Source organism: Electrophorus electricus, chromosome 14 (genome assembly GCF_013358815.1).
Source record: "Electrophorus electricus isolate fEleEle1 chromosome 14, fEleEle1.pri, whole genome shotgun sequence".
NCBI lineage: Eukaryota > Metazoa > Chordata > Actinopteri > Gymnotiformes > Gymnotidae > Electrophorus > Electrophorus electricus.
Window position 1 is genome coordinate 6,061,930 of NC_049548.1, and position 50,965 is coordinate 6,112,894.

At 38.6% G+C, this 50,965-nt stretch overlaps 5 protein-coding genes across 7 annotated transcripts; 3 read left to right on the forward strand and 2 right to left on the reverse strand.

The window, feature by feature from the left end:
• Positions 1-1,433: 1,433 nt before the first annotated feature.
• Positions 1,434-8,997, forward strand: mfsd13a (major facilitator superfamily domain containing 13A). Its single transcript, XM_027010461.2, has 9 exons — positions 1,434-1,598; positions 3,364-3,618; positions 3,825-3,904; positions 4,108-4,557; positions 5,334-5,454; positions 5,560-5,656; positions 5,982-6,153; positions 6,544-6,737; positions 7,727-8,997. Exons 2-9 carry the CDS (start codon positions 3,454-3,456, stop codon positions 7,972-7,974), a joined length of 1,527 nt encoding a protein of 508 aa, XP_026866262.1. The 5' UTR covers positions 1,434-1,598; positions 3,364-3,453; the 3' UTR covers positions 7,975-8,997.
• Positions 8,998-11,675: 2,678 nt separating this feature from the next.
• Positions 11,676-22,232, forward strand: trim8b (tripartite motif containing 8b). Its single transcript, XM_027010458.2, has 6 exons — positions 11,676-13,991; positions 16,901-16,996; positions 17,353-17,586; positions 19,803-19,834; positions 19,955-20,070; positions 20,255-22,232. Exons 1-6 carry the CDS (start codon positions 13,419-13,421, stop codon positions 20,896-20,898), a joined length of 1,695 nt encoding a protein of 564 aa, XP_026866259.2. The 5' UTR covers positions 11,676-13,418; the 3' UTR covers positions 20,899-22,232.
• Positions 22,233-29,287: 7,055 nt separating this feature from the next.
• On the reverse strand, positions 29,288-31,571 carry arl3b (ADP ribosylation factor like GTPase 3b). Of its 2 annotated transcripts, XM_027010442.2 has the most exons (6): positions 31,202-31,571; positions 30,727-30,870; positions 30,478-30,594; positions 30,350-30,400; positions 30,066-30,251; positions 29,288-29,811 (listed from the first exon to the last, which is right to left on the reverse strand). In XM_027010442.2, exons 1-6 carry the CDS (start codon positions 31,202-31,204, stop codon positions 29,764-29,766), a joined length of 549 nt encoding a protein of 182 aa, XP_026866243.1. In that variant the 5' UTR covers positions 31,205-31,571; the 3' UTR covers positions 29,288-29,763. The 2 variants fall into 2 exon arrangements, with proteins under 2 accessions (XP_026866243.1, XP_026866244.1); XM_027010443.2 differs by lacking the exon at positions 30,350-30,400.
• A 63-nt stretch (positions 31,572-31,634) lies between these two features.
• sfxn2 (sideroflexin 2) lies at positions 31,635-36,600 on the forward strand. 2 transcript variants are annotated; one of them, XM_027010390.2, is made up of 12 exons: positions 31,635-31,703; positions 32,869-33,037; positions 33,370-33,540; positions 33,752-33,850; positions 34,044-34,119; positions 34,286-34,371; positions 34,467-34,527; positions 34,727-34,793; positions 34,998-35,047; positions 35,160-35,209; positions 35,369-35,416; positions 35,561-36,600. In XM_027010390.2, the coding sequence occupies exons 2-12, from the start codon at positions 32,880-32,882 to the stop codon at positions 35,658-35,660; spliced, it is 966 nt and encodes a 321-aa protein (XP_026866191.2). In that variant the 5' UTR covers positions 31,635-31,703; positions 32,869-32,879; the 3' UTR covers positions 35,661-36,600. The 2 variants fall into 2 exon arrangements, with proteins under 2 accessions (XP_026866191.2, XP_026866192.2); XM_027010391.2 differs by lacking the exon at positions 32,869-33,037 and having other exon boundaries at positions 31,649-31,703.
• Positions 36,601-38,819: 2,219 nt separating this feature from the next.
• Positions 38,820-50,750, reverse strand: timp2a (TIMP metallopeptidase inhibitor 2a). The gene is made up of 5 exons (XM_027010444.2): positions 50,347-50,750; positions 42,135-42,235; positions 41,911-42,019; positions 40,906-41,030; positions 38,820-39,731 (listed from the first exon to the last, which is right to left on the reverse strand). Exons 1-5 carry the CDS (start codon positions 50,471-50,473, stop codon positions 39,534-39,536), a joined length of 660 nt encoding a protein of 219 aa, XP_026866245.1. The 5' UTR covers positions 50,474-50,750; the 3' UTR covers positions 38,820-39,533.
• Between the last annotated feature and the right edge of the window lie 215 nt (positions 50,751-50,965).

Sequence of the window (50,965 nt, forward strand, 5' to 3'; positions counted from 1 at the left end):
AAAGTAAATTAAAGTGACGCACGAGAATCTTACAGGGGCCGTTATCGCCTATCCAAGTATTAACCGGGCCTGAGCCTGTTTAGCTTCCCAGATCAGACATCAGGCGTTCTTATTATAAACTATATTCAGTCATTTCCAGGATGCCCTTGAAGCTGGCAGCATTATAAAATGTTATTTCATGATAAATATCGTGATCTTACTTTTTGCCATATCGTCCAGCTGCTGCGTTCTTGCGTGGCGCTGGGCAGGATCCGTATAACTACACCAAACTCACATACGGTATCTGAATCCGTTTCGAAGTTGTATCGAAGGCGTGAAATAAGTGCGACTGAGATTCACCGTCGATTTAAAAAAAAAAACGGATCTGGACTCGAAACCGTACCGGAGTGGGGCCAAATGCTGAAATGCATTGAGTTTCTGCCATGTGATTGGCTGATTAGATAGTTGCGTTAAAGAGAAGTTGAACGGGTGTACCTAATAAAGTGACCAATGAGCGTATTTGTTAAATAAAGCATATGTGAAATTCCTGTTTCCGTGTTGTAACTCACACTTGAATTAGCCTACACGTTCAAGATAGTTTCTGGTTTTAACTTATCACGTTTTATGATATATAGGAAATAGGAATTACAATTCAGAATGTTTGACACCGTTATGCACCGTTTAAACATATACAAAACAATTCATATAAGCTATCATACCACCATTTAATGATGAAATAATTTCCTTCATTCTTAGTGAAGAAACACATTTTAATTGTAATTTAAATGAAAATATTAGTAATAATTTCACACATTTTCATTAAGTAAATAGAATTTAAAATTAAATAACTAACTTAATGGAGATTAGAGATCTGGTTCGGAACTGATCCAAATCTGAAATAAGCATTGCGGATCTGTTCCACGTTTGGGCCGAACACTGGTAAAGAAAACTTCTGAGATGATGCCGGTTCAGTGCTGGTCCAGATCGGGATACCGTGTCGGTACTGGTCTGTTGTGTGAAGATCCGGCCCATAAACGCAAAGGAGTAGCGGTAATTCTTAATGGCACTGTGTGCTTTCACTTTCTGTACTGCTGGTAATGACTGCAAGTTTCAATGCTTTTTCTTATTTTCAACGATGTCCAGATGAGTTCATCCGTCATACTTGGCGTAAATGTATTTAATGGTTCAGGGGGAAAATATAGTGAATACTGAAATGAAATCAGTAGCAAATGTAGATAAAACATCGTACTCTTTAAGATTAATACGGCACCCAGAGCACATCAGTAACAAGTTGTTTTATTTCACTTTGTAGCTAGTACAACATAGAAAAACAAAAAGCTAGCTTCATCTAAGCGTAGTGATAGAAAATTAGCAGGAAAGGACACAAACTAAACTGCTAAATGATGAGGAGAAGGGGGAAGAAGGCAGAGCGAGGGCTTTTGACGTCACGAGCTTCCTCGCGCATACATGACAGTTTGGATGTGCTCGTTCGGCGAGGAGCTTTCCGCAGAAAGACAAGGCGAATTTGGTTTAGGGGCTCCTTTTTGTTTGTTTATCGTAAACATATATTTGTATGGTTAGCATTTTGATTACTGTAGTGCAGTCATTAAGTTCACACGGTGAGTATTTCATGATTATTACGTCCTGATAAGTAGCTAGACACAGAAACGGCGGGTGTAAATGTTTGCCAGCTGGGCATTTTGTGACGGGAGCACAGGACGTGAAAGCGGATGTTAAACTGGGTATCTTAGTTTGCTATGGTAAACTCGGAGGGTAAACTGGGTAGGTTAGTTTGCTATGGTAAACTCGGAGGGTAAACTGGGTAGGTTAGTTTGCTATGGTAAACTCGGAGGCTAAACTGGGTAGGTTAGTTTGCTATGATAAACTCGCAGGCTCAACTGGGTAGCTTAGTTTGCGATGGTAAACTCGGAGGCTAAACTGGGTAGCTTAGTTTGCTAGGGTAAACTAACGTTAGCTAACCTATAGGTTTGGTTGATACAATTAGGTTAAATATATACTTGATGCTAACTAGGTTAGCTCGGTTAGATAGCTTGCTTATCTAGTTAGTTAGCTAGGATATCTTAGTAGTGTAAACTCGTTTCTTACAGTTCAAACAATCCGACGTTAAGATAGATAAGATAACATTTTAAAAACCTCCATTTAGCCTAGCAAGTCAGTGGATCAGCTAGAAATGATAAAACGTGTTTTTCTGCATAGCCAGCTAGTGATAGCATTACAAGCTTGATCAGCAATGGTTGAAAACTAACGCTAGCCGAGATGGTTAGCTAGCTTGATGGTTACTCACTAGCTAATGACCTGGTTAATTTGTTTTTATATCTGTCTAGTCAGTATTAAATTGGCTAGCTAGCTAACTATTCTGATTTCTTGAACCTGTTACAATACTGAATAATATCAGAACAAGGACTAACTTTAAACCATTTGCTATATTTAACTTGCAACAGGTATGTTTGTTTATGATGGTAGAATGTGAAGACAACTGATATTTTTACTTACTCAGATAAATGTATAAAGGTTCTCTTCCATAGCTGTACATGATCTTTTTTTGGGATCAGAGTTCTGTATCATGGCCATTAGAAAGCAACCACCTGTTCTGCCAGGTACTGTTCTATTGAGATTGGTGCGATGTGATCCAGGGAAGGCTAGTCAGAATTTTTGCTTTGCAGTATGAATCAGAATGGATTTGGATAGGATTAGTAATTATCTGAAATATTTCTGGTTCAATCTTTATTTAAAATACGATTTTATACATGACTGTATAACTGATAAAATCACCCAGTGCTGTGTTCCTTAAACAAGTCAAGGTTAGAACTTGTACTAACTTGCTTAGTGTGGATGTCGGATGTCCTGACCTGAGACAGATGTTCTGACCTGAGACAGATGTTCATGGATTTTTCACAGGAATACTTATGTTATCTTTGTGCCAAGAGTATGTTGAATGCTTGTCTAGGGTATTCTTGTCAGGTTAAATGCAACAACCGAAATACAAATGTATCTCTTAACATGGTCTCTGGCACAGAGAAGTTTGTTACATCTTGCATTCTTAAGCACACAACTGCTCATTGTTTAAAAGCAGATATGTAACATTAGGCAACTTCATTCCAGTGGGCAAAATTTAATTTGTGGAATTTGTTTGTGGGTTAGAAATATAAAGATTAGGAGCGCTACAGCTATCCAATATTCAAATAGTTAAATAGTTTAGAAAATAATGGCTATAATTGAATGTCATCAATTCACAATTATTAAAAAAAGTATAATCAGGAAAATTAAACAAGTCCATTAGTAAAACTGCATTAAAAATACCATTGTTGGCTACTGTTATTGTTAGATAGACATTGAATATACTGTATCACTATTCCTTTTTAGGACAATGACCATAACCTGCTTGAATTGTGGTGTGAGTGAAGCTTTGTTGGTGAAGGAGAAGCAAGGGGAAAGAGAGAGAATGTGAAAAGGATGGGACAGAGGGTGTGGATCTGTTGCCTGGGTGTCTCCACAGCTGTGCTGTATGGCTCCCTTTCCCTTTTTGTCTCCATCCTCCATAATGTCTTCCTGCTTTATTATGTGGACACTTTTGTGTCTGTCTACAAGATCGACAAACTTTCTTTCTGGGTTGGTGAGGTAAGTTGGTTTGCACCATGACTATATCAGAGCGTGTATAACTGTCAATAATGATAAAGTGCGTTGTATTTACATTTAGTTGAGTCATTAGATGGTGCTATCAGTAACAGCTAAAGTACTAATTTCCTTATGTTGTTCAGTGACTAGGATTTTCAGAGCAGTTTTCTGTTGGTTTGACATTAAATCTTTCTGTCTTGCTCACTCAGACAGTGTTTCTGATATGGAATAGCCTAAATGACCCTCTTTTTGGCTGGCTCAGTGACCGCTCCTTCCTTAGTTCTAACCAGTAAGTACCTTCCTCACTTGTTCTTTCTCTGCACTGACACTGAATATTTAAATGTATTCCAAATTTGTAGTATTTGTGAAGAAACATTCTCCTTTTATTTTCTATTAAAACACAGGGGAAATTATTTATAAAGTGTCTTCTTTCATTGAGTTTGACACACTATGAACAGCAAATTATATCTTCTCCCCATGTGTCTGACTCAGGTCCGGTGGTCAGATCTCCTCGCCAGAGGTAGTGCTGAAGCGGCTGCATTCACTCTCCAGGAATGGGCCGCTGTTTGCTCTTTCCTTTCTGGTTTTCTGGGTGGCCTGGGCCCACCCTGGTCTGCAGTTTCTCTTCTGCCTGTGCCTTTATGATGGTTTTCTCACACTGGTGGACCTCAACCACAATGCCCTGCTGGCTGACCTGGCCGTGTCAGCAAATGACCGTACACGCCTGAACTTCCACAGCTCCCTGTTCAGTGCACTGGGCTCACTCTCTGTCTTCCTCTCCTACTCCTTCTGGGACAAGGAAGATTTTATGTCCTTCAGGCTCTTCTGTGTAACACTGGCTGCCATGTCAATGTTGGGCTTTGCTGTGGTATCTCGTCTTCTGCGTCACAGGTTCCAGAATGAAGTACGATCACAAAAGGATGAAGGGGAATTGCTCAAAGAGTATGTTCACTTTTGCAGCCTTCCACAAGTCTGTCACACACACGACACACAGTTGACAACAATTTATGCTGAGTGTAAAAAAAAACTTTTTGTATAACAATTTTACTAACTTTGGAAAAATACAGGTTGTGAAACTGGTTACAGATCAGAAAATGTTGAGTGTTTTCTATAGGTCTGAGCGCTTCAAGGGACTGTAATTCAGATCTCTGGATGCAATATTGATTTTTTTTTTTCTCTCTCTCTCTCTCTCTCTCTCTCTCTCTCTCTCTCTCTCTCTCTCTCTCTCTCTCTCTCTTTTCCCCCCTAACCTGAAAGCGATTCGTATCACAAGGAATGTGAAAGCTGTGGAATCCATTATAAACAGGCCTCTCCTCACTCATCATTTTGAAAATGTGTATCCACTGTAGCCATTTGTTTTACTGAAGTGCTATAGCAAGAGTAACCGATATTTGTTATTTTCTTCAGTTCTGTTATGGCTGTAGGTTTATAGATTGCTATTGTTTGGGGTAATGATAGAGGTGGCTGTGTGTATCTGAGATGTAAGCAATTTAGAGTGAGTCAGACAGGCACTTAGTCTCACAATCGGAGTGATGAGGAAAGGCTTCTCAAGTTACAGGCAAGCTGTCCCATTCTTCTGTGAGCTACTTTCTGATGAGAGAGACTGAAATTTCAGACGCATCCTTCTGTTCTGTTTTGCTCTGTCTTTGCTTCCCTTTCTGTCTATCATTTTTCTTATTCTACCTCTGTTCGTGTGTCTATTGATATGTTTGTCCCAGATTGACTGTTGGTCATGTGGCCCTGGCTGCTGCTGCGAAGCCCATCTCTCTTGGGGAGTATTTGAAGCAGCTCTCGCGCCACAGCAACTTTATGTGGTTTGTTTCAATGAATCTTATACAGGTGAATATTGTCAATGTACTCCTAATGTTGTGTATTCATAGATGATTAGCTTTGATGCAACCATTAATTGCTTGACAATTTTATACTGCCATCTCCTCTCTGCAGGTGTTTCACTGCCACTTTAACAGCAATTTCTTCCCTCTATTTCTGGAGCACCTCTTATCAGACCAGATCTCTGCCTCCACTGGCTCTTTTTTGCTGGGTAAGAGCATGTGCCTGTTAAGAAATGTTTTCCCCATTAAGGAGGTATTTTATGCATATGAACTTTAGTTGCTACACCAACTTCTCAGTAAGGACCATGTCATATTAAACATTTTATGGCTTTAAAGTTTGTCAGTTGTGTATTCTCTAATGGTGCTTGTTAGAAAACAGTAATAGGCATGATCTGTTCAGTAAATCTAAGATATAGAAACTTATATCTCCTGTGATGAAAGCTGTTTATGTTAACATGTCTGGCTTCTCAGAAGCACATCTGAGACATTAATTATTGTCTTAATGGAATGTTTTTTCTGTTCCAACACCTTCAGGGATATCTTACATAGCTCCACATCTCAACAACCTTTACTTTCTGACGTTGTGCCGAAGAATAGGTGTCTACCAAGTTATTCGTTGGCTTTTTCTGTTGAAGCTTGGCCTTAGTATGGCAATGTTATTAGCAGGAGCAGACCACATCTACCTGCTCTGCCTATTTATTGCCAGGTGGGAACTCAATATTGCGCTCACATTATAATGCATGTCCAAATACTACTAGACTAGGTGTCGTTTGCCTTTTACCTAATATTCAAATTGACAATTATTTACAAAAATGAAAGTGTTGATTGTTAATCTGTGCCTGAGTTGGATAAGTGGACTTTTGTTTAAGGTGTTCCTTATGTAGCTTCTATGTTAATATGTTAAGAATTTACTAATGAAGGGAAAAGGTGCTCTGAAAAAAACCAAACTTTATAGTATTCTCAAAACAATAGTACATAACAATGTTCTAGGTTGTTTCATTTCTGTGTGTGTGTGTGTGTGTGTGTGTGTGTGTGTGTAATTTAGGTTCTGAGTTCTTTATTAAATCCGGTCCTAAGTGTAAACCTTTCTGTACAGTAATCGAGTGTTTACAGAGGGGACCTGTAAGCTGTTGAACTTGGTAATCACAGACCTGGTTGATGAGGACTTTGTGTTGAACCGGCGACAACATGCAGCCTCTGCACTGCTGTTTGGTATGGTTGCTCTGGTAACAAAGCCCGGCCAGACCTTTGCACCCCTAATTGGCACCTGGCTGCTGTGTGTATACACCGGTAAGTGTGAGAGTTTGATAATTTGTCTAGATTTGGTGTTGCAGTAAACAGTGGTCACAGAAAATCATGCTTTGTAATTACGTACATGAGGATGTGCACATGTTCTATTTTATATATAGCATGGATATAATGTGCCAGTCTAGCTTTCACTTTCAGTACAGGAAAGCTGACTGCACTAGCTTTTGGCTGAGTAATAACGTTTAGCAAAAGAATAGTTTGTTTAAGTTTATAGGAATTTTTATTGCTAGTGTGATCAGTGATGCTGATATCATGTGTGGTATTAATATATGTGTTGAATACCACTCTTAAAAAAAAAAAAAAAAATAGCCATAAGGAGTTCAGGCTAATCAGGAGAGTGGAAGTTCTCTCTCTATTTTTTGATAGTGATGTTTATCAAAGTGGAACAACCTTCCAAAGAACATTTTGGCAACATGTCTTGTGCCTAATCCACAGGTGCCTGTCTTAAAATTAATTTAACCAAGCATCACACCACACCACAGGGTCTAGTGTCAATGGGGTTATCCAAATGCAAATGTTACTCTTTTTTTTTTTAATGGCATTTGGTTAATTTTACTTTTACTCAAACATGTATCCCATGTATATTGCATGTATTGGTGCTACATTGATCTGGAGACATGTTTATTGTTTTGATAGTCAGACAGTATTGGCATGCAGTTTCCATTTTCCTGCTTTAAGCAATAGTACATTGTGCATACTAATATTTAATCATGGTATTATTTCATATCTCATGCATATATCAGCTTTGTTATGCTTAAATAAACCCACCTATGTCTATTCCTTACATTTTTTAAAAAGCTTTTTCATATATAGTCTGGTGAATTGTAATTGAAACACTTTTTGTGTATGGTTCACTGTTGGTATTTCTTAAAACTAGATTTTTATATTTAATTATAGCAAGTTAACCACTATTTAGATAAAGGTGACAGAAGATCATCTTCACTGTTCTCACACATTTTCATTCCATTCAGGCTACGACATCTTTGAGAGGGATCCACTCAAGGACTCTGTGGCAGCTGTAGTTGTGCCAGGTGCAGAGAGCTCTGTTCCACTGCGGCAGGGCTGCTTTTATCTTCTAGTGTTTGTGCCAATCACCTGTGCCCTGCTGCAACTTCTGGCATGGTCTCACTTCACCCTCCATGGTCGCAGATTACAGGGCATCAAGGCCCTGAGAGAGGGTGCCCAACATGGTCATTGCAGTGATGTGAAGGCCATCTGATACATTTCTCACTGCCTCAGACTCACTTAAGATGGAATCTGGTGTCACATTTCATTATAAAACGACTAAGTGACAATGAGATTTTAATGAAATCTGCCTTATTTTCTTACAAAATGAAGTTATCTGCATGTCTGTATTTATTACCTCTGTGAACTAGGGACCAAATATGAACAGTTAAAACAACCATGGGAGCATATGGAAGAGTACCATCTCTTTCCCCTTAAGCTGCACAGAAAAAACAAGAATTGGGTAGTACAGCCCCTACATTGAACAGAACATTGAGTGTCCATGCCAGTGACTTTTACTGTAAGATCATGGGCTGTTTGGCTCTTCATTGTGTATTTTTACAATGTGACAGGACACTTACCGTAAAGGGCATAAATTAGGCTGTGCTTGGTTGCAATCCAGATCCAGTTGATATAAACTGCATGGGTCTTTGTGGAGTTTCCTTTACCATGAAGGAGTCACTGTATGTTGTGCTCATAGTTTAATCAGGTTTCAGTTTAATCATTCCTGGTGACTTTAGTGGTACTGTAAGTTTAGAAAACTTGCTCTCCATATGTTGCATAAAAAGTTATATATATTTTTATACTAAATATTTCACATGAACTAATGTTGGAGCACGGTAACAATGAAAACTCAGATGATTTATCAAAGAATTATATTCTGTTAGTTATTCAAATAGATAAAATCTCTGAAGATGGAAGTACTTTTGTGTAAAGGAAAATTCATACACTTTAAGGCATTAACTCATTTATACATCTTGTATTTGTGATTTCTACATGGGGGGGGGGGGGGGTACTTTACAATCTTGAATATTTCGTTGTTTTCCAGTAACTGATGTTTACCTTTTTGTTGCAAGTTATAGGCCTGCAGTTATTATTTATGTTTCAGTTAAAGGGTTATGTGACTCAGGAACTGACATTTATAAATTTTACGTTTCATTTAGTAATATGCCATGAATTCATACTTTGTTCAAAATGTGTTTTGTAACAAATAAAGATACAGATGTTGCTTCATTGAGTAATTGTTTCTTTGTTGTGGCTAAGGGTTGTTTTTGTTTTTTTGTCAGTGACCATCAGCCCCCCCCCCCCCCCCCCCTTTTAAAACTCACAAATTCAGTAACATTGAGAAAGAAAGACTGCTAATGAGGTTCCAGTACTTAACAGCAAGTTAGTAATCTAGGCAATGGTTTTTCTACTCACAGATGCACTATCTTGAAATATTACATAATATAAAATGCTGTTTAAACATAAAATGAAATCCTGAAATTTTGACATTTTAAATGTAAAATGAAATGTAATTTGTTGTGGGGTAGTTGAGCAATTTAGCTGTTGTAGTTTTGGTGGAAGGCTTTTAGTCAAATGGTGTAATTGTTGCTGAGGGTTAATTAGCTGTGGGAGCAGTTGATGAGGGCAATTTGGCTAATGGGGTAGTTGTTGAGGGCCTGTGGGTGATAAATGTGGTTGAAGGCTAACTGACTGGGCTAATTGAGACTGAGGAATTATTTAGCTCTTAGAGCAGTTATGGTTGAGCAGTTATTTATCTGTGGGGATAATTGGGTAGAGGTGTAATTTGCTGTGGGGCAGTTGGCGCTCAAGATATTTAGCTGTTGGGCACTTGGCTGTTGGGATTAATTTGGGTTGGGATAATTAGCTATAAAGTAATTGGGGCTGAGGGGATATTTAGCTGTTGTTGTGGTTGAGGGATTATTTAGCTGTTGGGTAGTTGAAGATGAGGGGTTAATTGTATTTATCTGTTGGGTAGTTGTTGAGGGATTATTTATCTGAGGGAGTAGTTGCTGAGGGATTATTTATCTGAGGGGATAGTTGCTGAGGGGCACTTGGCTGTGGGGATTCATTTGGGTTGGGGTAATTGAGTATGGAGTACTTGAGGCTGAGGGGATATTTAGCCGTGGGGTAGTTGAGGCTGAGGGGTTATTTAAATTTAGCTTTTAGGGTAGTTGTGGTCGAGGGGTTATTTAGGTGTTGGGGGTAATTGACTCTGAGGGCATTCAGATGTGGGGATAATTTGGTTTGAGGGGTAATTGGCTGTGAGGTATCTGAGGCTGAAGTGTTAATTAACTGATGGATTATGGTGTCAGTTATTTAGTTGTGGAGGTAGTTGTGCTTGAGGGCTATTTGGATGTTGGAGGTAATTATGGTTGAGGGGTAATTGGCTGTGGGATAGTTGAGGCTGAGGGGTTGTTTAGATGTGCTTGTAGTTCTGATTGAAGGAATAAGGGAGAGAAGAAGGTCAGTGCGTGGGTCCTGTGAAAATGGTCTACTATGACATCACAGATTTTTTATTCCACCATTCATTCCCTAGTCGACCTAGTCGTCACGCAAAAACCGGAAGTGGATCTTTCCCAAAAGCACACACACATTCTCGTATGGGAACTACGTTTGTGCCGAATGTCGTGCTTCTACAATAAAAACTGCGACCTGTGAAAAGTGTGAAAATTTGCGAATAGAATAATAATAAGAAGAACAGAGTCTTGGCTTTGTCAAGCCAACATAATAAATTCCTTCACTGAATGAAACAGCCAACATCCCATTCTGACAAAGACTTCTTTGGCCTCAGTTCACTCTTTTATACATACTCATGCATTCATCATACTAGCATGATTAAGCCACTAACTCCAGTCCACCACTGCTGGGTTCCACCTCATTCAAAAGCGCTTTGTCAGTTGAAGTTCCGTGAACACGGGTGTGGCAAAGTTGGTCCAGAAAGGTGTTCCCATTCAGTTTTCTGGAGCTGCAACATACCTTAAACCCGTGGTGCCTAAAACCAATCGTCAAAGGCTGGAGTCCATCACAGTTAGCAAATGCTGAAATGTGTACTTGATAAGATTCAGCTTTAGTTAAGCAGGGAAAACACTAAAATGGGGTTAAGCACTACTGTAGTTGGTTCATACCTGTAATTCTCATCACCTTTTTATTTTATTATTTTAATTCTTTATTTTCTTCGTACGAATATTTTAGGGGAGAAAGGCAGAAAGACCGATGATGCATTGGTGATGATATACACCAGTTACAACATGTTCGCTGTAATCTATTTCCTCCCAAACAGTCTTCATGTGGCTAAAATACCCATAATTCATTTCTAATCCTCAAACACTGTTGGGTTTAGAGAGGTTTTGATGTCTCAAATTTTATAAGAAATATATATTTTCAGTTTTCATCCAATCTTGTCTTCAATTCCCAATCTTCTGTTCTGATACATCACATAATGGCACCACGAATCCATGAGATATGCTGCTTTCTTTACTTAGTGTATCAAAGTGCTTAAAGCAAAACGAACTCAAGGTACGTTTACTTATTTGTTTAGAATAGTTCCATACAGAGATTCATCAACACACACACACACACACACTTTTGTCATCCAAACGCAAGTAATTGTAGAATAAACTAGGTGAACTAAATGTAATAATATGTTGGAGTTTATCAGTCAACAACGAGAGAGTGTTGTCAAAACTATTATAGGCCGAAGTGAGGGTTTTCATTTAGATCCCTGGACACAAAACCTTGGATTTTGCCGATGAGTAATAATGGCCATTCGGACCATCCATCGTAGCTGCTTTCTCGTGGTTGCTCTTTTAAATAAAATCCCGGCTCTTCCTTTTTAGGCACCTCCTTTTTATGTCTCGATGCCGTGACGAGTCACGTGATTTGTGGAGTGGTTATTGTGGGGAGGAGGGACCGTGAGCTCGGTGTACAGAAACTCAGCTCTGTGTCTGCATTCCTTCCCTCATCAAAGCCTGCCTAAAAGGAAAGGAGGGGGGATCATAAATTATAGCTAACATGGTAAAATAGGAGCGGTTTCGAATTGCAATCCATGGACGGATAATCTCAGGAATTAACGACAGATTTGAGGACACGCGTTATTGCATTTCTCTCTTCGATGCCTTGTAGGCAGTGAAAACAAGAGGCTTAATTTAGCCAGAGACGTTTCTTTTTCTTTTATCTTTTTTTTTTTGAAAGAGGAACGCAAGATGGCAGATGACAGGACCAAATAAGAAGGACAGAACGGTATCGTTCCCTTAAAAATGTAAAGGATTGCACAGAAATTTCAGATGCATTTCTGAACTATACACCTAACTAGCTATCTGGTTGCCTCGACTTCACATTTTTTCCCTCTCGCTGGCTACAAATAACGTTAAAAGGAAATGCGCTTTGCTTCCTCATAGTACGACACGGGCTATTAAAGTAGGTTAAAGCTTTTGAGACCATTAGCTAGCCTGCTGCATCTGTTAAGCGGTCCCGTTCGAGCTGTGATGGTGTGCACAGACCAGATTGCTTGTGTACACCTTTTTTGTGTTCCGATTTGAAAGGAGAAGTGAAAAGACTGGCCCGTTTAGTTATCTTTAATTTGAAACACATGACGTGTCAATACGTTCAAGTCAGTGCATGGTTTCTGTGCATTTCTTCGTTGTAGTAATAGGGATTTTTAGATAGATAGACAGATATCCGTGTAGGCTGGTGTGCGCGTATCTACATATGTTAACCGAGCTTGCTAACGCCACCTAGCTAAGTTAGTTAGCTACGATAGCTAGGAATTTATCATAAAATAGCTAGCAACCTTACTGACTGTTCATCTTACCTAATCTGTTATTTTCACTAAATGAAAGTAAGATGGCTATCATAGCCAATAGGCTATAGATTTTTATTGTCTTGCTAGTCCAATTAGATGATATAGCTATCTTAGCTCGCTACGTCACGTCGTTTTAACGGACAGTGCAACCCGTCATTAGTGTATATATACTATATCCTACGGTTTTCCTCATTAATAGCTATAACTATATACTACAGACTTCTCAACCGTTTACTTTCAAGTTGAATGCAAATTGAATGTACGCAATAAAATTCTTACAACCGTGCCATTAGCGATTCACAAGCCTAACTTGAGCCACCCTCAAAAGGCCCATCAACGTGTCTTAACACAGCAGACGAGAGACTGATGAGATATCATTCAGATGTGTGAACAGACTAACGTACTGGTTGACGTTTTTAAAAAGGTCTGGTAGGAGTCACTGTAGCACAGACAGCATTGATTATGCCTTGTTGACATTTAGAAGCACAATGTAGCTAGGTAGTTGTGTTTATTCGGCAATAATAAACTCCCTAGGTTTCTACACTTGGCACTCAAGAATGAATAAGTAGTTGGGTGATATAATATGGCATCAAATGTACTGCATAATCGCTGCAGTACAATAGCTGTGCTTTAGCCTATTTTTACGTCTCCGGAGCAAACTTCATTGTGATTTTGAGCCTATGAAAGTAGGCCTTGTGACTTCCCGTTGTACAGTTTTTGTGCAGTAGAACAGGTTCTGTCTGCATGGGTTTAAAGGAATTGCAAGTTCACGTTTGTACCTCTCAGAACTTATCCGACTATATTTTTTATATGCGCACTTAAAAATTTAGGTAAAGTTGAAAAGAGCTGAAATGGCAGACAACTGGAAAAACTGTCTTGAAGAAGAGCTCATATGTCCAATTTGTTTGCATGTGTTTTCGGAGCCGGTTCAGCTGCCATGCAAACACAACTTTTGCCGCGTTTGTATAAACGAAGCTTGGGCCAAGGATGTGTCAATGGTTCGATGCCCGGAGTGCAACAATGCCTACAGCCAGAAACCAACTCTGGAGAAAAACCACAAACTGTCAAATATAGTAGAGAAGTTTAATGCGTTGAACGTAGAGAAGACTCCTACAGTATTGCAGTGCATCCTCTGTCGCCGGGGACCACCACTTCCCGCACAAAAGATATGCCTCAGGTGTAATGCACCTTGCTGTCATTCCCACGTTCAGACTCATCTTCAGCAACCCTCTTCCAACGCTGGGCACTTATTAGTAGATGCCGCCGATGCGCGAGCCTGGAGCTGCCCGCAGCATGACGAGTACAGACTGTATCACTGCGAGACGGAGCATGTGGCGGTGTGCCAATACTGCTGCTTCTCCAGATGTGCTGTCAACCATGGACATGCGGTCTGCGATGTGGAGGTTCGGCGCAATGATATCAGGGTGAGTGACCACACCTTTATAGCACTATGGAACTGATTCTTAAAAAAATCGTATGCACCAAACTATGCTTTCTAATTAAACAATACACCACGTCAATCAACCTTGCATGGCTTAAAATATTTTTAAAGCACGCCCTTATTATTGATATTTATTTGTTTTAATTGTGTTATTACTATATCATATCTTGCTATTTTATTGCTTTACTTATAAACTCATCTTTCTGTTGAAAATTGTTTTATGAATCCTATAATTTCCCTCTCTCTCTTTACTTCACTTCCATTTGAATGGTAAACAGTTGGGTAGCCCTGGGAACAATACTAAAGCCCTCCTCTGGGCTTATCTCCCCAGCGCAGGTGCATCCTTGTGTGGCATTTGGGAAGGGAGCAGGGGTTGGGACCAAAGAATTTAATGAGGAGTCTTATTTTCTGTGGCACAGATGAAGGAAAAGGCCTAATTTGGATTGCATATGCTGCTAACAATCCCTGTATTCCTTTAGGCCTTATTGCAGGATAATGGAGACTCTTTATGTTTGACTATAATGCTGTAGGTCTATATATAGACATCAAAGCACTGGCCAGTTAATAAACAGTCCTGGGTGTTTGAGGCTAGTGTAGTTTTCAAATATGTGTATTTCAAAAGCTTGTTCATGCTAAGATTTGTCAGAGAGTAGCTACTGAAAGATTGTCTTGGAGTCTACAAATTTACCATATGTGTTAAGCATATAGCAAATATAACACTTCTTGAGACTGTAAAGGTAAAGAATTAGTTATCTACAGAAGATGCAGCTTAGCTGAAATTTGAGTCTGTCACATGGGTGTCTGTATATGGTTGAAACAGCAGAGTCCCAGGGGTACTTGAAGGTGTGGCTGAGTTTTCTGTTCACCCAGACCTGAGCACTGTACCCCCTCTCCCCCACAAGAGAGGAACAGCCCCACAGGATCACTGCTGAATTAGGTTCCATCCTCTGGGCTTTATTAAAGTAATTATTGTGGGAGGGGGAGGGCATACTTTCAGCATTGAAAGGCTTTTCATATTCCTCTAAAGCATACCTAGTTCATGCTATTACCTTTCCGAAGTAGGATTTAGCTAATACTTAAGAGGAATGCACATTCTTTAAAAAATTGTCTAAACAGATTGTTTTAAAATCTCATTAAAAACAATTCTATGTCCTGATTCTTTTCCCACAAGCAAGTAACATGTATTTTGTGCAATTCCACAGTATATATTGGTGATATACTGTGGTAATAATAAGATACAGTTCATGTTAATCTAGCACTGGTTCCTTAATAATCAGGCCATAGAGTACACTGTCATTATGGATTCATTTGTTTTGCTAAAACAGTGTCTCAGACAGAAATAGCCCAGCTATGCAAGTCTCCCTTAGTGATTGATGTAGTTCATTTTTGCTGAGGGCAGAGTTAGCTGTTATCAGTGGCAGTCACATTGCGTGATTGAGGAGCATCACTCCGGGGCCCACCACTCTGGGTTGATGGTGTTTGTTTCATGGTTGTTGTGCTCCCAAGACCCTTCAGAAAGGTGGGAAGCCATATTTCTTTGCTACTGCTCTGCTGTGTAAGATCCAACAGTGAGATCTTTAGATTGTTTGTTTAAAAAGTGGGGAATCGGTACAGTGCCAGTTTTTTGTATAAAAGGCCTTATTTTGAAAAGTGACATATAGCCAAGTGTATTTTATGATTAATTGATTATTCAGTTTATTAGGAAGGTTTAACTTTTCCTTCAATTTGTGTGTCTTATTTTGTTTGTTGGTACATCCATGTTCAGCATTAAAGGTAATTACATTTTGACAAGATGCAGAGAAAGTGACTTTCCATTGGGATAGTAAACCGATGAGTGTAAGTGGTCAGTGCAACTTAATTTGTTTGTGATAGTGCTATTTGGGTATCTGTCTAAACATTTACATGACTATTTTGCCCCCAAGTGTGTACAGAGATGCCAGTTTGGGAGCTTTGGGGGTCACAAAGCATAAAGTGTTAAAGATTCATTGTGTCATGTCTCTGAATAAGTCACTGAGCTCCCTCCAAAGCTTTAAAGCATGGATAGGACTGTGTGGTTGAAGTTTGTACTGGAAGCATTTTTATCTGCTAGCCAGCTTGCATTCATTACAGAGCTTTGCTCCAGTATACTCACAGTGAGGGTAACGGCAATTTGTCTCTGACACAAAGGCCGACAAAGACAAAATGGGGAAAGATAGTGTGAAATGAAAGTTTTTCTTCTCTTTCTGTCCTTTTTGCTTTGTATAGTTTTGATATTTCTGTCTTTTTATTCTTTCTTCTTGCACAATCTTCTCCTGAATACATAGAAATTAAAAAGCAGCTTTGTTGCCATGACAGCACCTCCACATTCTCCTTTGTGACTGCCTCTTGTATCAAGCGTCAGTTTAATTAAAACTAATTTGCTTTTTTTCTCCATAGTTACCACTGTGCTTCTATCAGGCATTGCAAGCCATTTGTTGATTGGTTTCTCTATTGTTTATGCCTGAATAAGAAAGGGACAGGAAAATAATTGAAATTCCTCTTCACTCTGTCTTATGCTGAGGGAGTTTGGATAGCTGTTCATTCTGTTTCATAATAATAAAAGATTTTTTCACATTAGAAGTCTTAACTGTGCAAAACAAACATAAATATAAGCTTTAATATTTAAGAAAAATGATTTGCAGATAATTTCTTTGTATAATAAGGCTTTTTTAAAACATGATTTCCCTTTTTTCTTTTTTCTAAAGAAAATTAGTTATTTTAAGAAGCTAACATGGTTCACACAGAAATAAAACCTGTCTGAACTTCCATATTTTTAGTGCATCCTTGCATCTTCAGATCTCAGGAGACATTTATTTTAGGATGGTTATTTCCTATGGTGGCATAATGACATCCACCTAAATTCTTCTTCTACAGCAAACGTTAATGAAGCAGCAGGACCGGATTGAGGACCGGGTCCAGGACATAGAAGAGCAGATTTACAAGCTTGAGTCAGACAAATGTCTTGTTGAGGTGTGTTTCCATACCTTGTCCTTATCTTTTGTACAACTGTTAAACTTACCATGGGTATGACGTCTGCCACAACACTTTTGTTTGCCACATAATCTGTTTTTATAACCTATGTTCTTAATCCAGATAATCCTGTTTTCTTATAATTCATGTTTCTTCTCAACAACTTGCTTTATTTCATAAAGGTTTATGGTGAAGATTGTGGTGTTTGTTTTTTTTTAAAGTAAGGAATGTCTAGTCTTCCATTCCAAACTTACATTCAGGGTTACAACCAACTTCTTGCATCGTCACAGGCAGATATTCTTTTCGTCTTGATACAAAATTCATCTTGCTTTACTGTACCTGTCTCTACTCCTCAGGACAATGTGCAGCGGCTCAAAGAAGAAGTTCAGTTGCACTACCAGAAGATGCAACAGCTCCTGGAAGAAGACCTGGGGAAGACGCTGGATGTGCTGGATCAGGCCCACTCCAAGTTCTGCCAAGAGAACTCCACACAGTCCCTACAGCTCAACCAGAAGCGGCAGGAGGCCAAGAAACTTCTCAGTTCTATACAGATGGTCTTTGATAAGGCAGAAGATATTAAATTCATGAGGGTGACTCATTTTATTCTTTGTTTTTTCTTTGTCTTTATTTTTAATATATTACACAATGAAATTAGTGAAGTTTTAAAGTGACATTTTTAATATTAATGTTTTCAAAGTGTGGTGTATTCATAGTCTAGTCTACATGCAGGCTTAATCCTCACTAATTGGGTTTCTTTTCTTTATACATATTGGTAAAGCACAATGTCTGTCTTTTCTAACTTTTAGCAGAAATGCTTGACTCGGATGAGCAAAGTCTATTGCGCATTTAGTTTATATTAAGTCTAAATGAGTATAAAAGGGGCTGCTGCCTTCTGAGGCATTTTATTGGCAACCCTGCAGTTAACAAAAGTTACGTGACTCACTACTGTCCTGAAAAGGAAGCACTGCCAGGTGCCGTGATTTAGCTACACTCTTCGTCTGGCTACAGTCGTGGCCAAAAGTTCAGACTGACACACATTTTGGTTTTCAAAATTTACTGCCTCCATTTTATTTTATTTTTTTTTATTTTTTTAGATCCTTTTGTCAGATGTTTATATGGTATAGTGAAGTACAATTATAAGCATGTCATAAGTTTAACTTTTTATTGACAAATACATCCAGTTTAAGCAAAGACTTTAAATATTGTTAAAATGTTGACCCTTTAAAAAAGACTTCTGCAGTTTGCTTTGGCATGCTGGATATCAGCTTCTGGGCAAAATCTTGACTGATGTCAAGCAATTCTTTCCCAATTAGTGCTTGGAGTTGATCACAGTTTCTGTGTTTTTGTTTGTTCACCCTCTTTTGGAGGACTGACCACAGGTTCTCAATGGGATTGAGATCTTGGGAGTTTCTTGGCCATTGACCCAAAACTTCAATGTTTTGTTCACTGAGCCACTTGGTTATCACTTTTGCCTTGTGACATGGCGCTCCATCATGCTGAAAAAAGCACTGTTCAACAAATTTCTCCTGGATCATTGGGAGAAGTTGCACTTGGTGGATGTTTTGATATCATTCCTTATTCATGGCGGTGTTCTCAGGCAAAATTGAGCAAGCCCACTCCCTTGGATGAGAAGCAACCCCACACATGAATGGTCTCGGGATGCTTCATTGTTGGCATGACACAGGACTCATGGTAGCGCTCACCTTTTCTTCTCCATTTGTCCAGATGTCCCAAACAGTCTGAAGGGGGCTTCAGAGAAAATAACTTTACCCCAGTCCTCTGAAGTCCAATCCCTATAATTCCTGGAGAATGTAAGTCTGTCCTTCAGTTTTTCCTTGGAGAGCAGTGGCTTCTTTGCTGCCCTTCTTGGCACAAAGCTATCCTCCAAAATTCTTCGCCTCACTGTGCGTACAGATGTCCTCATACCTGCCTTCTGCCATTCCTGAGCAAGCTCTGCACTGGTGGTGACGTGGTCCCATAGCTGCATCTTCTTTAGGAGACAGTCCTAGTACTTGCTTATTTCTTGGACACCCTGAAGCCGCCTTTACTGCAAATGAACATTCTCTCCTTGAAGTTCTTGATGACTTGATAAATGGTTGATTTTAGGTGCTATCTTACAAGCAGCAGTGTCCTTGCCTGTGAAGCCCTCTTGATGCAATGCAATGATGACTGCATGTTTCTCCTTGGAGGTAACCATGGTTCAGAGAAGAAGCACCACCACCCTTTTTTAAAGCACTCAGTCTGCGCTGCCTTGTCCTTGTTAACACTTTATCCTGAGCTAGCGAGAAGATCACTGAAATGATGTTAGCAGGACATTTTGTGGCAGGGCTGAAATGCAGTGGCTGGAATGCAGTAATTTTTGTGATTATTCATTTTCATGGCAAGAAATGACTTTGCAATTAGTTGCAATTCATCGGAACACTTTTCACAATCTAGAGTTAATGCAAATTGCCACCATAAAAAACTGAAGCAGCAAACTTTGTGAAAACCAAAATTGCTAGTCTCAACTTTTGGCCATAACTGTACTGTTAAGTAATAGCTAACACTCCCTTCAGCAGTACCCGTTCATCTGTGAATTTTACACAATGATACTACTTTATAGTTGGACTACTTTTATATATTGGACTTTATAGCACCATTACACTATTCCTTATCACTACCTTAGTTGTCAAATTGTACTGAAAAATGAATGCTCTAGAGAATAAATTCATGAATGAACAATGAATATGAAGTGTTTAAGTTTCTCATATAGAGATGGTTACAGTTTACACACTAAAATTTGTGCTTTTCTTCTTGCCTCCTCTAGAATACAAAGTCTGTGAAAATATTAATGGATAGGTGAGTCTGCAGAGCCTTTTAAAACTTTGTGTCATCATTCTTGACACACTATATCCATGATGTGATCAGTCAAATATATGGAAACATTAGGTAGTCTGACAGTCACATGTGACCCTACAGGTCTCAGTCATGTGTTGGCAGTACTCTTCCACCTTACAAAGTGGGCAGTCTCAATTCTAAGCTGTTTCTCTCAGAGATCTCAAAGAGAGAGAAAAACCTTTGCAAAATGCTTGAAGGTAGGTATGAATGAATAATACATGCATTTGTTAATTATTCAAAAACCACTTGTTCAACACATGGTTTTTGTTTTTGTTTGTTAGTTTTTTTTTTATTCAATCTTGTACATTGTAATTGATCACCTTTAACACTACCACTTTTTTTTTTTTTTTTTTTTTCCCTCCCCCCCTCTGCCCATGTCAGCACCTTTTAGTGCTCCTGCAAACTTCTTCCAGACTATTCCAGCATATGTGTGCGCTGAGAAGCGCAGACACACTGCGGCATTCGCAGACAGCGCTGGCAGCAGCAGGACTGGCTCCAGCTTTATGGAGTCCTCGTCCTCCTCAGTCACTGGATCGAAACAGCCTTGCCCGGGTCTCGCTCCAGGATCTGCCCCTGGTGAGGGTCAGTCCTCACAGCCAGCTCTAGGGCCTTGCACCTCAGCCCAGCATGTGGGAAGCACCAGCACTGCAACTGGCTCTCAGCCCACACGCCATTCCAGCTCCGTGTTTCCACATTCTCATTACCCCAACAGCAGCACCTCACAGCTGCCCCAGTATGGAGGGAGGAAGATTCTGATGTGCACGGTAGATAACTGCTACTGCTCAGGGGTGCCGTCTGTGTCTAACCACAGGGGGCACGCGCCCTACCCTCGATCTGGCTCCTTCCCTTGGCCAGTGAGCTCACAGGAGTACTCTCACCCTCCTCTTCCCTCCACACCGGCCATGTCTCAGTCCCTACAGAGCCTGTCCATGCGTGATTGGATAGACGCCTCACAACCACACAGACACCCTGACTTCTATGGCCTCTATGGGCAGTCTTCCACCAAGCATTATGTCACCAGTTAACCCTTGCTCCGGTGACTGCTGTCAGTCACAGGATAGATTATGCTTATCAGTTACGGAATGTCATGACGTGAGTGAGTGAGAATTTTTGTACATAAATCGAATCAGTCATTTAATGTTACTTAGGTAGACTGTGTAATTCTTTTAAAGACTGAAACAAGTAAATATTACAAAGTGAAGCATAACTTTGCACATTACCTAGGAGCAAATGATGTTGCATCATCTTAAGTTACTTCTTAATACAACAGAATAAAACTGAACATTTGCAAAATGAAAGAGACAAAACAGTATGAGTAGTTGTTAATCATAAGTAATGTTGGCACTTTGTGAATTCCAGATCATTTTAAAAAAAAGTTTTACTATTTTTAAGTCAGCATAGCTCTTAAAATATACTGTCAACAAAAATGTTCCTTCTTACTGTTGAAAGTATAGCCCACTATATTTTATTTGACAACATAAGTAAGTCTTTGTTATCACTGAGAAGATCCTTGTAAGAGCAACATGTTTTTATTTTCACAGTCTTGTGTATTTCTGCCTCCTTGGGCAAAGGTTGGACTATTCTCTGCAATTTTTGTAAGAGAAAGCTATACTTACTTGCTATAGGTTAACTGTATTTGTAACAGGAAATTTTTGTAGTTTTTGATGGACTCGAAAGGGAATTTTGATGATGCAATATTATTTTCTTTATTACCATTGTATGTACTGCCCTATTGAGAGATTCTCTCAGTGCCCCGTTGTCTTGTGCTCCTTTGGTGCAGCTGTGACTAGAATTCCAGGCCTTGACCAGCTGACCAGCTGCCCAGCAAGGTTCCACCAGACAGCCCTGCCTCGCCCCCTTAAAAAGTCACATTATCTGCCCTTTAAGTGAAACCCAGATGTACATTATTTTGTTGCTCATGTCAATATTTGATATTTTGGTTGTGGTTTTAACCATAGATTTTTATTTTTTATTTTTTATTTTTTGATCTGATGGTGAAAAGCAAACTGCATTCTAAAGTTTGAACTCTATTACATGTCTCAGCATTTATTATAACGCTGTAATTATTTCTCCTTATTCTTGTCACTTCTGGCACCAAACATGAGTATATGGCTTCCTGTTTGTTACTGATTGCATGTGGGAACAAGTTTACTCGTAGCAAAGTAATGAAACTGCAAGAAATTTAAAATGACTTCTGAAACAGGGAATGAAAATGTAATAAAAAAATTAAGATCTTAAGTAATGGCAAGCACTGACCAATGAATCTAAAGGTGAGAAACCTTTTTCTTGTTTGCTTTTATTTCAGTTTTTGTTTTGTAAATATTTTGTGAAACTAAAACAGGACTTGTCCCAAATAAACAATGACATAAAAAAATGGATGGTTTAAAACCTTGAATTTCTTATTTTGAATATATGTTTGCCTTGCAGATTTATTTGATGCTTATAGTGATAAAATTACTGTAACTCTGAGAAATTTGAAGCAGTTGTAAGTGGAGTTTGAGGCAGTTATCTTGAAGATAAATGGTTGATGGAATCTGTTAAAGCATCCTGTTAAAGGTTGAGGTGGGCCTTTGGTGAAGGATCGTATTAAAAAGAGGACAACAATAATACCAGCATGCAGGTGAGTCATAAACTTGCCTCTACTTCATCAGTTTCTAAATAAGGAATTGAGGTCAACAAGTGATATTGTCTGGTTTGCTCCTCTGAGTTGACCTGCAAAGAAATGACACAAGTACTTTAGAATAGGGCTCTACAGATCATGTTTAATTGCAGATAGGAACATTCATCATTGCTGTTAGGGCAAGAAAAATTACAGCTTAACTGTAAGAGGTAGGTGTGATTTTTATCTGCTAAGGCAATGTAAGATTAATATACTTGAGTGATAATGAGTGCACGGGAGAGGGACAATGTTCATCTGAAGGGTTACTAAAGATCTTTGTGACTGAAATGGAGGCTATAAATGTCTCATGTATGCACACATGTTTAACTTAGCTGGAATAGGCTGCATGGATGTCACTGATTCTCAAATGTTTCTATGGCATGCATAGCTACACTTCTTTTGTCTACCTTTGTGTTTGCATTTTTCAGAGAAAAAAACTAAACCAAATGGGTAAGGCAGTTGTGGAGCTTCAAAAAACAAGAAATTCACAGAAAAGTATAGCCAGTAGCTGAGAAAGGACAAGCAGGTTTTTGCAGGAGTATATGCTTTCTCTGAAGGCCTTCAGAGTGCTACTCATAGGAACCATTTTGTTTCAGCAGGTGGATGTATAAGAAGTTCAAAGAATTCTCAATCATTGTACAATTTCATGATGGATTGGTCACTTAAAACTCATATTTACATGTTTAAGGTTTATGTTTAATATCTTCAGTAGCTAGTGCTATGTTGTAGCCTAAGGCATAAATATTTTATTCACAGGTGTCTGAGGTATCATAAAGTGTTTTTAAAGTAATCTGACAGCTTTCTTCTATGGTAATAGTCTATCTTCTAAACCTATTTCAGTGGGCTGAAATAATTCAATAGGATTGCCTACAGCTTGACTGATTTGGACTGATTCTGTGTGTGTGTTTACAGTTCATACGCTTTTTAATGCTTTTAGTGGTACTTCTGAGAAGGGAGTAGGCCACAGAGGCATTTAAAGATCCTCCTAATGGGCTGGAATGTCTCCCACAAGGCTCAAGATGTGTCTGCTCATTGATCTATTTTGACAGTAGCCCAGCACAGAGTGTGTGCTCTTTTTAGATCATGTAGTATGGACCCTGTGCTGGTGAAACTCCCCACAGCTCTTTCTCATTGTAGCCCTTTTCTAGCTACTGTAAAATGTGGGGGAAGGGAATCTCTGCCGCATGTGTGCCTTTTTAAAATGGCTTTGGTCATATTTCACAGGATTCTGTCTCTACTGACACAAAATTTATCTCTTCAGTTCGCTGTAGGGCTGTATGTGTAGTCGCAGTATGTGTAGTCCTTTATGACCCGAAGGTGTTTTACCTTCATATCAATGAATGTGTATATGCATCAATGATGTCGTTTTCAACTGCAGGGAAAAAGATGGCCTGCTAAATAATCAAATGCATCATGCTGCAGTGCCTGCCAACATACCCTGGGAATATGATGAACAGAAGAGAGAGAGTCAGTAATCACTATCACTATTAGATAGACCGAAAACATTCTGTCACTTTAATGTTATAAAGATGTAATAGTAGACTTGAAATAAGAAAATTTTCTACATGTCATTTTTTTTCAGAACATGTGCCTGAAACTTTCAGCCATAACTAATATTCTTGGTTTTTGAATCTCCCTATTAAACCCACTAATACATTATATCATAGATAGAGAAAGAACGCATTTTGATTTAATTAAATGTGCATGGATCACCTTTAAAAGTCTATGGAATAAAAGCAATTATGTGGTCATAGCTGATCAGTCAACAACAGAATTAAATGTGTGGAATTAAATACATGCATGATTCAGTAATTAGATGTAAAACTGTTGTATTATTACTGGTAAATTGCAGTTTCTTGATGTTGTATCATACTAATGTAGCAAACCATGAACCTTACTCAAATAATTTAATTGCTGCAAGACTAAATTTAAATGAAGTAAATTTAGAAAAATAAATTCAAGCAGCTTACTTTAAGGCATAGTTTACAAGTAATGTTTAAAAATAATCATTTTTATTGGGGGGAATCTTTGTTTATATGTAGAGTTAGGGTTAGGGTTAGGGTTAGGGTTTTATCCAGAACATGTATACAGTTTTACATTACCTTGTTTGATTGAAAGTGTTTTAAAGTACAGTATGCAGAGTATTTTCAAGCCTTTTACACCATTAAATTTTTTTAATTTAATTTTTTATTTTTTTAACAGTAATTCCCCTTTAATTTGCCTGTGAGAGACAGATTTGGCACTGCTCTGTTAAGAACATTTCACTTGCCTCCTCCTTTTGTTTGTGAGTCTGTAAATATTGTTTGGAATTTACAGAATACAAATTTTCTGATGTGTTATGAAATATGACATCTTGGTTCTGATTGAAACTGCAGTCTTGCTGTCCTTTGATTAGTGACATAATTGTTTCATTTTTGTAATGTGATACTATTGGCTGGCAAGGGAGTGCATAGTAGGATGGTGCTGATGATGATCTTCTCCTTTCCCCTGTGTGTGTCAGTGGAGATGTTGGGAATCCCGTGACCCAGATCATCCCTCCACGGCAGCCTCTGTAATTCTACACCCCACCCTCCCTCTACCCTCTCAGGGCCCACTGAGCCGTCACACACACCTGCCAGCAGCTTTGGGTGTTGCCTAGATTCTCTTCCCCCTCTCTCTGTCTTTCTTTTTTCTGCTCACGTCTCCCTTCAGTGTCTTCAGTTCTGCAACATTGTTTTTGGTTATATCCTTGCCCTAGACACAAATATTTCAACTGCTGTGAAAATACAGCATACATGGATACTGCATATCCTTTTAGACTAAAAACCGATAACAGATTTTTGACTCAATTGTATTAAGCTTGTATATGTTTCTCTGTGTGTGCGTCAATGAAATTGGATATTTATGTATGTATCATTTGTTCCCAAATAAAATGTTCAAAAAAAGATCTAAGGATTTCTGTATGTGTGTTTGTAGGAGAGAATGCCTTGGAGCATGATATTAAGGGTGACTCTCCATTTTTCATCACTTTAGTCTAGGATGAGTTACGTCAACACGAATTTCAGGTCTGTTAGCATTAGTTAAACCTGATTGCTCCACTGGTTGGTTTCTTATTCCGACATGGCGTCTGATAGGTGCAGACATGTGGAATGTATGGTTTGGATGGGCCACAGGCAGCATAGCACTGTAAAACCGCAGGGTGGTTCAGCTCAAATAGCAGCTGTGGAACAGCTGCCCAGTTCCCAGTACAAAGATACTGTAAATTAGAGAAAGAATTTGACCCTGCCTTCCGATCAGCCCCACGCACAAACAGTCACACTCTCACGTGGTAACTGCCATGTCCCATTAGACTCAACCCTGCATTTTAAGCATGTTCACACAGCGATAGGCCCATAGAACATTTTGGATAAAACTTTTGCTCTGTTACTCCATACACATAGCATTACGACAGCTGTGGGGGCTGTCCTGATGAGTCCTGCTGTCTGTGGGAGAGTGGGCTGGATGCATAGTGCAGAGGGGCGCAGTCTGAGCTTTGTGTGGGTGTTGGGCCCTTTGTGTCTAGCTGAGGTGCATAATTATGTCCCCTCCACTGCACCCCTCTGACAGCTAGCATCTTAATGGCACTCAATAACGGAGGTGCGAGTGCCTAAACTGATATTAAGCCCATGTGTGCACGCATCAAAGCCATGAAATTTGTATTAGTCCTCAGTTGCACACATAAGCACAATCATTTAATAATATTTTTAAACATTTGGCCTTGTGTTGTAAAGCCTACATCATATAATGTACATATAACACGTTCAGACAGAAACAGGATAAAGTCTGTCAGTCATTCTTAAGGAAATAAGTAGGTAGCTCTTTGCACATATTTATGTCTTCTTGTAGCGTGCTGGTTTTTCTGTAATATGAGTAATTGTTAAAAAATGGAGGCGGGCTGTGTCTGTGGAAGAACAAAAATGGATGATGCCTTTTATTTTTGCACTGTTAGAAAACATAATCAGGTGTCACTGAGTTTCCATGGTTACATAGTGTTTTGCCCACACAGATGGAAGTAATATATAAATGTATACTGAAATACTGGTATATATATATATATATATATATATATATATATATATATATATATATATATATATATATATATATATATAAGCTGTTAGATTTGTTGTTGTTGTTGTTGTTGTTGTTCTCTGATTCTGATAGTGCTTCTAGGTTTTAGTAAAGTTTGGACCCATAAGTTTAATTCTAAACATGCTGCAATGTTTCTTATGATCACTTTGCATTGATTCTGTTCATGTTCCAACACTAAGGGTAAATCCAAAAATAGTAGAAAAAAACAGACATTGATTAAATTAATATTAACTGGTGCAGGAAATAGAGCATGAGAAATGAAGGGATTACCAATGTAAAACCTTTTTTAGAAGATCAATGGAGACATGGTATCATCACATTGTAATTTATTCAAATCAATATAATTATTTATTTTTACATTGTTTTCCTGTTTTTGTTTATTTTGTTATTTTTTGCATATTCATGTCTCATGAGTATGTATTTTTCTATGTCTTGCTTGTTTTTATTTTAGTCATCCTTAGTAAATTATCCTGTGTCAAAATTAAAATACATAAAATACTGTGTCAAAATTAAAATAATCTTGCATATTGTTATTTAATGTGATGTTTTTAATTGTATTTTTATTGTTTGTTGTTTTAAATCTATTAGCAAAATATTTCCCTTCAGTGGCCAAAATAATCTATATGACAGTTGAAGAAGATGGGATAACCATTTCTGTGGCTACCCTTTTTGTGGTTGTTATTTTCATATCCACAGAAAATTATATCAATTGAATTTGAATATTACTCAATGGTTGAACTGAATGGAGAGGACTTGTTAATAGATTGATGGTTTTAATACCACAAACATGAAAGAAAGCAAATTTTAATCAACAAAATTAAGTATACGAGAAGTTGAATACTATATTCATAACCCATAAAAATACAACATATAGCAAAATAGTGTTTTGTGGTTTACAGTTAATCAGCTTGATTTATCTTCAGCTATCTGCATCAGTGAATATTCAACATATTACTGTTTATACAGCCTTCCTAAAGTTCTCACCTATTATAATACAACTGCTCACAATTTTGATGCACAGTCAATTTTAGACTATGTCTGTCAACAGTCTCAGCTTCCCAGTTTACATCCCAGTTTATAAATGGGCCTTTTCTCCAATGACTAGAATTCCAGAAGGACAGTGCACTGTGGCTTGTCTAAGGGGCAGATGGAAGGATAAGCCCAGAGATAGACAATTCTAGCTGGCTCACGGGTCAGGAGGAGGAGGGCTATGGGAAGGCCTTTCTAATTGCCTGTCTCCTGGAGGTGGATACTCAGAGGATTCATTCAGGCTTAATAAAGCTTGTGTGTTTCACAGAGAGGGAGTGCATGTTTCCGCTTCAGAATGTCACTCGGCGAAGCCGAGTGTTTGGAATAAGTGAAACCGGGTGGGTGTCTTCACATTCAAGCATGATGGGTGTTAACTATTGAAGAGCAAGTGTAGAGTTGTGTGATACCTCTCAGGGCCCCATTAAAGGAACCGACTCAGAATTATGAGGAAAGAGGGAGAGGGTGACAGGTCGGAATGGTAGAAAAAATTCTGGTATCATCCGTTCTTCAAATTTTAATAGCATGAACACATACACACAAACACATATTCTCTTAAAGATAGTTAATTTTCCATTTAGGGGATCAAACACATACATTACATATTACAATTATTAAATGCTTTTGATTCATGAAATAAGCTTTTCCGTTGTCTGTTTTTTTTTTTTAAGATTTAGGTTTGATCTTTTATTTAAAAATAAATACAAATATTTCTTATGGTAAAGTGGGCACTGGGGGGAATCACAGTGTCTAATAATTGAATAACCAAAGGTTCATTAGGTGCAGAACTTAGGTGCATTTTTCCAGATGTCTGCCTACACCTGTGTATCTTCAACAATGACAATATATTGAACACAGCAAATGAACTTGCAACTAAAAATAAAAAGAATGGTCTGTAGACAATGGCGCCATCTACATGACGCTTCAATGGAAAATAAGTATCTGTTACGAATTTTATTTTATATGGAAGTTAACTAATTCAAGGTAGCTAAAACAAACAAGCAACTCCCCCCCAAGAATCTAGGTTAGGTGAGCTGCATCTGTTTCATTGTTTAATGGGAGAATGTGGCAGAGAAAGAGGTAAATATATAATATCTGGGAGAGCAATTGAGTACACATGTAAACAAATATTAATCAAGTTCTATTAATAATCTTTGTATATATAAACTAAGGTTAAAATGGGCTCAAACAAAATGACAGTTAGATGTTTTTCAATATTTATTTTATGTACCAGTTATTATAAATACAACTGATATATTCCAAGATAAAATGAGGAAGATTTTAATGTTAATCTGATATTTTTCGGATTCTGATATTTTTCTATAAGTGAAGCATTTATTTAGATTTCACAAACATGACAGTGTATTCAGATTTTGCAGAAAATGATAACTTCCAAATGATGTTTTTTAATATATTAATGTTTATTTTAGATTTGAGCACAACAACCTTTTCGGGTATTCTATGAAATACACCACTATTATTAAAGCATCCTGCACTTTTAATAAATGTTACAAAAATATGCATGAAAAAAAAAACCTTAGTCAAAAAAGGTGGAATTTCATGCTATCAATGACCAAAACTTCAGTCAATAAAATAACCTTTCTGAAACAAGGCTTGTGGTTCAAAACAAGAGGGAATGTGTGGATTACATTACACATCAGGATATTAGCTTCTGCTAAATGTGTATATGGGCATTGGCGTAAAGTCTTGAATGACATTCCATAATATGACGGCAGATATTGTTTACTCCAAAATGTACCAAAGATCATCCTGCATCAAGAGGTTGAACATGAGTCAAACAATATTTTAGGGAAATAACACAGTATTAAATGTGGCTGACAAAATGCCATAATTGTCATAATGACACAAATGATCAAAAGGGAGGTAGGGAGTATAAAATGGCTTGAGTTTTTTTTTTTAAACACAGCAGGCCTCAAGGAAGAGGCAAATGTGAAATATTCTTTTGTTTCAGAGAGATGTCTTAATTTACATTTGACTTTTAAGTGTTTTCAGAGTTGTACAGATGTACAGTTGTTTGTATATTCAGACAGGCCCAGAACCTTCCCTGGAGGTATTGCAGAGGGAATATGCAGGTCTACTTCCTCTTAGCATTCACACTCTTACACACCCAGTTCATGCCATCCTAAAATGCAAAAGATCTTTAAAACTCTATTAATAAATCTATTGTAATGCATCTTTCAGTCTCTGAAATAATATTATTATTATTATCTAGTCACACTTGTACTGTGTAGAAAATATACATTTAATTATGTTTAAAACATCAAAACAAAAGCAAATAAACTTTCTTACACAAAGGTTTTTCTGGAGGGGGAGATGGTGGTTGTATGTCTGAAAAACATGTTTCTGTGTGTGTATATATAGATGTTTCCTAATCACCTGGATGCCCTCTCCAGTGAGAGCAGAACAGGCCTGGATCTGCCACACTCTGTCCCGGATGGTGTGCAAATTCAGGCCCTCAGCAATCTCAGATGCAGGGGCTGCGGTCAGAAGGTCCTGCTTATTAGCAAAGATGAGAACAGGGACTGCACTGAGCTTCTCCTCCTCCAGTAACTCAGCCAGTTCCTGTGAAGAGCAGCACATTACACAAATGGAATTTTTTCAAAAAACTTTTAAAATAACAGTTAGGGGTGCTGTATACAAGCATCCATAACATCCATTACCTGTCCCGTTTCTTCAAATCTTTTGCGATCTGCACTGTCTATGACATAAATCTGAAATAGGAATTTTCAATCACATGTGTTTTAAAGAAAAAATTAATTCACAAGATACGATGAGTAAGAACACTCACCAGAAGGTCTGTATTTTCAAAATAGTTCCTCCAATAGGGCCTGATCTTACGCTGGCCACCAATGTCCCACACATTCAGTTTGAAACCCTGAGATTGCACACTCTTGATATTGAAACCCTGAAAAAAAAAAAATAAATAAAAAAAAAATATATATATATATATATATATATATATATATATATATATATATATATATATAGTTCATTCGGTCTCACTTAATAGCCAGATGAAGGAAAAGTTGAGATTAACCTGTGTCGGTGTAATGTGACTGACATCTTCCGATGCCAACTGTTTGAGCAGAGTGGTCTTGCCACCATTGTCCAGACCAAGAAGTAAAATACGAACCTCTTGATCCGGAGTACTTTTCAGTTTTCGCAAAATCGACAGCAAACCCTGAAAGAGATTATTTGCCTCTGCCTGATTTTGACAGTAAAGAAAATACACTGGGAACGAAGAACTGGTATGATCAGCGCCTCCACTGGTGAATAGTGATGATACTGTTTTACCTAACACGCATTAGTGAAGGGTTAGCAAGCTAATCTCATCCGAGAACTGCAGCGGATGATTAGTTACGTCTTTATGTTTTCTTTTCTACGAAAACACAATTTCCGCTGACTAGTATCATTGAGTTAAAGAGTTGCTGTAAAATGACAACTGTACTACTCTTGTAGGCGTGCTGTTTAATTTACAGCATAAACAATGTTATTACCAAGGATTTACTCACCATCTTGTGATTCTAGCTAAGTCCTCGAGACGCTACCGGGGGTTACTATGGGGCGATGATGACGTTATACACAAAACACGCGTAAAACCCAAAGAGCCGCAGTCGACTGACTGTAAGAGAAAGTGTTTTAAAAACAATGATAATAAATGCATTGTTATTTCTAAGCATGGACGTGTGTCTGCGTGCATGAAAAGGGCACTAAAAAGTAAAACATGCTACGACAGGAGTGGTGCCTCCCTGCGCGGAAATGATGGAGTTAATAGATCTACTAGAGTTAACACTGAAAGTGCTAAAAGATATGGGTGTTATTGACATGGCTTATAGTAAAACTGAACGCGTATAAATGCATTATTAAGATATCCTCCTAAAAAAGGGAGCTTGCCCTTATGCCTGGTTGGGAGAGTAGGACCCACGTGTTTCACTAACCCTTTAACACGTCATCGCCTCTCCGCTTGGACCATGTAGTGCCATTGAACCACGAGACAAGCAGCGATATCAAGTTGTAAGTGTTGTTTTTTAAACTCGCATTTACGTTTGCAGTCTATAATGATCAAGTTTAATTTGTATAGGAACTTTCCATGTTTTTAAGTAGCCAGACGTAGCGAATGGTTACAAAACAACTTGCAGCAGTATAACCCTGTTAATTAAGTTTGATAGCTAGCTAGCAGTCTATTTTGTTGTTTTAGTGCAGTTTTAATCCCTGTAACGTTATCGAAACATTGCTTAGCTGTATGTTGCAGGGCAATAACAATAACAGCATGGCGCGGCATGGCGAGTAATAAGAGAAACTTACAAACTTGCTAGCATCAGCTAGGTTAATTTACATAGCATAAATAATAGCATAGCAGATGTCTTTTATTTGTCTGTAAACCTGCTTGACTTGAAAAGGGAAAATTGTACTATAACCGTCGTTTCTACATTTCCTTCTTGCATAATAACATTAATATCGTTATTAAGATGGTCTTTGTAAGTAATTTGGGGCAAAAAGGCCAAATCTTTTACAATTTTAAATAATACAGACTTGAGAGAGAGTTTTTAAATTTAAAGTTGTGAATCCAAGAGCTGACAAGATTGCAAAGGGAATGTTTGACTGGGTTGAGCAAACCTAAGTTATTTGGTCAGCACTGGCACGCAGCAGAATGCACCCCTAACACAGTTCAAAACTCAACTTTCTTCATCTCCTGGTTTATTATTTCACTGGATTTTGACCTTTCCTGTTTGATTTACTTCCCGCACCAGCCATGGCTGCACTCCAATAATAGCCAGTGACAGAAGAACCCAAATAAACCAAGTACATTATTACTTTAAAAATTCTAGTGTTTTCGTCAGATATTTTAACTGACAATCTAAAATCTTACCAAAAAAAAAAAAAAAAAGCCAAACCACAAAATGCCCTGACTAGCTTACACTAACAATGTATGTTTAACAGCAGACTCCTATTTTATGGGGTGCTTAGTTAGTGAACAGGTTCTGCATGTGCAGTATTGCTGGTTTCCTGAAAATTAAATGCTAAAAAATACAAAAGATTTCAAATATAGGAAGATTCCTATCCATTTATATAGAACGTGCACAAAGTCTTCTAATTGGGCTGCTCAGAAACCTGCTCAAAATTGGAGTGACGCATCATGCTCGGTTCCATCACGTTGTGCCTTGGTCTCGTGGGATAGGAGAGCGCACCATGGCGGTTCTGGATGGCTTTGATATCGATGCCCCACGCTGGGATCAGTCCACGTTCATGGGCCGTCTCAAACACTTCTTCAACATTACGGATTGTCGCACTGCACTTCTGTCTGCGTCCAGGCTAGATGAAGCTAAGGCCATAGTGGATAGCTGCAGGTAAATAACACAGAACAGAAAAGCCAAATGTTGGTGTATGGCATTAACATCAAGTAGGCTAATATGGCAGTTTTAACCATCTTAAAATTTGAGGTCAGTGAACAGATCAGTCATGAAGAAAAGCTGTGTTTTGGCAGTAGATTTTTATATTTGTTTTTTGCTCTGAACATTTTTATATGTATTCACTTAGACCAGGGGCTTTCAAACCTTTTTTATGAGACTCATAATGTCTCAGTTTGGTTGATAGAAATTATTTCTTGCTCTCTCTCCAATTATTCCTCCCCCTCTCCTTATGCTCCCGAATGTGTATTTTTCTGCATCTGTCTCTTTAGAGCAGGGTCTATACCTCCAGGTACCACTGTGGAACAGATGCACTATGCTAAGAAGCTCTATGACTCAGCATTTCATCCTGACAGTGGGGACAGGATGAATCTGATTGGCAGAATGTCTTTTCAGGTGCCTGGGGGCATGGCCATCACTGGCTTCATGCTACAGTTCTACAGGTACCCACATGCTAATTTGTAAAGCTGAAAATCACTTATGTGTTCATACTTGTATATTGTAGTTTGAGTTGCTAGGCTTTTTAAACAATGAAGTAATACATCTATAATCAGACCCAAGGTTCAGTTGGCCATTATCAACTTTTTTATTATATATTTTGAAGATGGCTGTAATGACATTTATTTGTGTTAATACCTGTTGTCTGTACACCAGGACAGTGCCTGCTGTGGTGTTTTGGCAGTGGGTAAATCAGTCGTTCAACGCTCTGGTTAACTACACCAACCGCAATGCTGCCTCCCCCATCACAACAAAGTAAAGCTGTAGTTTTGCACCATTACTTGTTCATTCATTTTTCAGTGATGATATACATATATACAATTCAGTCAGAATTGTCTCTATGTATAGTAGTTTACCCTGCAGTAGTGCAATGGACTCTGAATGAATAGTTTTCTGTGCATGCTTGGATAGTTTTGTAATGGATGGCATGTCTGTCCTCATCATCCAGACAGATCGGGGTGGCTTATGTCACTGCCACAAGCACAGCCTTGGCCACGGCAGTGGGACTGAACCTCTACACAAAGGTATTCTCAGTCTGCAGGTGTATGGATAAGGATTGATTAATAAACACTTCAGTATTGCTGCTCAAGATACTGTTGATTACCCAATTTATCAATGTATCAACCATTCATCTAATGGAATGGAGAAAGTCTTAATGATTGACTGTGCGGCCATTTGCTGTCCGTCCAGAAAGCCCCGCCTCTGGTGGCTCGCTGGGTGCCGTTTGTAGCGGTGGCTGCAGCTAACTGCGTGAACATTCCCATGATGAGGCAACAGTGAGTGCTATCTTTCTTGGCCTCCTTCTATACTGCATCTATGTCTTTTGCCTAGGCTCAGCTAAGCATGTTCATTTTTCTGCTTTAACATGCAGGGAGGTCCTGAATGGCATTGCAGTCACTGATGAAAATGGCAATAAGCTTGGTCATTCAACAGTGAGTAACAGCTCAGACATTGAGACTAGCCTTGTTTGGAGCTGGAACACAACAGAAATGTAGATTATAAATGTAGATTAGATTAAAACTCCACTGCTAAACTGTTGTAAGTACTGATAACATTGTAACTGTACCTGGCTGAGCTTTTCTGAATGGGTCAGATAGTGAGCTACCTTTCCTTTTCTTCTATGTGCCATAGAAAGCTGCAGTCAAGGGCATCACACAGGTGGTCATTTCTAGAGTAACCATGGCAGCACCAGGCATGAGTAAGTATACTGAGATACAGTGGAGAAGGCTGGTACTGAGGGAGAGTCATGCCCCTGGCCTTTGGTGAATTTTAACATTTCTACCCACACTGTGAAGCTTCATGCCATGATGAAGTGCCTGACAGAATGACTCATCAATCATGTCAATGTTTTATAAAAACAGCAAAACCGTCTTAAGTCATGAAATTGTTTCCCTTTCTACAGTCATCCTACCTATAATAATGCAGCGACTAGAAAAACACAGGTTTATGCAGGTAGGCAACATTCTGTTTCATTGAACTGTCAGCAAATATTTAGGCAAGGCATGGGCTTGGACACTATTCTTTATTCATGCACATGTATGAACAGCTCATATTTTATTTACAGAAAATCACATTTCTCCATGCACCTTTGCAAGTGATGATGGTGGGAGTATTGTAAGTGGTATCCATTTGCTTTGAATTTAATTTAAGATTAGGTGCAGTTATTACTGGCCGCTGTTATAATTATTTTAAATACGCTGTCAATTACCAGTTGAGTAGTGTTCAGTAAATGGTTTTTGAAAACAAAATTAAATTTCCTCACTCCCTCTTCAGCCTCATCTTCATGGTGCCTGCAGCCTGTTCACTGTTTCCACAGAGATGGTAAGATCACAATATCACTGTCAAATATTATTTTTATTGTCTTAACACATTAAACTTGGTGAAATCACTAATATAACAGCATGGATAATACTGTTCATCAACTCCACTGTGAAGAATTGTGATGCCATTTGCTTCTGTTTTCAGCTCTATGGCTGTGTCCAAGCTGGAGCCAGATCTGAGAGAATCCATCAACTCCCAGTATGGTGACCGCATTAGCCATGTCTACTTCAACAAGGGCTTGTGATACTCGGATACTGATTGTCCATTGCTCCTGGTTTGAGGAACATGAGCGTTCCTGAGCTGGAGCAATCTTGAGCTGGACCATAGAATTACCATTTCTTACTTATATGATGAGTGCTGTTGTGCCCTCCTCTCCTCCCCGACTGTAGTTTTAATTTAGCAGCATTTAACTTTAGCCCATCTCTCTAGGCCTTCAACCAGTCTCTGGTTTTACTTTCTGTTCCATCGCCAAGGCTTCTGATCCAAGCCAGCTGTGGAATGCTAATCACCTGGCTGAGGAAAGTCTGCAGCTGGATAAAGTATATGGTAGCTCTAGTGGAATAGGTTCAGTGTTATGCCTGAAGTGGAAATGTAATTTATTTGCTTTGATGAGGACTGTTTACAGTGGATGACTGAGATCTCTCTTTTTTAACTTTTCAAAAATTATTTGTCCATGACGAGATAAATGTGCAAAAACTGGTCAATAAGCATTTCTTGATGCTTGTAGTCGGCCTTCAGCAGGATGTCTCAAGTAGACTGTGGCTTTTAACCATTCTTTTATGAGTAAGAGAAGGGGACTGATGTCATTTCTCAGCATACCAGTCTCAGGAATTTTTAATTTGATGATTTTAAGCTTTAATGCTCAATTCAATACTTGAAACACCATGCATGAAAATATTTAGTGTACCAGTACTCATTAGTGATCAGTCAGTTTGTTATTCATGTTTTTACAATGTGTGTATAAGGCCAAATGTATTATGCAAAACTTAATGTCCGGTGCACAAATGTTGCTGTACATCCTTCATAATGTGCCTTGTATACATAAAACTTGGAATGCTTGGAACTTTTTATCCTAGTTTGTCCTATCCTAATCATAGCAACAATTAGATACACATGCATACCTTGCCTATCTTAATTTTCAAATGTGAAATAAATGCAGTCAGTTTTACACTGATGTACCATTATGCTCTATTCTGAATTGTTTACCGAGATATTAAAATCAGCAGAGAAACATTGTAATGTTGATATGGCAATGCAATGTTACGATCTCACCACAAGGGGGAGGTGTCTACAAAATGATGAGCAACATAGTCTTCTGCTGCGTTGTGGAGGCTGCGTGTGCCTAAAACGTCCCTTAGAGCAAAAAACGTCATGCCAGGGAGGAGCATTTAGAAAGTCCTGTGGAAAACATTTGTGAAGTAGATGATGGCTTCTGTGAGACATTTTATCTTGAGCTACTGTTCATTTACAGCTGGTGACCGCTGTGCTGGGGGAATGTAACGGGTGTGTTGTACGCGTCAAAGAAAAGCTGCAAGTAATGCAACATGCAGGGGTGGACGCAGTGCAGTTCCAGTTATTCAAACTTCAGGAAGAGAGCTGGAGACTTCGGGACATACAGCAAACTGTAAAACCTGACAGAGGCTAATGTTCTTTTAACTTTTTTTTTTTTTTTTTTAAATTTTTTTTATTAGATAATACCGTATAATTGCCCATCAAGTGAATGTCCACATAGGAATTACACAAAGCATCAAAGACATGCATAGTCTGGTTCTCATCATATCGCTGTTCTCTTGTGAGGTTGACACAAGAGATCTCACATTACTGTACTCTCAGAAAATGTTTACAAGAAAGACAAAGACTAGTAAAATAACACACAATATAAACCAAAAGGTATTGACACAGTAAAAATGTAGAAACATGGCAACAACAAACATTTAAATTATGCCATTATATTCCATTACATTTAATACAAAGCAGTTAAGTAGATATAGCCTGATGCATATTAAACATTGCCAACATTACCCTTGTAGATTTATTTAGGCAGTCATAGATGTTCACGCTTGTTTATGGTAAATCCTAATAGGGTCAGAGGAAAAGGTGATTACTTATAAAAGTTTAATTTAAAGCACTCCTCCTCTAGAACAGTGGAAGCTGTTGACAACTCCATAAGCAATCAAGCTCTGACCACCACAAAGTTGGCTTGGCCAAAACAGAAAAACAATAAATTTGAGTAATACCCCCATCAATGCGCCTTTCTGTTTGGCATATTATCACCATGTTGATTTTATACTGTTTTGGAAGTACCTTGAAAATGAATTGCCCCATACACAAAGCACTATTATTTCAAACAGGAATGTTAAAATCCATCTTCATTTATTGTCTGAAAGCTGCTAAAAAATTGTTTTCCTCAGTTCCTCAGAGGTCCACTCTGGCCTCCCTCCTCCTTGTCCCTCTTTCTGTCTGACCACATTGTGGCACATGGTTCACCCTGATGAAATGCCTAGCAACTACTATGATCACACCTTACTCTGTCTATCACATGACTTGGCAGTGCCCAATCAGGGAATGGTTGCAACAAGATAATTCACTGTGCCATCCTCTCAAGACAGCCGATAAACTGAGTTTATTGACCTCACAGAGGGAAGAAACCTGACTTCATTTTGTTCCTCCCAATGCAGAAGAAATTGTTCATGCTATAGAACTGTGTCTTTGCATGTTAATCTAATCAGTCTGGTAACTGTGGGGCAAAACTAGGGCCTACCCATTACCATGGCAACTAAAGGCTTACATAGGCCTATTGGAGTCCCATGAAACTCGTTCTTATTGTATGTCAGCTAACAAAATATGCTTGAGAAGGTGATAGCATACTACAACATATGACTGGAAAATTCCTGTCAAAAATTTGATAATAAGATCTCAGAATCATTATCCTATGTTTTATAGAAACATCACAAAAACATTTGCAAAATAAGCGTAAAGGCATTAAATGACGTTCTTCCGAGAGAAGGGAAAAGAGAAGAGTTACAAATCCTGAAAAAGAGGACTTAATCCTCCTGTCGAGATTCCCACAAAAGTGCAAAGTTCAATCAGGAACAAGACTGATTTCAGAGAATTGACTTCTTAAAAAGCAGATATATAACAAAAATAACAGCACAAATGTATACATGTAGTTAAGGGAGAGACTACATGCATAGAGGCATAGACAAAATCGAATAGTTAACAAGAAGCACTTGACAAAGACATGAGGATGCCACGCAAGCAGACTCCTTTCCATTACACAATACCATATACCAAATCAGGAAGGAACTAGAAGCAAGTGTTTCAATGCTTTTAAGGTACTATATTATTGTTCCTCCATTTTCCTACCTGGGGCTTAAAGATCCCTTAGAGTTGTGGTTAAAAGAAAAGAGGCATCTGCTTCTGTTAAAAACAAAACTTGTCTCCATGTACTAGAGTTACACATTCTGGAATTTGGTCAGCAGCAAACTAAGTTTCTTTGTCCCTCACAAATCAGTGTGGAGTGACGTTAACTTTGGTCTCTAATTTTCTTTTCTAAAACCCATGCAACTGCCTGTTTTAATGCTCTTCTTTTGGTCTCAGTTTATCTTTGAACTATCTGGGAAGTCCTGCCTCACCATTTATCTGACTGGACCAACTGGCATAGCTATGGGAAACTAAACTAAGCAAGAGTAATATTTTAGCTGTCTCTTTATTTGGGGTTTGGACAAAGTCTCAACAAATTAAAGATGTGAAATGAGCTGAGAGTCTGCAAATGTCTGCAGCTTTGCAGGACTTGGAGGCCATTTCAGTCCTTTAAAAAAAAAGGAAAGATTAAGCGCTGTTAGGGGTAGAAAGTGCTCACAAATTAGGATTGTCCATCATATAATGGTGGGGGGTTTGACTGCAAGCCTTGGAGGAGAAATTACATCATTATTTGACCAGTTCCACTGTGTCATGTTTCAATATCTAATGATGACTGTAAACTAATCTATACTATCTATACACTTCAGTTTGGTGTAGTTTTCTCTTTTCGTTTGTTCTGACTTATGTCGGATCTTTAACATATGGCATTTTAAAGAACTTCAGATCAGACAATGAAGACAGATATAGGACTAGATTATGGGTCCTCGTTTTCCAGAAACTCTTTCTTGGGTGGAGCACTTCCACGGTACCAGGCACACGAACCATCTACTCTCTTGATGCAGGCGTAGTGGTCAGCCTGGCGTCCATGGATGATCTTCTCTGTCACCCAGTCAGTCCACAGGCACTCCTCTGGAGTATTGGTCAAACATGGCAAGGCTGCACATCGGGTGATCTGGTCAAAATTTTAAAAATGTGATGATTAACTATTAATGGAATACACTTTACATGCTATTTATGGCACAAAGTCTTCTCCTTTAAAGCCCCAGGGAAACTAAATCTGTTTGTTTCTAATTAGGTTATACTTGGTCTTCTGAACATACAATGTACATATACAAAGTCCAGTATCCAATAAGGAATCATTTATTTAATCAGAATGTCTTATATTGCATAAAGCTTACTTAATTTGGTCTTTATGCTGCGTAAAGCCTATTTAATAAGTTTTACTCTTAGGTTTCCCCTATCACATACTCTTGAATTCCACTTACTCATCCTCTTCAAGTCTAAGCAGTCTAGCTAGTGAGCAAAAAGCTATTTAGTGAGGAAAAGCCTTAGTTTTTATCATTTGCATGTTTGAGATGGTTCTAAGATTTTAATGTTTGTACATATGGGTCATTATACTGTAGTAACAGATTCTTTAAGAATTAAATTAGATTTTATAGGCCACAGGGTCTCACATAAATCAAGACATCCTGATTGACACCAATACTGCACTCTGAAGTGTTAATTCGAAATATATCTAAACAGGCACTGGATGAAGCTACACTGACTACACGTTATTGTAGTCTGTGTTTAGTTAAATGTGTACGTTATGTCTGTCGTTAATGTTGTGTGTGAGTGCCACTGTTATTCGTATGTGATTTTAATAAATGTATCACTTTATCAAGGGAGTCTGTGCGTCCTGCTCTATGCCCTTCGGCACTCGGTCCATCAGATCCGTTACAATTTTGCAGTGAAGTCTATGCAGTCTGCAATTTTTTTTTATCCGCCACAGAGCTGGCCTAGAGATATGTTTTCATCCTAAAACATAAAAACCTACCTACCTCCAGCACCCATGAACACAGCTTACCTGGTGCCTAAACTTCAGAATTATTTGCATCATATTTTCATCGGTTAGTTCATACACATACAGTTGCACATTTTCCATCTTTGTGCCATTACATTTAGTATCATTTCTTATTAATAGAAGATTTTCTAACCCAGCAATCCTAAGCCTAGACAGACTATGAAACATGAACGTAGATAATGTAATCATCTCTATTTCAATAGATATTTAGTTATCTAACAGGAGAAGAAATGGACCCGCTCTGATTTTCAGGAGTCTGACAGAGAGCTGGTAGGTTGATCACCTTGCAGTCACAGCCCATCTGGTAACGCTGGCTCAGGCTCTTCTTCTGGGTGGCACTCATGGACTCCCAGGGCATGATGAGATCACACAGGGTCACATACATGTTCCTATTACCATCTGTCTTGCCTGGAGAACACGTGTCAGATAAAATAATATGTAGACATAACAGTGTGAAAATGCCTCAGACAATAGGAAGCAGCATTTGATAGTCACTGCTGTGAAACCAGATAGACAAAACCTTGTTTTGTTTAGAATCATAGTGTACCCTTTTAGGGACAGTCAGTGTGCATTATGATGTTGATAGAGATCAATTCAAAACTCTGATTAGAAAACACCACTAGGGAACACTGAAAAACACAAATAGAAATGTACTGAACTTTAAAGAAAGAAGGGCAACATGACAAAGAAAAAAGATGCATCACCAGAATGCTCAGAGCAGTGTTTTCCATTTCTATTCTTTTTTTGATCTGCTGTAGTTGCTTTATGAAACATAGCGAGCGTCTGTCTTGTGTGTAAAATGGAATGTGTGCTTTGAAATCCCAACTTCAGCAGTTACTGTGTGCGACAAGATCAGACTTCCCTCATTATGCCACCCCCCTCCTCCCCTAAAACTTCAGCTTTAAAGGCAATTGCTACCCTGCACAGCCCTCGGACTCGTCCACTCTGTAATTTGGGCAATGCTGAATCAGTCTGAGATGGAGAAACCAGAGGATGTCTGTGTTCATCTTTTCATGACCTTTTCTTTTCTCAGCTGTCTGTTCAGCAACTCTTTCAGCTCAAAGATGGAAGCACTCAGATCCAAATTTAAGTTTTATATCGCTCAGCTGGTGGCTGTCCTTCCAAACTGCAAAACAAATTTGGATCGTCCCAGAGTGCTTCACTACTATCCAAAAACTGATAGCACACTGTGGTTTGGGGTTGATGGTTAAGCATCCTGAAGCAACACATTAGGCCCTGCTAAACAAACCTCGAGCTGAGGCTTGCTGTTGAAATTCAGTCGACGTACCTGAGATGAGGTACTCCTTCTTTCCATTGGTCTCCATGCTTATCCCACACACAGCAGATGATGGTGCAGTAAAGATCATGTCAATGTGATGGTCTGGTCCTTTAAACATCTGGCAAAATTAAGAAAAAAAAAAACTATTTATAAAAACTGTTATGTACATGCTGAAAATGTATGAGGAAGTAAACATGACCAAGATGTAAAGATCAGACAACTCACTCCCTCACCTTGATCTGCTTGATATCATACTGGATCCTTTTGATGGGGTTTCCATAAATATCATTCCCAGCATCCACCTCTTTTCCTCCTACCACCTTAGCCCTGATTACTGTGACAAAAAAGACAAAGACTCCACTCATAATTACATCAAATCTTAGCATTTTGAAAAAGGAGCCCACAGCCTCCAGATAAGATAAATAAAGAGCCATATCGTTCAGTTAAATGCATATGCCACAAAGTATATAGTGTATGTCAGGTAAATAAAAAATAGCACAAAGTTGCTCCTTATCTTGTCCCATGACTTTATGTAAGGGATTCACTCTCTCTCTGAGGCCTTGCCTGAAGAGCAGTGAGTGGTCTCTCCTCTCATAAAGACACACAAATCCCATTTCCTGCAGGCTGAGGACTTGCAGCTGCCTTGCCGTCTTAAGATCCCTTTGTCAGGTCAGCCAACATGTGGGAGAGACGCCTGCACACGAGGAGCTGACACATGGCAACCTTCCGCTGACTCATTCATTCTCTCGCTTTTTATATTGCCTTTTTATATTGTTTTCTTTGATATTTTTTTTTTTAAAGCTGCTTTTATTCCACCCTGCAGAAGTACACGAGAGTGTCATATTGTAACAGCTAAGCAAAGGAACTAAACTTGTTTCTCTGCCCACACTGGGTTTAGTAGGTTTAACATTTGCGATACCTCACCCATCTCAACCACACCAAAGTGTGTCAAGAAACCTGACTCACAGTGATGATAATACTCTACTCACACAAGAATAAACAATGATGCAAACACCCTAGTAGACATGTATAGACACCCACATGCACCATGTTAAACTCTTAACTGTGGGGAAATTGGTCAGACATGTGGTGTTATTTCATTTTGTGATTTTGAAAACGCTGATAAAACCCGTTTGTTTGAACAGATGTCCGAAGCACGGTATTCTTACCCTGTGGTGTTTGGATTTGGTGTGGTCAAGAATGCAGCTTGGGTTTCAGATCGGAAACCTATCCGTAACCTATATTGGTTAGAGGTGGCCGATCAGTGCCATGTCTTCTTGGAAAGCAGAAAAACTGTCTGCTGAGTAGGATTGATGTGCAACTTGCCTCAAAGTGTGTTCCAAGAGAAGATTTATAAAAGCCTGCTTGAGAAAATGTTTAAAAGGTATATGTGGCAGCCTGTAATGAAGCTTATCATACTAGTATTACTACTGTGTGAAGAACAGTGAATCTAGTATTGTTTGCATATTGTTCTTGTGCACATTTCCCAAGCTAACAAACATGGAAACAATTAGAAGCTAATGTTTTCCTCATGGCTAACCTCCTCTGGGCCAACTTGTCTGGATAAACTTGTCTGAAACGTGCAAAATTGTGAAAGGAGTTGAAGTTAATGAAATATTTACTAAGAATCTAGTGATATATTGACAGCAGTCTTGCTTTTTCAATTTTTCCAAATTACCCAGCTACTGAATGTCCCTTATGTAAATAGATATTGACCAAATTAAAGGAAATGCAAGTATGCAGACATATATTTTCTGTGGGGATAATAGTAGGTAAAAAAGTGAGATTCACCAAACAAAAAGTAGATGGTAACCAACTTTGCTCATATAGGTAAAACAGTCTAAATCTCAAATTATTATTTTTCCATTTATGTTTACTATTAATATATTTTTTACAATATTAAACTAAATTAAAACTCCAAAACCTATACTATGGTTTCAGTGAAGCTCTGCACATGGGCAATGGATATTAACTATGTAAAAAATACAAGAGAACAAATGATTTACTGGTTTGATTTTGAGTCCTGGACAAAGTTAAGCAAAAAGCTTCTCAGCCAGGCTTTTATGAGAGTTCTCTGCAAAGTAAAGCAATTACTCTTTATTCAAATCATAGAACGCCTCCCTACACCTTAGGTATTACAGTAAAACCAACAAAAATGATTTTCTGGTCAGCAGACAATTCTGATGACAGTAATGAGGCTATGGCATACTGACAAGGTATAGCCTAGAAAAGGTTATATCACATAAACATTCAGAAGTGTTAAAGGTTAAAGTGTTAAAGTGTTAAAGGTAACAAGTGTACAAAAGATGAGTGAAATGACAATAAGAAAGCAAATAAAGGAGGGAAGCATGATGGAGAGATGAACAGAAAGACAACGCTGTGGTGTTGTGGTGTGCAACGGCTGCCATTTTTAAGAGAATTTGCTCACTATGGAAAATATGAGGCTAGGGATATAACATGCAGAGACATAAAATAACCAGTGGAAGGAAAACACACACGCGCGTGCACGCACAAGCATGCACACACGTGAGCATGCACACACTACGCTGGAGTAGCAGCTATCATTCCTCACCCATGGGTTCACTTTATGGGCTGGAAAAGACACAAGTATGAAGGCTTCGCTGCTTTTTAAAGTTAACAAGAGTCCACTCCAAGTAGCATGCTTTTCTATGTATGTCAGCGCTTCCTCTGTCTAGAGACCTGGGCATGGTAAGGTGCTAAAAGTTACAAACAGGAAAGTCCTACCAAATTAAATCTCAGTTAAAACTGTTTCCTGCAGCAGTTAACCATTTTTTAATTATAGCAGTTCAAATAAATGGGTTGAAGAGGGAGGGAATATTTTGCACATGCCTCCAAACAACTCTTAGCAGGCAATTGCATTTACTTTTAAATTCCTTAGAATAATATAATATTCTCAATATAAAGCCAATATTATGACTGCTTATGAGTCATGGCTCTTTTATTCTGTGAAGTGAAACTTTATTTATCTCTACAGGTCACTCAAAAGAATACAGTAAATTCTCCCTAATATTCTACTTAGTCCATCATGCACCTTGTGAAACGCTTTGCTCAATACTATTAAAATCCCTCGCTTTGCATTATTTGATCATTATTGCCCACTTTCTTGAATCCCAGTGTAACAACTCGTCTATCATGTCAGATCTGAATGAAATATGAATATGAAACTTGCTGCCATAGCTTTTCAAAACAACGGCTATAAACTTCAGTCCATCCAAGGTGCTGGTTGGTTGTCATCACTGACGTTCTTCTTATCAGAACGCCACCAACTGCATTCTAAAATGACTGAACTCCGGTGGTAAACCTTGCACTGTGGAAGCTGTGAATGCACTGTGGGGAGACCATTCAAGCAAGCAGCTCATGAAACATTTACCCACAACTCACAGGAACCACCTTTAGTTAATTTCTTCACAACAGCAAGTCCCCATCATATTCTCACTTCTTCAGCTCTTTTCTTGGACTGACCAACATTCCTGCTCCCCAATAATCGAGCATAACCCACAACACCCGCTCCCTCAGCCGATGACTTACACACTCTCTTACATATGCACATAACATAATCACAGTGTCATAGTTTCCATGAAAACATACCCACCATGAGTGCAAGCCACATCCTGAGGGTCCATTCCACTCCACAGCTTTTAGCAATCATGACCAGTTCTGAGAACAAAACGGTTCAACTCACCCCTACCTTTACTGACAGGAGTCATGGACTTCACTAGAATCAATACCAAAAAAGACCTGTTGGGAAGTCCTGTAAATGAAAACACTAATTTGCCAACAAGGTGGAAATGTATGTCTTTCCAAATGCTATAATATATGTAAACTCAGATCAGAACAAAATCATATATACTGTAGCTGCACCACTGGTACATGTAAAACTCTTACCACTTTACCACTAACATTTAGCCACGCATAACTATTAATAAAACAAATAGCATAGCAACCATGACAGAAGAATGCTGCTATATCCTAATACAAAGTTAAAAGAGCTAAACAGCAGAATCAAAGTTGAGCATTGTCAGCTGCACAGACTGATTCTCACTATGATCTCACTGCCAAGCACTCCTGACACAATTCAGAAAAGAAATTCAATATGTCCTCATCACTCTGTATTTGCCTTCTTCACAGTGTGAATTCGTGAAGGCTCATTGCCAGTCACAGCAAAAGAGCCCTTACATGTGGCTTGATCATTTATTGACCCCTAGATCCTCATGAAGTCATGTCTAAAGCATTCAGTACAAACCAAATATTGAATATACTCTCACTGTGCAATCAGCTGTCTTGTGGTTTGGGTTTGTATGTGCACTGTTGTCTTAAATCAAGTAGGCTTTGGTTAAAGTTAGTCTGACATATATCTGCTGTTCTCTGTGAAGTCTAACTACCCCTAGATTTCTAGGAGTCTAGATTTTTTTTTGGATTTGTTCAATAGTTAGTGTATTTCTGGTACATGCTGTGGATAAAAGCATGGCTAAAGAAATAAGGACATGACCCCTATCACCTGATCCTTTAGCTGTGTTCTTATTTACCCTCTTACACTTTACACATCTATAGACTGATTCATTTCTGCTTTAAAATATTTGAAGTAACATTTATTTTGGCTAACAATATTATTAATATGAATTTATTGCATGTGAGACCCTGTAAGTGGGATGGCAACATCTTTTATGCCAGTCAAAAGCCTGATTCTGTGAAATTCTAAGTTGCATTATTAAGTCAGCTCTCATTGTGAAAGCCATCATGAAATGTAAGAATCAGTGTTTTTCATTTAAGAACATTTTTCTCCTCATCTTTACCAATGTAGTCTGACAGGCCTGGTAAACTGATTATGCTTGATTAGAGTAAAATGAGAAAGTGAGAAAGCAGCCAGGTGGTTTCATCTGCATTGTCACTAAATAAAAAGACAGCCAACTTCATAAAACCCTGGGGTTAACCACCATGGAAAATGACTATACGGGTTAACTAGTGGTTGGAGAGTGCCCTTGCCCAGCGTAGGTGCACAAACAAAGAGGGGGATAGAAAGGATGTGGAAGGACACAGAGCTGAGTGAAGTTTTGTTGACAAAGTCTAGAATGTCATCCATTTCCCAGTTTTTACTACCGCATACACAGGCAAAAATGTAATCTGTGAGAATTGGAGGACTGAGCTGACATGGACAGAGTATGCAGGAAGGGAAACAGCTTTTAAACTAGCCATTACACAGCACATCAACCACATGTGAAATTAGTACACACCAGTGGTTACACTGTCTTGGTTGTAAATTCTGTGCTTGAACAACCTTCAATGCAGATATGACTCCCACTGAAATTTGTATGTTTCCTGTAACAGTGTAACTATTTTTATTCATTTTCTTAACAATGAAAAGTTGCTCCAATTAGTTCCTTCTTTCATTAACGAGCTAGACTAGGTGTTCATGGCAGAGCTACAAAAATAACTCAAATCACTGCTTCTCACTGCAAACTCAGTCAAAAATCAGTTTCAGGTGTTTTACTTTTTAAAGTCTCAGACAATTAAATGTAGTGATGCCACTTTAAAATTATTCACGAATTAAATCTTTTTATATAATCACAGTGAGTTTCTTAATTTTAGGATAATCCAGGCTGTGACCAAGCAGACATGTCCCAAAGGTCCAGTTACATACAACACCTGAAAAACAGCCAATTCAGCAGACGCAGCATCGCATGCATTTGTTTTTGCCATTTTTGACTGTGCCTGCACTACCACTCAAACTCACATGACTCTTAGCAATATGGCTGATCTGTGCTTTCTCTTTAGACCAGGCTAAATTCAAAGAGCTCAGTTAATCGTTGCCAAATGGGCAGGCTGGAGGATGACTCAAGATCAAGTGGATTTTAGCACATAAATATCCTGATGACCCGTGTATTAAAACTGGCTTGGGCAGATTTACTTTTTTTTTTTGTTGTTGCAGAATATACACTTAACTTGTCAATATAGGAAGAAACACAATACATTTTATGACTGCTTCAGTAACAGTGGGCAGATGTGCCCTTTCAATATAAACAACAGTGAAACATATTCCCTTGGTGCCAGATAGACACAGCTTAGCCCCACCCTTTCTGTCACATACTGTAAAAAAATAACTTCTCACCACATTCTTCATATTAATGCACACTTAATAAATGCTTAGTTCATGTCACCTATTTTGTTATTGCAAATGAGTAGTTGTATGTCAACAATTCTTTAGACAGAAAACAATAAGCCTTTTAAATTGTACCATTGATGACAGATCTTGGCAGCTCATGAAAGATTAAAAACATATATGTACAACAGTGCATGCTGTTTTCAGTAAAGGATTTAAAGGAATGTCCTGTCTAGTGTCCTGCTTCCCTGCATGTTTTTCCATGACTCAGTAACAGTGAGTTGTGACGTAAGTAATGGCCCCCATAAGAATCAGTTGTGTTGTTTTAAATGGGCCCATTTGAAGGTTAAGTGAATATGTCATTAGTGATTCCAATTTGTCATTCTCCATACTCATAAATCACAGAGTCCATTAATATTAAGGCTAGTTGTCAGAGGTTAGATGACTGAGTTGTTGACTTGCTTGTTGACACGGTATTAATGAGGCAAGCCCCCATACTCATGTAAAAATGCTCACACGCTGAATTGTTTGCTCTTTGCTGATCACAAAAGTCACAAAAGCAGGGAGCCGCATAGCACAGCCACAGAAGTTAACCTTTCACAAATAGATGGAAAAAACCCTCTCTCCTGATCCAAGAAGCCCTGGTTCAGAGCCAGTGAGTTCAGTCAAGGGAGGGCGGAGCATCCAGAAAGGAAGCGAGTGCTTTTCTCACTGTTTGAAGAATGCCATGCATATTTCTGAAACGTCCTCTACTTTCATATAGCTTTTTCCCTCTCTGGCACATCTAAAACTGTCAGCCAGATGTCAGATGTTCTAAGATGGTTTTACTTCCTGTCTGAAAGCGGGTGGTGTTTTAATCAAACTACACCCAGTGAGCTCTATAAAAACAAAATCAGAGAGAGCCTGGCTGTCTGCATTTGCCTTGTGTTATTTTACCAGCACGCAGTAAAGCTTCAGCTCCTATTCCTGCTGCTGGCAGTATCTTAGCTTAGTGTCTCTTTAGACAGCAATGAATTAAGCTTGAGTGGGGTGGTCCCAGTGGGACTCAAAGCATTCCTGCCATTTTTCACACTCTGTCTCAGACTGCACCGCAACAAAGGCAAGCTTTAGGAAGCAGCTCCACTCACCATCTAGAGGGCAGTTCTTAACAAGGCCACAAAAACGTCACTTCGGAGTGATCACTGAAGAACTGTTTGCCCACACCTAGATGGGTGAATCATTGTGAGTAAACAGAGCTGCAGCATGGTGTCAGTGTGTCATGCTGTTTGGGTACTGCTGTTTGAACTGAATCCTGCAGCAGCATCATGACTATATGACAGACATCGCTTTCGTTACAGACTCTAGCAAAAAAGCATTCATACTCTGAATGCTAAATACACAGTTGTGTAACTCAGTAACTCATCCTCCAAGGTCTACACAAAGGTGTCAGAGAGACCTGCTTTTGAAGCTTGAGTTTATTTCATGCATAGGGAACAGGATAGAGAGGACAGATATAAATAGAGAATTAGTTTGACTTCATTTATTTTTGAAGTCTAGAAATGTACACTCTCCGCCATGCGGGACCCCGAAGTGCCATCTTGACTCATCTGGGCTGCAGGCTTAGATAAATGATGAGTAAAGAGGACATGGCAGTGGAAGGTGCTCTGGATAAGCCTACTAATGAAGGAAGTCAAGACGAAGGACTGAGAAACACAGCACCTAGATCACAGTGAGACCCTCTAATCATAAAAACCTCATACCAACGCACTTCTCTGTATAAATATAGTAGATTGCATCAAACTATAAGGCAAATAGTTTGAGCAATCAAATCAAAACGTCTAGAATTAGTATACTGCATTTGATGCTTATTGCTGCTTCAGTTTGCTGCCACAACTGAAGGTTATCAGATACTTTAAAATCAATTGAATGATGGAAATCAATTTAGGAAGTTTTGATTTGTGGGTTGAAATGAACGCAAAATTCCTGACGGGTTCAACAATTATAATAAAGAATGCATTAATAATAATAATAATAATAATAATAATAATAATAATAATAATAATAATAAGTCATTACCCATCATCTACAGATAATAACTGCAGATTACATTATTAGAACGGCAATAATATAATATTAAAGCGTAGCATAATGTCAACACCGTACAATAACCGGTATTAAAGTAACTACGCAGTAATCAGTATTAAGGTAACAGACCAAACTCTAAAATGAAAATAATCATGGGAAAACAAACAAACAAACAAACACACACACACGCACAGAAAACAGTAGCCACATCGCACTTAACAGACAGAAGCGTTTGGGACATTTTATAGCTCTAGACGACTTACCGATGTCGGCGTTGCAAAACGCCTGTTGAGGGTGGACGGGCGAGCAACTGCATGCTTCTGCAATCTCCTCTACCCGACAAAGAATCAGCACCACCAGTGTGGCAATGAAGCCGCTTACATATGGCATTTCTCTGCTTACCTACTTTTTCACCGAGAAAACAACAGCACCTAAATACTGAGAGCTGTCTGCAATGTCAACACTGCCCTTGACACCACACTGTCCTTACAATAACAAAATCAAAAAGTACAACGTCCGATGCAGTTGCAGTTCGCCTTAGTGATTTAAAAATACTGAAAACGAATAGGTTGTTGATAACAAAAGGAGTACTGTGCTACACTGCACTGAACTATACCCTTTCAGTACCACTGCCTTCTATGGGGCTTTTTCAGACTGTCGAGACCTGGTTCATGCTTTTAGACTGCCCGTTCGGACTCCTCCCCTATATCCAGATTTGGCCAGAGGTGGGCGCTTACAACACTCACTGCTATTGAAAGCTACCTAGCGGCTCTTTGATAGTTTCATTTATCATTAGAATCAACATCGTGGTGATGGATTTTTAATGTAGCAAACATTTCACATATAACTTTGATGAATTTCCTGTAGGCTACACACTGTTAT

Bases quoted from the DNA above. Each gene is read 5' to 3' on its own strand.
- mfsd13a (XM_027010461.2), top strand. From the start codon at position 3,454: ATGGGACAGAGGGTGTGGATCTGTTGCCTGGGTGTCTCCACAGCTGTG. The intron at 3,619-3,824 runs GTAAGTTGGTTT...TTGCTCACTCAG, and splicing joins TTTCTTTCTGGGTTGGTGAG to ACAGTGTTTCTGATATGGAA. The intron at 5,657-5,981 runs GTAAGAGCATGT...CAACACCTTCAG, and splicing joins CACTGGCTCTTTTTTGCTGG to GGATATCTTACATAGCTCCA.
- trim8b (XM_027010458.2), top strand. From the start codon at position 13,419: ATGGCAGACAACTGGAAAAACTGTCTTGAAGAAGAGCTCATATGTCCA. The intron at 17,587-19,802 runs GTGACTCATTTT...TGCCTCCTCTAG, and splicing joins AAGATATTAAATTCATGAGG to AATACAAAGTCTGTGAAAAT. The intron at 19,835-19,954 runs GTGAGTCTGCAG...GTGACCCTACAG, and splicing joins GTGAAAATATTAATGGATAG to GTCTCAGTCATGTGTTGGCA.
- arl3b (XM_027010442.2), bottom strand. The intron at 30,595-30,726 runs GTTAATCTCAAC...TTTTTTTTTCAG, and splicing joins GTCACATTACACCGACACAG to GGTTTCAATATCAAGAGTGT. The intron at 30,252-30,349 runs GTAATGGATGTT...TGCTCTTCACAG, and splicing joins GATTTGAAGAAACGGGACAG to GAACTGGCTGAGTTACTGGA.
- sfxn2 (XM_027010390.2), top strand. From the start codon at position 32,880: ATGGCGGTTCTGGATGGCTTTGATATCGATGCCCCACGCTGGGATCAG. The intron at 34,120-34,285 runs GTATTCTCAGTC...CTGTCCGTCCAG, and splicing joins GACTGAACCTCTACACAAAG to AAAGCCCCGCCTCTGGTGGC. The intron at 34,794-34,997 runs GTAAGTATACTG...CCCTTTCTACAG, and splicing joins CATGGCAGCACCAGGCATGA to TCATCCTACCTATAATAATG.
- timp2a (XM_027010444.2), bottom strand. From the start codon at position 50,473: ATGCCATATGTAAGCGGCTTCATTGCCACACTGGTGGTGCTGATTCTT. The intron at 42,020-42,134 runs GTGAGGGAGTGA...TAATTTTGCCAG, and splicing joins ATGATATCAAGCAGATCAAG to ATGTTTAAAGGACCAGACCA. The intron at 39,732-40,905 runs GTGATCAACCTA...AATTTTGACCAG, and splicing joins AGATGGGCTGTGACTGCAAG to ATCACCCGATGTGCAGCCTT.